At 46.5% G+C, this 70596-nt stretch overlaps 4 protein-coding genes across 5 annotated transcripts; 3 read left to right on the top strand and 1 right to left on the bottom strand.

Moving 5' to 3' along the window:
* Positions 1–11775: 11775 nt before the first annotated feature.
* LOC149346640 (uncharacterized) lies at positions 11776–12237 on the bottom strand. Its single transcript, XM_089585428.1, has one exon. The coding sequence runs from the start codon at positions 12235–12237 to the stop codon at positions 11776–11778; it is 462 nt and encodes a 153-aa protein (XP_089441554.1).
* A 1805-nt stretch (positions 12238–14042) lies between these two features.
* PolD2 (DNA polymerase delta subunit 2) lies at positions 14043–31812 on the top strand. The gene is made up of 10 exons (XM_089586558.1): positions 14043–14345; positions 15092–15216; positions 16319–16442; positions 19867–19981; positions 22201–22393; positions 24862–24942; positions 27046–27203; positions 28636–28763; positions 30847–30948; positions 31591–31812. Exons 1-10 carry the CDS (start codon positions 14165–14167, stop codon positions 31710–31712), a joined length of 1329 nt encoding a protein of 442 aa, XP_089442684.1. The 5' UTR covers positions 14043–14164; the 3' UTR covers positions 31713–31812.
* Positions 31813–33402: 1590 nt separating this feature from the next.
* LOC149346638 (casein kinase I-like) lies at positions 33403–49887 on the top strand. 2 transcript variants are annotated; one of them, XM_089586556.1, is made up of 4 exons: positions 33403–33825; positions 40566–41378; positions 43173–43478; positions 47706–49887. In XM_089586556.1, the coding sequence occupies exons 1-4, from the start codon at positions 33750–33752 to the stop codon at positions 47759–47761; spliced, it is 1251 nt and encodes a 416-aa protein (XP_089442682.1). In that variant the 5' UTR covers positions 33403–33749; the 3' UTR covers positions 47762–49887. The 2 variants fall into 2 exon arrangements, with proteins under 2 accessions (XP_089442682.1, XP_089442681.1); XM_089586555.1 differs by having other exon boundaries at positions 33405–33825; positions 40566–41374.
* A 4925-nt stretch (positions 49888–54812) lies between these two features.
* Positions 54813–69476, top strand: LOC149346637 (uncharacterized). The gene is made up of 4 exons (XM_089586553.1): positions 54813–55123; positions 56890–57032; positions 61047–61163; positions 65877–69476. Exons 1-4 carry the CDS (start codon positions 54934–54936, stop codon positions 67869–67871), a joined length of 2445 nt encoding a protein of 814 aa, XP_089442679.1. The 5' UTR covers positions 54813–54933; the 3' UTR covers positions 67872–69476.
* The last annotated feature ends 1120 nt before the right edge of the window (positions 69477–70596 follow it).

Genomic DNA, 70596 nt, shown 5'->3' with positions numbered 1-70596 from the left:
CGGCAAACAATAAACTCAGGTTCCTTAATATGACCCTCAGAGTCGCACCAGATCACCTCTGCTGGAGACACGCGCCACGTTCCATGAAGAGCCTCCTGCCCTTTTCGTCAGCGCACTCGAAACTATAGTGAAGCGCAGCATTGCCACATCAGCTCTAAGGAACGCACTTCAAGTAACGTTGCTTCAGAGATCGCGCTTTCACTCTATCCCGACAAGCTTTCAGGCGCAAGTCGGCGTTTGATGAACGCGGGGTTCCTCATTTCGCTCCTCGTTAGCTTGGCAGAGAAAATACTGCGAGAGCTTCGTCATTCCTGTCCCGCCAACAGCCGCCCGGATTGGTCAAGAACAGCGGTAATTCCCTATGTACACGAGGCAAGCCAAAGACTCAAGAAAATAGCCGGGAAACACGGAATACGCTTAGCTTTTTCGGCGCCCAACAAATTGGGAGGCCTCTGTGCAAGAGTCAACCAAGAAGACCAGCCGAAAAGCGCGTGCAAGATTAACCACAAGGTACCATATTCAAAACCCTGTGTGACCTCGGCTTTATATGAGATACCGCTATCGTGGGGTGCCTCGTACATTGGACAAACAGAAAAGTGCATCAACGAGCGTCTGAAGGAACACTCGAAGTCACTCATGACCGGCACAGGCAGCAGTCTACCCGTTCACTGCAAAAAATGCCCTTTTGTGCCAGCCCTCGACAAGGCAAAGATTTTGAAAAGATATTACGGAAAGCGCACACATGAGATACATTAGGCTTACCTAATTCAACATCGTGTTGACACGTGTGTCATTAGTCTGTCCATCAATCTACTATCGAAAAAGACTATCTTGAAGAGTTATCCTAGCTTTCGTAGAACACTTAACTTTTTAACCCTTTTACATAGAGTGCTAGCCACGTTCCTTTTTTTACCCAACCGCATGCCCATTATCCATCCTTCACCTGAATTTTGTTGTTTTCATTTTCTCATGTCACTCTTTCCACAGGCATCGTTCCTTGTTAAAACTTTTACAGCTCTTAAGATTTTATCGCTTTTATCCGGCCCTTCACACCACCCCTAACGTTGACTCAGCTGACAGCCTGTCTCGAGACTACTAATTGTGTGTGCACCATTCGAATAAACTTCAGTTGTAAGTCAGCGCCTGTGTCGTACGTTCCTCTGTCGTTTAACCAACTAGCCCGCAACAGCACACTCTTCAACGCTACACCTTCAGACGCCACTGGACGGGGGGATTGGCAGAAAACCACGAAAACCCTACCGCAATCCGTAAGTAAACGCATATATCGCTTCGTAAGAAAGGAGGGCCCCCTCGGGGTGGCGGGGGACTCCTGTTTTTGCAGCTCGACAAGCTCTCAACTGATTCGGCTAAACGAAGTTACATAAGGTGGGTGGTGAGCCTCTGTGCGTTCATCGAGCAGGCGGACTTGACTCCCCGCTTGCTCTACGCCAGGTAGTGCACGCGTGACATGTACGCTCCGTGGGTGCTACCTCGGACGGTATACGCGGCCGGGCGCCCCACCCCGGCCGCTAGTGCAGTGTGCCGCGCGCGCGATTAATCCGAGACAGGACGCTACGTGCGCGCGGCTATGTACATACAGTTTACTTCTTGTGTAAGTGATTGTGCGCAGTGGCCGCTCGCGCGCACTTATTTTCGGACAATGCTTGGACATTAGCGCGCGAGCGGCGCGAACTTGATTACTTTTGTATTTTGTAAATAGTGTACAAAGCTCTACCCTGTCCTTTCTCGCTGTCGCTCCCCTCTATACTTCTCCTCACTATCCTCTTCCTTTCCCTTTCGTTTCCGCCGGCTGCAGCTCGGGTGCTTAAGATATTAGATAGCAATTGCCGCGGCCGGCAACACTCTTTTGCTTCACTTTTTATTTTTTAAATAAACCACTACTACTACTACTACTACTAGGTGGGTGGTGGTGGTGAAAACTTTTAATTGATGAAATAGAGTTTGGGAGCCACAGAGTGGCCCCGCTACATGGTCGGCGTCCCTAGTCCGGGACACCTCATGACAAGTCCCCGTCTCTCGCCCGTTTCACCAGAGCCCTTTGGGACTCAAGCGAGGAGCAGTTGAGGAGGGCAGTCTCTCATGCCTCTCTGGAAGGGGTAGGGGAAGGGGGGAGGTGGGGATTTTTAGTACATGTATGCCCACACCATGTGGAGGATATCGCAGGTCTCCCTACAGTGCGGGCATCGCCCATCCTTGTTAGGATCGTAATGTTTTATGATTGCAGGACAGAGTAGAGTACCTGTCTGCAGGCACCTTAAAGTTCGCTCCTCCGTCTTACTCAGCCCCTTTGCAGGGGCCGGGAAAAAGCGGTGGTTGTCGCTATATGCGTTATTATTTCCCTGAATCTCAGCAGCGGCTGGTTAGTCTCCGAGCCAGAAGAGCTGGGATGAGGAGCCCGGTGAATAAGCGCTCGGGCAGCCGCGTCAGCGGCCTCATTACCTCGTAAGCCCTGATGGCCAGGAGCCCAAATGATTCTTTTCGGTGTTGGATCAGTGGCAGTCCGTCTTAGAATGCAAGCATCTAAGGGGGAGATCTCCCCTGCCAAGTAATGATCACATGCTTTTCGGGAGTCCGTAATGATGATTCTCGAATTGGCGTGGGCGGCAGCAAGCGCTATCGCTACTTCCTCGGCTCGCATAGAATTCGGGGCTCGAAAGGAAAGTCCATCAACGTGTATTTCCTGGTGAACGACAGCAGCCGTGTAAAATCCCGTGGGCGATGGCCCTGCTACGTCTACATAATATACACCGGGTCGGGAGCCGTGTTGTCTCTCAAGAGCCCGAGCCCGCGCTTGTCGTCTGTTTTCGTGCATGTCGGTGTCCGTGTTACGGGGGAGCGGGGAGACCCAGAGGTGGGGGCGCATCTCCTCGTTCTGGTTTTCTCGCTTCATCCGTGTCGCTCGAAGTTTTATTGTCCGCGGTTCCATATTCCATATACTAAGCGGGCTAGAATAAATGGACCCCTTCTCCTGCTGTCGGAGATGAGGCCCGGGGCTGCCGCCCCTTTTACCCCTTACTCCTAAGCTCTAGCTATGTGCCCCCCCCCCCCTCCCCACCCTCTCCCCCGCTGAGTGTCGTCTGAGCGGAAATAAGCGCAGTTGTTGTTCTAGTATGCATACAGGTCAGTGACATTAGATCGAAGTGTTTGCATGAGGCAGCGATCCCGCGCAGCCATCTGCTCAGTGGGCTGGAGTTCAACGTGGGGGTCAAGTTACTATTGGTTGTTGAATTGTTCAGGATTTCGCTGCTCAATTCAAAACCGATCATAACCGACGTGAACAAATCCGTATACGCCCAAAGGGAGGTGTTCAGCAAGTTGTGCAGCGTTATCACTAATAATCAAGGTCGCGTTAGCATGAAACACAACGTCATTCAAGTGGGGCCAGTGGCCGGTAACACTGGTACACAGATTGTGAACCACCTAATTGGCGTAGAATGTTCCGGGTGGTATCAAACGATTCAGCGCGTTACGCAGCAGATGATTACTGTCGAACCAAAGCGTAGCTTATCGTAGGAATTCGCACCGACGACCTTTGGTTCCCCAAACCCTGACTTCTTGAAACTTCGAACGTCCATTACGGTCAAACTAATTGACGTAGAACATTCGAAGTAGTGTCAAACGATTTGCCTCCTTGCGCTGTATGCGCTGGCATTAAAAAAGTATATATCCGGATATAACGATAAATTTGTACCGGATATAGCGAAGATATCTAATGTCGCATTATTCGTTCGATATTGCTAACGCTCGATACTCATACGCTGCCTCAGCGTTTTGCTTTTTTTTTCATACCTGGCTGTACCTTTCCTTATTAGGAGAGGAAATTTAAAGGTGAAATATTCAAACGAAAGTTTTGAATGCCCTTTTTTTCAGGATCGCGGAAGCTGTTCTGCCTCACGGAAATTTTACAGCCCGTACCTCGCACCATCTGTCTGTTTGCTAAGACTGAACATCTGAAAGGTGTGCGCTTAGTGTCTGACGAAGAGTTCACTTACGCTGTGCTCCATGAGTGCTCCCATGCATGCAAAAATGTATTCATATAGTCCATAGACAATCCAGTGACAGTCATAGAATTCCTATTGAAATATTTGAAAGGGAACAACCGCCCTTATTCTTTTACGTCGGCGTGCTTATAACTGACAGAAGTGCATCAGCGTCATTGTGGACTGCATCAAAAAGTTATGTGAAAAAAGATATTGCAAACTTTTGTTCGAACCTCAAATAGAATCAAATGCAATCTTCATTCCACATCAGGGATGCCGAAGACTATGTACAAAGAGCCTCTGAATAGGCTTGACTATAGCTCCTGGGCCTCTTTTGGCATGGTATACTATGAATATATATATATAATTGAATTTCTTGAAATACATGCATAGATCTATGAAATAAAGACTTATGAAATAAAGATCTATGAAAAAAAATAAAGAAATAAAGTCAGTGCCTACCACAGTATCTGCAACGAGTTGTACACACGATGTATCCAACATTCAAGTAAAACTTGACGACCTGGAAAATCGTTCCCGCCGGTCTAACATTCTTTTTTATGGTGTTCAGGACAATGATGAGTCTGAAACTTGGGAAGACTGAGCGTCTTGTGAACGAATTCTGTTCTAGCAAACTTGGTATCACGTTGTCTTCCTTAGCCCGTGCTCACCGCATAGGCCGTTTTTCTCAGGAAAAAAAGAGACCCATTATTGCAAAGCTGTTCAACGAAAAAGAAGTCGAAACGCTTATGAGTAAGGGCTATAAACTCAAGAATACCGATTTCAGCATTTCGCGAGATTACTCGAAAACGGTTCGTGAGAAACGCAGCCAACTGTTGAAGTATGCCAAATCAGTAAAAAAAGAAGGTGACAAGGTCCGTTTGTCTTTTGATAAACTGCTTATCAATGGTGTCTCGTATTTCTGGGATGATCAAACCAGTAGCGCAGTGCGCGTGCCCCTTGCCTGACGCATCCCTTCCAGTTCTCGTAAAGTGGCTGGCAAACCACCCGTGCGGCCAAACGCGCAGCGTTGCTCCAATTACGATGTCAGTTTTCTGTACACTAACATAAGGAGTGTTCTTTCTAAAAACGTAGCTCTTTCTTCTTTAATTGATTCATGCTGCTCCTCCGTCATCGCGCTTACCGAGACTTGGTTAAATGACATGGTTCCCGATTATGTCGTTTTCGCCTGTGACTCCGAATTCAACATATTTCGTTGTGACCGCACGGGCCGTAGAGGTGGCGGTGTCCTTCTGGCTGTCAATAAATTGCTCACTGCTGTGCCTATCGAGGTCACGTCGTATATAGAATCGGTATGGGTTCGGTTGAGTTGTGGTCCCACGGTCGCCATCATTGGCGTCATTTACCGCCCACCGGACATGAATTCTTCATTCGCAAGTCAGTTTTCTTATTTACTAAGCGATCTTACTTGTCGTTTCCCGAATTCAAGCTTACTTTTACTTGGTGACTTTAACTTTCCGGCTATTAACTGGTCGTCATTAACAGCTCCTGCCAATGATCCCGAAGCTCAGGCTTTCCTCCAGTCCTGTCTCGATTTCTCTTTGCAACAACTTATTTCTGAACCTACGCGTCGTTCCGCCACTACAGCCAATATTCTCGATCTTATCTTGACAAGTGATCCTTACCTTTGCTCCAACATTGCGCTCTTAGAAGGCCTTTCCGACCATTCCATAATCACGGGTAACCTGAATTTTGTGCCCTATAAAAAGGTAACTCGTACTAAACAAATAAGGTGCTACAACCGAGCAAACTTCGGCGAAATAAACGCTCAGTTGTCAGTCTTTGCTGATCATTTTCTTCACGATTTTTCGTCACGCTCCGTGGAAACTAACTGGAACCTGTTCAGCGTGAAACTTGCTACTCTCATTGACAGATTCATACCCGTCATCAGTATCCCTTGCACTAACACAGCGCCTTGGTTTAATAGGCATCTACGTCGCCTTAATAACAAGAAAAAGCGCCTTTACAGACAAGCCGACAAGAACAGACACTCCGAATCTTGGCAACGGTACAAACTATGTGATAAGGAATATCAGTCTGAGTTGATATCTGCACGTAGGCACTTCTTCACACACGATCTACCGGCAATGCTAACAAACAATCCACGGAAGTTCTGGCAGATAATAAACCCCGCTAATCATCCTGACATTACTCTTACCAACGCGGAAGGCAGCAGTGTTCCAGTGGCCGAATGCGCCGAACTTTTCAATAACGCATTCACATCCGTTTTTACCCGTGAAGATCTCCCTCTACCTCCTATTTCTGTCAGCACTTCTAATACATCAATGTCCGAAATATTTATCAGTGAAACCGGTATCTTATCCTTACTAGGGAAGCTTAAAACAACATGAGCATCAGATCGCCTTGGCTTTAATAACAATTAAAATACTCAAAAATTCATCTGATGGTATTCATCGCATCTTGTCCGCTATTTTTTCACAATCTCTATCATCAGGCGTGATTCCGCTGGACTGGCGCCTAGCTAAAGTTGTGCCAATTTTCAAGTCTGGCGATCGTTCCTCACCACTAAATTACCGACCCATTTCATTAACTAGCACTGTTTGCAAACTTCTTGAACACGTAATTCACTCGCAGGTAATTAACTATCTTGAAGAACAGAACATTATCTTTAAATATCAACATGGGTTCCGTAAAGGCTACTCATGCGAAACGCAACTTGCCGGATTCATTCAAGACATACATTCATCGATTGATGCTGGCATTCAAGTAGACTCCATATTTCTTGATTTTTCTAAAGCTTTCGACAGAGTACCTCACAACCGGTTATTAATGAAACTAGCACTGCTTAATATTCACCCTCTTGTCATTGCATGGGTTAAAGATTTTCTCCTTTCCAGGTCTCAATTTACAACTGTCAATAACCACAATTCGTCTTTCAGCCAAGTACACTCTGGCGTCCCACAAGGAAGTGTGCTTGGCCCCTTACTTTTCCTAATTTTTATCAACGATTTACCCGATTCCATTTCTTCCCATATCAGACTTTTTGCTGATGATTGTGTAATTTATCGCAAAATTTATTCTAACACCGATTGCCAATCCATCTGACCTGGATTCAGTAACAGCATGGTGCTCAACCTGGCTTATGCAACTTAATCATTCAAAAACTAAATTGATGTATTTTACTAACCGAATGTCTCGAATTCAAACAGCATACTCCTTAAATAATAGCTCACTCGAGCTAGTCACCACGTATAAGTACTTAGGACTTCACCTTCATTCAGACTTAGCATGGAACCACCATATTAACCTTATGCTTGCATCTGCTAATATAACCTAAAGCATGCTCCTCCTCACCTCCGTGCTCATGCCTATACACTCTAATTCGACCTAAAATTGAATATGCCTCGGCTATTTGGGACCCTTACCAATCTTACCTAATAAATGACATTGAATCATTGCAGAACCGCGCCGTTCGTTTTATTTACTCCGATTATTCACGTAACACCAGCGTCACAGCCTTAAAGAAACGCGCAGGTCTCCAGGATTTATGTCTCCGCCGTAAAATTGCACGACTATCACTTTTTCATAAACTTTATCATCATCCATCACTTCATAACGACTTTTTTTCTTTGCCTCCTTCAATTTTTGACCGCCGCGATCATCCCTTTAAAGTTAGACGTTTCACCTGCAGAACATTTATCTATGCGCATTCATTCTTACCACGCACAATATCTGACTGGAACACTCTGCCTTCACATATCGCAACCACCACTGATCCTGATAAATATTTTAAACTTATATCTTCAATAACTACTGCTTAACTCTTCGCATACATTGTTATTTTATTTGTTCATGGCTTCCTTTTTTGCAGGGTTTGTTACTAAAAAGATTCATTGTATTAGTGTTCTGTTTGTATAATTTTAATAATGCAGTAATCTTCGTTCTTTGCCGCGCTGCCATTCTTTTGATTCTTTTGCTTACTTATATGTCATGCAAAGTGTCTTATTTGTGCTTTTGTTGTTTGTTCTATATTTGTGTTTTTTTTATTCTGTTCAATTGCCTGTGCCCCCCCCCCCCTATGTAATACCCTCTCGAGGGCCTTTAGGGGTATTCTGTATAAATAAATAAATAAATAAATAAAGACAAATTAAAATACAAAGCGACCAAGTGACAGAATGCTAGACGAGCTTTTGGTTTGGCTCTCGTTACATAACTGCAGCACAATGAAATCAAGTTCACGAGAAAGAGCTGGAAGAGTGTATGTGAGTGCGTGTGTGTGTGGGGGGGGCGTCCGTACACACGCGAGGAATTTCTTAGCGCCACAGTTATGTCCGACAAAGCGCGATGAGATAGAAACACACAAGAGAAATCAAAAGAAATTAAACTGCACTGCACCCATGGATGTTTTATAGTCATATCAACAGATGAGAGAGGACGTCAGTCTTTCAATTCCATATTTTAATAAAAGCGGTTGCAACCCTTGAACCAAAACTTAGCGAGGTTATTCAAGCGTTTGTATTTTCTTTAGGGCACCTATGGACTCGTACCGTGAAGCACCGACATAACAACTTTCTCTGAAGGTGGCAGTGCGCCCGCCATGCTGTCACACAGATGGGGCCGTAAAGGCGCCGTTATAAATAAGGCTCGCTTTGTAAATTTATAACGAAAGAGGGTGATGCTGCCTTAAAAAAAAAAACTCACAGGATGGTTGCGAGCGTGTAACATGATTATTTTAGCGTTACTTTTGGTGCGAAGGCAACGAACTTTTTCAAAAATATACAAGGATGCTAGTGATTATGCAGCGTCTTGGTGCGCTGCGAAGTTCGTCGAGTGAGCCACCACCGCAGGCGCTCCCGTCAGAACATAAATACGCCGTGCCGTGTAAAGTATGGTTCACATGCAAGCGAATGAGCGATTGAGCGGTTCGTCGCACCGAAAATTTCCAACTTGTTGGAACTTCGCCGCATCGCCGCCGCAATGACTCAAAAATATGTTTTTGCGCCGCGGTGGTGGTGGTAAAAAAAAAAAAAAAAAAAACCTGCTGCATGGTCGGTATCCTTAGTCCGGGACACCGCATGACGAGGCCTCGCGCCCGCTTGACCAGAGCCCTTTGGGACTCCAGTGTGGAGCAGTTGAGGAGGGCAGTCTCCCATGCCTCTCGGGTGGGGGAGGGGGGAAGGTGAGGATTCTGAGTACATGCCCATACCATGTGAAAGATATCGCGCCGCGGCGGCAGGATTCTTTATCGCTTGCATGTGTGGAACAGTCTTAACGAGCTCCCAAGGTCTGTGCCACGGACGGCGCCGACACCGACGGTGAAACACTGAAGAACAAGTTAATTGGAGCTAACGCTCCAATATGTATAAGGGCAATGTGTGGGCTGTGTCAGGTTAGGAGCATACGGCATCGGCGGCCCGTTTCTCCACTCCACCGTGCGTCGCCGTTTTAAAGTAAATATTCTAAACGCAGCGAGGATTGTGGCGAGCGGTGAGGACAAAGCTGAGCGTCTCTCGTTTAGGACGCTGTCCGAGGCTTCGGAGCCTAATGGGTTATGATTCTTTGAACCGCGCCGTCGCACGGCACAACTGAAGACGGCTTCAAGGAGAGTTTCCCACCGTTGCAAAGAACCAAAGACCTTTTCACCACGAACACGGTCGAGTGTTCAAGCCGGCTTGCACTTAAAGTTAACTGCTTCTAAAATGCCCTCGCTGGGTGCTGTTTCCTTTTTGTGTTTCCTGAGAGAAAGTAAAACCGACGCTAAGTGCTTCAACAGGCCCCGCATTTAGCCAACAGTGCATGCGAAACTGCGCACCCTGGGAGTTGCCGGAGGTACGGAGTCCTTCTGATCTGACTCAGATGGGTCTCGTCCCGCTTGCATATGTATCTTCTGATGTCTACTGTGACTGGACGAAATTGGGCGAGAGCGCGAGTATTACTCAATAGCACAGCTCCGCCCAAATACTGAAGGTTTTGAACGGAACCGAAAGCAAAAGTTTCGGCCCAGCCTCGACCGCTTCCAAAGTGCCTTTTTCTTAACAGCTCTTGTCTTGTCTTCCGTCAATAACAACCCGTTTTGTTCACGACATCGAAGTCTACTGTCTCAATCGTCAACGTAGGTGTCGCCGGACGAGTGGACGAAGACGCTAATTTAAGCGCCTTTCGAGCCTCTCCGACGGCCTCATACCGATCACCGGACAAGAGGCTAGTATACTCACACCTTTTCCGACATCCAGAAACAAATCCTGTATTTCCATTCCTATTTTCCTATATTCAGGGATGAATCTTGAAAGGAGATTCGGATATTCCCAGGAAGTATGGAGAAACTTCTGCAGACATCCCTCAGTCAGGTCCTTTTGGCCGCATTTTCTCTATCCAAGGGAGGACTGCAGGAAGTCCCTAAGGATTTTCATGGGGCCTTAGCAAGAACATTATTATTAGTAGTGGTTATTAGTAAGAACATATTGGTTATTGGTCAAATAACGGTAAATTTCCATGAAAATTTTTATGGGCACAAGAGAGAAAACTTTCTCGACGTGAAAAATATTCACAGACTAATTTACATTTTCTGCGATTTAGCTGTGATGAAAGATATTAATTACTACAGCTTATTACAATGATGTAGTTGCTTGGCCCAGTGCTGACATTTTTACGGGTAAAATCTGCATAGCATCACACGCTGTAACGGCGAACATGTCGTACAAGCATAATTGATCAGGCTACAGTAACGCTACAAACCAGAAGTCATGTAGCACTAACACATAGAGCGTACATCGGCAGAACGACGAATTTCCACAAGATTATATACTCCAAATCTAAGAACCTCCTTTGGAGCCAGTGGCTCTTGCATGTTAGGCAGTATTATTTCATTCAGCTATGAATCTGTGGTGACATGAACAAGAAATGAAAATGAGCGGACCACGTTGCAGGTATCTTCTGTAAGGAAAAAAGCATGAGTCCACTTTGCAATGTTTCTCGCGAACATATCAGCGCAATGCGACATGGTTCAAGCAAATGAACATATCATCCGGACGGGATGTCCACCGGATAACGTGTCGAACACCTCTAGCGAAACAATAAAACGGAGAGCTGAGCTAGTTGGCACATACTGCTGGGAAAAAAAACAGCGCTGAGGCGAGGGACAAAGAAAGAAGACAAGACAGCGCCAGACAGAAGAAGACAGCGCCGGTCCTGTTGTCTTCTTCTTTGTCCCTCGTCTCAGCGCTGTTTTTTTTTTTTTCAACAGAAACAATATGCACATTAAGTTGGTCCGTGATATCACCAAAACGGGATATCCACCGGATAACGTGTCAGGACATCCAAAGCAGGGACTTCCCACGGACATCCTTCGCAATTACTCAAAGGTATTAGTATAGCTGACTGATTCGGATATCACTGTACGTGATGACGTCAATGGGAATCGCACTTCTCAGTGGACACCTCAACTGCGTCGTGAAGGAAGAGACGAGTGAGGGAGTGAAGGAGGGAAGAAAAACAATAGAGGGTTCCGGAATAATTTATACCGCCTGGTATTCATCAGCGTGCATTTATTATACACCGCACGGCACACAAAGGCGCATGTGGCGTTTCGCCTCCACCAGAACGTGGCCATCGCAGCCGACATTTGATTCCGCGTTCTCAATCCCAGCACCCGAACGCCGTAACCACTGAGCCACCATTTATTCGGCATCTTCGGCGACGACACGCCTTCCCACAAATTTAACTCAACGTCCTTTCGTGTTCCCATGTCAGTGCGCAGGAGGATGGGTAGAGATGCAAGAAGACACGTCCCCTGTTAGCCCATCACTGACGGCCTGGGGTTGCTCAGTATCAGGGCAGCGCACACGAACGCTCCGAAGGCCAGCGTGAGGGCGACCATGGGCACGGCCTTCTCGATGCCCTCCTGCGAGAAGTCGGGCAGCCAGTTACGCGTCGGCAGAAAGTGGTCCCTCCAGGAGGGCCGCGCGGCGGCGACTGCCGGCAGCTTGGGCGCCGGCATGCTCTTGTGGATTCTGCCCTCTTCCTCGGATATCTCCAGCTCGGGAAGGTCCCGCACGGAGTGGGTGTGCGCCTGTTTGCGGTGCACAACACGGCCCCCTACTACACCTCCGTGGGGACGCCCGGTGACGCCCGTCGAGTCCTCGGAGCGTGCCACGCGAATCACCTTCTTGGCCCGGGGCGAGGTCGGAGAGGTCGGGGAGGCCGGGGAGCGGTCGCGGCTATCCGAGGGACTGCGCTCTTCCATCAGCAGTTCCATCGTGGAGCAGCGGCGTCGGGGATGCGGCCGATGCAGCCGAGGGACGAGTGCGGCTGAATTGTGATGATGATGTTAGTGATGTTGTTGTTGCCTCTGAAGCAGTGGCACACGGTGGGGGATTGGCCAGAGTTTAGTGCAGATCCAAACAGAACAGAAGACAAAATAATCCAGACTTCTCAAACGGTTCACAAATAAAAATTGAGGAATCAGAAAGCGAATAACGAGTTTTCTTTCTCTTCGGTCCTGTACCAAATGTTCGCCCCCTTCGTCTTTCTCCTCTTCGCCACCAAAAGCGGAGACAGTTAACGTACTACTGGGATTCAAGACGTCATATTTTCCCCCTGGTATTTATTGCAGTAAAACGACGTTTATGTACGAGAACTATTTACAGATAAATCAGAAAGCAACACCGAACAAGTTTCACACAAAACACGTACAGTGCACACATATTTTTTTTATAGGACTTGCCTTGTGGCATAAGATATGGCACTAATATACATAAAACGCCGTGGAGACTATTGGAGGCGCGTACACACATGCAAACGCATACGCTGAAGGGATGCAATAGCTAAGCAGGTGGCGAAAAGGGGGTGCCAGTCCGGTTTCCAATCAGTTTGGTCACAGACATCTGTGCAGTCTGGAAAAAATTGAATTTTGACGAGACAACAGACTCACAATGACGGTCCGTCATCAACAAGAAGAAAGAGTAAACTAAGACCAAACAAATCTTTCTGTCATGAGGACCATGACCAGCTAATCGGTGTTAATTCTAATGCTGACTAGCTGAGATACAGCTTTACCCCACGCGTACCGTAGAAACCTTGGAGTCCCTTCTCGGCTGTAACAAAAGAACTATATCGCAACGGAGACGAACACAAGAAAGAACCACTCAGGACTTAGCGCTAGTCCTGTGTGGTCCTTTCTTGTGTTCGTCTTGGTTGCGCTATAGTTCTTTTGTTACAACATGCACCATCTACCCCTACAAGAAGTTCTTCTAAACCATCCCTTTCCGGAGAAGCGGTAGCAGCGAACAGTATGGTACATTTGCGCTCTTCTCCCCATGAATTCTAGGGGAGCTGGTGCCCGCCTTGCAATGTTTTCCTCTTGCCACCCCCTCTGCTGTTGGGAATTCATGTATAGCGCGACAGAAAAGACTAGAGACAGCAGATGTACAGGACAAGCGCTTGTCGCGTTCATCTTCTGTCCCTCGTCTTTTCTGTCGCGCTACTTGCATACCCAAGAGCAATATAAACCAACTCGCCCAGAAGAAACTTCTGCTAGGGTCCCTACTTCTACTGACCTTCACTCCCCTCTGCGCACGCTCATGCTGCTGACCACAGCTGACATTTGTATTTGTTTCTACTTTTGAGTAATCTTAGGCGGTAATACTTGATGTCTCTGTGTACTTCGTGTTTCTTTTCCTCCCTCCTGCCATTTCTTCATGTGAGGCTGCTGTGTGCGAAATAAAAAAAAAATGAATATGACAACAGTGGAGAGCTGAGCAGAGACAAAAGCATTTTATTCCAGAGCACAGAACAAGCGCACAGTTATCCGAGCAGAGGGCCGTGTTTTTACGAGCTTTGGGCTTGTTTGAATTTCGCGCGTTTTTCTCGCTGTGTAAAGCCATAAAGAGGTGTTTTGGCAACAGTCATTGAAATTAAAATAAACTTTATGTCAAATTTTTGTTTTCGCCTATTAACATCTTTCTAAATTAGTTTTATTTTTCAGCTTAAGCAGATACTTTTTGGCATTTACTATCGGCGGCTGTTTTGTCTGCGTGTGTGCCATCCAAGTCAAGTCAAGCAATGATGGCGCGCGCAAATTCCCGCTCGTAGCGGGAATTCATTTGTGTTTCAGCACAATACGTAGTTTCGTTGTTAATATCGTGGACAGGCTTCTCTAGCTTTCGAGTTAGGCTAAAATACCCATGGCTGTCGAGGGCAAGTTAACCGAGGTGAAGTACACGAGGCCAGAATGCGCTTTTTGCGACATGAGCCAGCGCTTCACGCTCCCTGAGCGTACCTTCAACCGGCAATATGCCTCTTTCTACTGCGCCCGGTACAATGCTGTGCGATCCGTTCTCGAAGATCGTGCGAAGGAAAAATGGGGTAAGTATAGTCTTTTATTGTACGTTTCTAGTTGCTTTAAGGCTTCAATCGGCATGCAGAGCTGTTAAGCTGTGGCGATTCCGGAATCGCGCAGTCTTGGGAAGCTTGGAGTACAATCGCGTTACGGTGATGAACACTCAAGTGGCTGTCGTGAAATTTCGTGGCTGGTGCGATGCGAAAGTGAAATTGAGCATAAAAAGCTCTGACCGTGAGAAAAGTGAAAAGCAGCCTAAAAACACCGGTACTAACGCGACCCTAGCTCCTTCGAACTTTATGCTGCAGGAATTCTTCTTGTGTCGTGCATACTCAGTTGTGAATCGGAACCTCAAGTTGGCGCAGACATGGCGTCGATGGCGACCAGTCACCTGAGAAGGAAAAAACGAATACGATATCTGCTTGTTTATCACACTGTGAGCATTGTTTTTTGGTCTTTTATGATTTTAACGCAGCTATTTGAGTGTTTTAGCCCAGCGCGATGCGCGTTCCACTACCGTGAACCTCATGCACAGCGACCCAAACGCGCCTGGCCAGTGGCAGGTGCGCGGCCGCACCTGCCATCTTTGCATGCGCATTTGGTTGCCGGAGGTAGCCCTATGCTAAGATGCTCAATAAATTGTACCAGTAATAGTGAGAACACTCGAATTCCACTGTGGTGAGTATTTTGCAACATAAGTATACCTTCTTGAGAGCACGTGGAGCCAATTAGTTTTCATCTTTATTCGAACTAATACTTCTTTTTTGCGCAGGTAAGCTGAAAGTTCCAGTAACGAGCTTGTGCAATCTCGTCGAGGACAAGAGGTCAATAGTTGTAGGCACGCTGTTCAAGATCATGGAACTTCAACCGAGCATCTTAAAGGAAATCAGCGAAGAGGTGAGGTGTATATTGCATGCTTCAGTTATCATTGCTTAGCGCTCGATTATCATTGCTTGTTGCACGTGTCTCTTCCAGCTTGACATTGGGCTCAGCTCTGTAGAAAACTGAAAAGATGTCTGTTGAGCAAGTGTTTCACTCTAAAAAGGCGAAAGTATAGAATGGGTTTTCTGTATATATTGTACCGTGTGGTCTCTTAGGTGGCGCATGAAGGTGAGGGAGTTGTAATGTCTTGCATGTTCCCGGAATGTGGTTTGTTGCAGAACCGTCTCCCTGCCTTTCATGACATAGTTTTGGTGGATGTGGAATTTTCTGTAGTGATGGTAGTTTAATATTAATTTGGAATTGGATGAAAAAGCTGAATGTCCATGGAATAAGCCCTTGTGCTTGCTAGTCATAAACTGTGATTTGAGATGGAAGAGCAACCTTTAGAGCATGGGCCATGCCATTTGCTGAGATGGTTGAATCTATAAATAGAGAAGTGAGGATATTGGGGTTTACGTAAATTTTCGCTTTTCGTTTTTTGTCAGAACTACCTTCGTTTCTCCAGTGCAAGAATTTTGCAAGCATCACAAGCAAAAGTAGTTGTCGTCAGCAAGTCTGAATAAGTACACTAAAAAGTTACTTAGGATCTGTTTTTGTTTGCAATTCCAACTGTTGCGGTCAAGAATCATAATCATGGGGGAACACATTAGCTGATGTTAGCAGAACAGTGTGCGTAAGGTGAAACCAAATGTCAGAAACACACTACTGAAGCTTGTAACTCATACTGCCACATGATAACCCTGTGGGGTGTGTTACCAAACTTTGAGTTACATTGAGAGTGAGAGAGAAACAACTTTATTGCCTTAGAATGTGGAGATTTAGGGCAGGTGGGCTTGGTGTGCCCCCCCCCTCGGTGGGGGGGTGATTGTTTTGGCCAACTGTGTTTAACACCCGTTTCAATTCAGTTGTTCAACCTCAGCTTCATTTAAAGGTATTGCATGCACTGCTTTGAGCAACTAGTATCTACTCCTGGATTCTTGTGTTTGCAGCATTGCGACTAATTCAAGCACTCAATCATCTCTATATCTTTTTTTATTATTTATTCTTTCTTGACCAGCACCATGTGGCACCCCAGCCTCAGCGCAGCCACTTCACAGACAATGCAGATTCCCTTGTTCTTGAAGACGACAAGCAGCGGCTTGCCCTGTCTGGGAATATTGACGTTCATGCCCATGTCACAGGTCAGAGATCTGTCCCTTCGGTGGTGCCATTGCACATTAGTCTATTCTATTATATGTGCATCTGCTTTGCAAGATGAGAAGGCAGAAAAATCTTGTCAGTGTTGGTGAACAAAGACTGATTATTAAAGTACTACAGGCACTAAATGCTTGCTTGAGTGTTTTATTCTTTTCGATGATGCTTAAGACATTAGTATACATGGATCATCCTGTGCTGTCTACCTACGGCCGGTAAATAACTTATTAAAATTCAGGGGGCACTTTGACTGTCTACAGTGGGTAGAGGCGGAAGCGTTTTCCGCACCACCCTCGCTGTTTCTGTGGCACTGGTGGCGTCACATATATTTGAGTACTAATTACTAAGTGATGACAAATCACTAATTAATGGTTAATTACTGATTAATGCGTGAATACTAATTAACTGCTAATTAATGACGCTTAAGCTTCGCCTTTAGGAGTGGAACGTGACAGCGTGTTGTAGCGCTGCCAAGGGAGTCCACGGAACACCACCACCCGTTCAGCGCGATGCCTTGCCCTTTGAACGCAACGCTCTTTGAGGAAAGGAAAGGGCGCAGTAATTCTCTGTCATCTCGGTGGACACCTGAACCGCACCGTAGAGGAAGGGAGGAAGTGGGAGTGAAAGAAGATAGATAAAGAGGAGCCGTAATGAAGAAAATGAAAATTGTATTTGAGGAAAGGAAATTACGCAATAACTATCTCACAAAATTCAGGGGGGCACTTTTTTGACCTAAAGTGTGGTCACTGATGTGTGGTTAAGATGTTAAGCTTCGCCCCTAAGAGTGGAACGCGACAGCGTCTTGCAACGCTGCCAGGGAGTCTACAGAACGCCATCGCCCATTCGGTTCTACGCCTCGCTCGTCGGTAAATTGGTTTTTGAGGAAAGGAAATGTATCTGTCTCTCATTTGTCGGTGGACACCTAAACCTCGCCGGAAGGGAATGGAGGAGGATGAGAGTGAGTGAAGACACCGTATTCACTAGATGCGCCTTTGTTCATTCCAAACCGTCGAGCTGGCATGGCGGAGTGGATAGCATGCTCGTCTCTCACGCCGAAGACCGGGGTTCGATTTCCCGAGCTCGACCAATTTCTTAATCGCTTTTATTTATTTATATGGCCTGACTAGTAAAGCTAATTAGGCTAATTGGGTAATTATGCAATTAACTAAGCTCAGTCCCACTCACTTGGAGCATCACTATACGACCCCTTCAATTGGTTGCATGGTTACTAGCCAAAGTGCAATTGGCCCCGTTTGAAATTCGCACACTGTGATGTCACGACCGTTTCGACCAACTGAAAAGCGTGACATTTTCTGTCGACAACTTCTGCTTACAACGATGAGGCATTAAAGGCTCCCGCCTTCATATTGAATTTTTTCTGTCACAGTTTGAACAGCTGAACAGAGGCTGTGACATAAGTGTCTACTAGAGGTCACGTGAGGCAGGAGAAAACTGGGATATAATCTCTGTTTCATCTTCTTAACTTCGGCTGTTGGAATGAAAGCCGAAACATTGAGAAGAAACTTAATTATAAATTATTTAGCTGTGTAGGTGAATATCATGACTCATGTAATGTCGTATACATCATTTTAAAGAAAACAGATAGTCAGAATTTTTTGTTCTTGTACTCCTTTGGCAAAATTTTTATCATATAGAGTAGGCTTAAAAATATTCTTGAGAAAACATTATTATACAATAACATCAGCTTGTGCCACGTTCTCCAGCATTGAGCAGCCTTGGCCTACAAATTTCACATAACTTTCACATGTACATTTGTTGTTTTTTCTTTCAAAGGGTTGTCTACGTCGGATACTTTTTAAGTGTTAATAGTTTGTTGTAGCAGTCTTGGATGTTAGTAAAATTTTGTAAGTGAACTCAAATAGTAACAGCTGTTTGATATGATACGGTGGCCCACACTAAGAAGTGCATAAATATTAACCCCGCAAATAAATTTAATAATATAAGTGAAAGGAAATAGTCAGAAATAGCTGTAGTCGGCTGTGAGGGGAACATCTTCCCACTGAAGCTTCTAAGTGTTTTTTATCTTTTGTTCACAAACGCCTATTCCCATCTGATCACAATGGCTGACTCTCCTGCATGTGACCAATGCGGTTGTGACGAAACGATCAGCCACCTCCTCTGTGACTGCCCTCGTTTTGAGCGAGAGCGCGGTGTCCTAAGTGTTTCTCTGCTCCGCTTGGACTCGCGTCCTTTAACAGAGTCTAACGTTCTGGGGCCTTGGACTCAACCTTCCAGACAACGGAAAGCGGTGAAAGCGCTCCTGACTTTCTTAAAAGACTCGGGGTTGCATTCCCGCCTATAATCTTTAAGTTTTCAGTGCGCGCCCTCTGTCCCTGTGACATGGTGGTCGCTGGACACTTAGAAAACTCATTTCCTTGCCGCTCTTTTTCCTTTTTAACCCCTTTGTTCCCCTCCCCAAGTGTAGGGTAGCCAACTGGGCATCGCCTGGTTAACCTCCCTGCCTTTCCGTCCTTTTCTCTCTCTCTCTCTCTCTCTTGCTCAGAGAATTAATTTGGTTTTCTATTCAGTCTCTATTGAACAGTGCTTTATTGAACATGTCATGCATAGATTCCTATGCTAGCAGTTTACATTTTTGTCTGTTTTATAGATTTAGGGTATCTGTCTGGTTTTTTTTCACTTGGGAAAAATTATTTCACACAAGAGTGGGAGATATAGCCACAGGAAATAACTGTGCTGAAATTTACAGTTTGCTTCCTCATTTCCTCAGTTTTTGTGCTGAACAAAAAGAAAAAAAATATCTGCACAGGCTCTTCTTATTAACTTCTCGTTTATGGACACAGGAACACATAATTCAAGCAGAATACCGTTTCGCACGAATGCTTGGTGCCTAATTTCCACTCAATGCAATGTTAATGTTCACACAATTTGCTTAGTAAATCTGCAGAAAATTTAGCAGCAGGTTTTTTTGTACTGCACTGGGGGTTTAGTACTGTGTTCACAGTGAAAGAACTGTGGGAGGGATCTAAACAAGGACTAGCTTAGTTAGATCCAGCTACCCATAACCTTAGTCACAATAGGGGATATTCAAAATTCTGCAAGTACACTTTCCCGCATAACAATGTTGCCCAAAACAAGATGGCTGACCATGCGTTTCCAGCTGAAACAATGCAAGAAAGACGAGTTTTTTGTTTGATTCTTCCAAAATACGTTTCTTACATTCTATCCACACCTTTAGCGCCTGTCCTGTAGCCCACGTTGTTCCTTTATAGCGAAGTCGGCCATCTTGTTTATGGCAACATAGTTATGCGGGAAAGTGCACTTGCGAAATTTTGAATATCCCCTATTGTCACTGCTGTTTGGAATTAGGCAGGCACGGGTGTTCAGCCTTCTGCGACATCTTGCTCAAGCACATCTCTTGCCGTTCTGCAGGCGTTCCCGTAGCGGTGCTTGGCCAGGTGGGTGCGGATGGCCGTTTCACAGTCGAGGATCTGTGCTACGCCGACTTGCCGGAGCAGATCCAGAGGCCCGTTGCTGAGGCTGACGTGTACGTTTGTGTCCTTGTATGACAGCATCTCTCCTTTTTTATCCCTCGAGATGTGGTACTCACTGTTTCTGTGTTCGTGCTACATCAAGGAGCAGCTGTACTGTCGGGATTTTGTTTCGGTAGGCTGGCGATCTGACAAGGCATGTGATCTGACAAGGCATGTGCGAATATCCTATAATTTCTAATATTTGGTCGAATAGTAAGTATTCGATTCGATCCAAATGCTTGGTATTTGAAAACTCCAAGTATTCATCCCGAGTGAATAACGTTTCGGAACTCTTGCTGCATGTGGTTTCGATACGGGATGCCTCCTCCGGGATAGCACCGTGGCGCACACGCAACCAAAACTCCAACTCCGTGCCGCGAGCCTGTGCGTATGCCGGAGTCGGTCTGCGCATGCGCGCGGAAACAGGCGTGTGCAGGCGGAAGCATGGCGCCCAGATCTCTACCCACCCGGTGTCTGCGGCCGCGCTACCCACAGTGCGCACGTGCCGCAACCTGCACGGCGGCGTGCTTGAAGAGGTTTAGCATAGCGTGAATCCGCATCTGCGCGCCACCATTGAGCATGTGCTGATTAGTCCTAACGGGGCAGGCGTGCAAATAGCTAGCGGGCGTCTGGCACCTTGTGGCGGAAGCAGATTGCACTATGCTAAAGCTCTCAAATCGGTGCACGTGCGGCTTCCTTTACTCCTACGGAATGAGTCTGAGCTGACTGCTGCTGCCACAGCTGCTCTTCTCCGCGTGAAATTCGCAAATCACTTGCGACAACGCGAGCTCGAGAGGAAACTAGCACGAGGCACATGGAGGTGGGCACCCCTTTCCGAAGCAAGACGTGGAGTGGCGCTGAGCACGAGGTGCGTATGCCTAGCAGGTGTTCATGGAGTCGTCGCTTAAAGTGCGAACAATTGGCCTTTGCTTGAAGCAGCTCTTACAACAGACTACTATGTTATGAACAACCAGCACTTGAATGAGCACTAGTATATTTATGGATCAAAATAACACAGAAAGAGGTGTGGGTGTTAAAGTAGTGCCAAAATTTTTGAGGGATAAAGAAAAGGCAGGTTTCTTTTAAAATATTGTGCGTTCGCTTGCTGATTGCAGCCACATTCTTGCAAGCATAACAGGAGTGATACGAAATGGGTAATGGCATAAAAATCAGGCAGAGGATAGATGGTCGAGGTACGAAAAACGAATTCTTTCCAAGTTGTAAATTGGCCTGAAGACTTGCTCCAGTGTGTAATTTTACGCAGTATCATTTGCAGTGCTCAGCATGCTTATGGTTCACACTGTAGATGGTACAGTATCATATGTTACCTGCGTTTCTTTTGTAACCTTTTTCTTTTCAGAAAATTCTATTTTGCTGATATGGTTTACGTGGTTGTACTGGCTGAACCAGTTTTTGTGATTTTCATCAATGCGATGCATATTTGCAAGAAATGTGTTTTTTCTGTTTAATACACCGTCGTAAGTAGAACAAAGCTCCACATTTAAGGCATAACACTGAACGAAAAAAAACTTGTAGCTTCTTGGAAGTCTAAAATATCGCTGCTGTTACTGATGGTCAGTGAAGTTTGAAAGGCTGAAGTAGAGGGCATATATTCCCCTTAATTGATTCTTTAGTTGAATCTCTTTAACTTGAGCTCGTTTCACCCTTTTGGACATTTCATTCCGTCCACTGTAGGAACTTCATGTTTTAAATTGTTTTCTTTGTGAACCATGGTTATGCTAAACAACTGCTTTGTTTTGGAGAGACCTCATTACAGTCTATGATAGGACATGAAAGAGGCTGAACGGTTTCAAGTTGTAACAGAAAGATGAACCCTGAGAAGAAGCATCTGCTTCTAGTGTAGAGTCCTAAATTCCTGGTAGGGCCACGCAGTGGTTGCCTAGATCACCCTTTGGCCAGATCCATTGCTCGTAGCTTCTCAGCTCTGTTCTGTCTGACAACAGTGATGGAAAGGCTATTCATTCAGTACCAACCTGTATTGCTACTGCTTGCACGTACAATGTTGGCATGCAAGAAACTCCCTCGTTGTTGGCGCCCTGTTTGAACAACGGCGGTAGCACTAAGGAAAACACCTCGGAAGAGGCAGGGACAGGACAGACGCTGCACCTTCGTCTCCTCTTTGCTATTGTCATTGACCTTGAGTGCTGCTCTCATGATTGAAGTAGTATGTCTGAAGAACCGGCCCTTGAGTCGCGCATGTTCTGCCTCGCAGGTTTGTCATCTTAGTCTCGGGGGTGGGCCTGACCGAAAAGGCGGACAGCCTGCTGCCCTTTCAGCTGCTGGTTGATTACGTGTCGGGCTTCCTGGGTTGCGACGAGGACCAGGAGAAGGCGTCGCGCATTGTCCGCGTCATCCTGGCTGGGAACACCCTGCGCCAGAAAGGATCCAGCAAGGACTTGACTCGGGTATTGCAGCAGCAGCAGCAATCTGTGGATTTCCTGTAGCCTTTTGTGTGTGTCTTGTTCCTTTCGTGAGGACTCAGTCGTTGTGGCATCCTGCTAACACTGAGCATGAGGTCATGAAGTTAGTCCTGGCTGTCGTAGCATCATTTTCATCGAGATGAAATTCACAGACTCCCATATGCTGTACGATTGCAGTGCACTTGAAAGAACTCGAGAGGGTCAAAATTGATCCAGAGCCCTCTAGTAGGGCGCCTCTCTTCTTTTATTCTCATTCATTCCCAGCCTCTTGACACGGATGAGCTCCTGTGATTTTCCTTTCCTTATAACCAACCTCATCCCACGGACACAGAGGTATATCAAGATTGGTTAAAGACCTTGAAGTGGTCAATGCTATAACATGGACCCCCTTTATGGCAGCATGCCTCGTAGTTTTGGTGTAGCTTTGGTGCGTGAATCCCTGGTCACATGGGCATCCCCGGCAATGAGCTGGCTCACCAGCTTGCCTGCGAAACTGTACACCGGGGATACCATGGACAAGCCCACCGACGGAGCAGGCGGTCAGGGCTTACAGACACACTGTCGACGAATACTACTACGCGCAGCGAAAATTGGACTTAGCTGATTTACCACCACCGCACCCATCCTTATCGATCCGTGAAGCTCGCATTCTTCGCCGAATACAGTTTAATCTCCTACATACACCAGCCAAACTTTACCTATACCGGCACACTTCCACACCTCAGTGCCCAAACTGTCCACACACATATGCAGACATAGAACACTGCCTTACACAGTGCCACGCAGCCTTCCAGTCCCCCGCTTATGGTGGGGGTGGGGGAAACCCCACCCCCACCGTGGCCCATCTGGCTCGCCTGCCGGGACCTGAGACTGCAACGTGCCCTCGTCGCCTTGGCCCAGGACCTATTGAATGCCTGACAGAAAGGCTGTTCTAATAAAAGTGCCACACCACCACTACCTACTTATTGGCAATGCAACTGACTTAAAACATTAGTAGTTTACTGTAGGCGCTATGAACATAAAGGAGACCAAAAGTTTACTTCAATCATGTGAAGTTCAAATAAAGGGGATCCTTTTAAGGACACGTGATATTGATGGAACCAAAGCACCAGTTCGAATAAGCCGGAAGTTTGAATTTGAAGGCTGTAGACACCATATTTTTTGTTGTTGTTGTTGTGTGTTTTCTTTGTTGTTATGATGCGTAAGACATTAGTGAACATGACCGCAGTAGGGTATTCATCTGCGAGCCCACAGTAATTTGAATCTTGAATTGTTGAATTTTTTTCTCTCGTGCTGTTTTCGGTTTCAACAACCAAGTAATGGTGGATGTGAAGTCAAAGTTCAGGGTAGGTTTTGTGAGGCATGAAAAGCTCTGATATAATTGCTGCTTCGTAGTTATAGGTACTAACTGCTATGCTAAGTACAGTCTGCCTCAAGAGCCAGAATGATAACAAATGAAGAAGCAGCGATTATATTGCAGTTTTTTTGTGTCTCTCACGACCTATACTAAACTTTGACATCATAGCCATAATTCGGCTTTTGAAACTGAAGTGAAAACAGCATGAGAAAAGAAATTCGTTTAGTGGTCGTACGCGAATACCTTGCGGTGATCGATGTGTACCAATGTAAGAAGAAAATTAACAAAGTTGAGTGTCTTTACTCTTTTAAGGGGGGAAGAGGGTCTTAGGAATAAATTTTTACTAATGAAGTCACAACTATGAAATCTTCAGGGAACGTGCATTTTTGCGTGCTGATTCCAAATGCGCAATTGAATTTTATGTACAAGTCCTTGTGCACTTATGCAATCTGTTGGGTAACTTTTGCCGAGAATTTGAAAGAAATTCTACTGCAGAGAACTTGTTAGAGTGCATGCCATTGGTTTCTCTTGACATCAAGCTGTGCGATAAGGGTAAAATTATCAACCTGCCTGTTATAGAAGGTGAGTTGCAGGATTTTGAAATTATCAGTTTCTTCCCGTTTGTGAAGTGGCAAATTCAAAACCCTGTAACTCAACTTCTATGATAGGCAGGATAATAATTTTGCCCTTATTGCATTGTTTGATGTGAAGACAGGCCCATGGCATGCGTCCTAGCAAGTTTTCTGCAGCAAAATTTATTGAACGCTCTCAGCACAAAGTTACATAACATATTATATTAGTGCACAAGGACTTGTACATAAATTTAAATTACATATTTAGAATCAGCACGCAAAAATACACGTTTCTTGCATATTCCAGTATTGTGACATCATTAATAAAATTTTTTTCTCAAAGACCAGCTTCCCCCCTTAAATGAATTCATATTGATGAAATTCAACTGCAGTGCATTGTGTTATGGTGCTCGCTGTTCATAATTAGTGCCACGAGAGCGTTGTTGCATGAGGTGCCGTGAACATGCTTTGCTCGAGACAGTTGTCGTACTTGCAGCATCTGACATCTCTCTCTCTCTGCCTAGGCAAAGTTTACCGTCCGCAAGGAGTCGTCCGCAGATGGCTCCGTGGCACGCCTTCTCGACGGCCTCCTGGAGCAGCTCTCGGTGAGTTCTGGCTTCTCTGTTTCCTTGCTTTGCTTCCTGCCTGTTTAGGTGTGTGGCAGTCTCTGTAGCCACGCAGATTTTGTGGTGGCGTTTTTCGGTTTCAATCCACTGGAGAGTTTGCATAAATTCGTGGACAACCAAGAAAACTGGTCAAAAACAAATGCACTTGGGTGACGCGGTCGCGATCTGCTTCCAAGGGGCGCCAAATGCATGTGCGAAATGGCAGGTGCTTCCTTGACAGGTGCCGGCATCTGTTGCTTGCACCTGTCACTAACACGAGCTGCACGCGTTTGTTTTCAACCAATTGAGCTCTGGAGAGAGGGCAGAGAAGGACCACGCACACATGCGCTGAATGGTTGTGTCAAAAAAAGGCGGATCGTATTAAGCACATCATTTTGTCAGAAGGGGTTCCTCTGCAATGTACATATTCCCTGTCTGTGTGCCGTTTTCACCTCATTTCCATCCTCTGTGATGTGTGGTTGTCGAGAGCTGTGCCGTTGATTTGACCCTGGGCACTGGACAGTGTGCGTTTTCTTTCGGTTTAGGTTTGGTTTGGTTTATTGGGGTTTAACGTCCCAAAGCAACTCAGGCTATGAGGGACGCCGTAGTGAAGGGCTCCGGAAATTTCGACCACCTGGGGTTCTTTAACGTGCACTGACATCGCACAGCACACGGGCCTCTAAAATTTCGCCTTCATCGAAATTCAGCCGCTGCGGCGGGGATCGAACCCGCGTCTTTCGAGCCAGCAGACGAGCGCCGTAGCCACTGAGCCACCGCGGCAGGGTTTTTTCATTTTGGGCCTTTATCTTTACTAAAGCTCAGGGATAGGCCTCAGAAACAAAGGAATTTTACCTCAATAACTCCCGTGTGTAAGGAGGATGCCGTAACAATAGGCCTTCACCCAATACAGAATGCCACTTACTGTATGCATTCTTGGGTAGAAAGGAATGAGCTTATGATAGGCATCATGCTAAAAAATGGTGTAGAAACATATGTGGGACGTCGATGCACGTTTCATTAATTATATTGTGCATTGCCAGCTCTGCACCGAGTCTGTGCCTGTGGCACTACCAGTGTTTTAGTGGCATCAGGATGAAAGGAAAATGCTTCAGAGGCAAGAAGACGACAGCTTCGACAAGGAGTGTTGCTCTGTGCCTTTAACTCTTTTTGGATGTTAGCCGGTGAGCAGACTACTCAGGATCATCCGACTCTGCAGCAAAACCTTCTTATTGAGTGCTCAGAGTCCTCTTTCATTCACCGCAAATCTTTATCTTCAATGGCCTGTGTCGTGGGAACCTGCTCTAGGTTATAGACGAATTGAACAGGTTTTCTCGGAACAGGGTTCCTGGTAATTGCATCCTGTGTCCCCTGGTCACTGCCTTATGAATGGCCCTTGGAATTGGGATGGAAACGGAAGCAGTAAAGAAATAGAAACTATACTGTAATCAGCTGCCTCTATAGAGGTAATATTCATTGCAGTTTTCTTGAAGCTTTGGCGCACAACTTAGAAAACACGCTAATTACATGTGAAATTGCGACGAATGGTTTGTTCCACGCTTGCTCACTGATTATGGATGCCAGATACTCGGTTAATACTTGCCATCATTAAATAATTTGCTTTGGTCTCTCTGTTCATGTACTCTGTACTCTCTTCATGTACTACCACGATGGAAAGAAACGCGAACAGCATGGCGCCTACGCACTCCGCCGTTCAAATTTCTCTTGATGGCGCTTTTACCTGGGTGGTAAGAAAAAGACTTTAAAGCCATCCTAGAATGCATCACGGATAACTCTAGCCTAATCTTTTTACTACTACCGAAGTAAAAGCGTGTTAAAAAAAAATGCGAACAGCAGGGCGCCTAGGTTCCGCTCTGTTCGCGTTTCTTCCCGTCGTGATAGTACTCTGTTCATGTTGTTGTCAATACATGGTATGTAACAGTGGTTGAAATCTTGTATATTGATGCAAGTGTGCAAATCAGGCTCCATTGTGAGCTTCTTGTCTGCACCCTGACACCTGGACGATGTGAAATAAAGATTTTATTTGATGGAAAAATGAGAGCACAAAGGTGTAGGTGCGTAAAGTTGGGCCTGTCTGCCTTCCAGCGTTCGGTGGAGGTGGACGTGATGCCGGGCCTCTCGGATCCCGTGGGCGCCCTGCTCCCCCAGCAGCCGATGCACCCGTGCCTCTTCCCCGGTGCCTCACAGCGGGCTGCACTGCGCTGTGTCACCAACCCTTACCAGTTTGAGTTGGACGGCCTGAGGTACTTGTCACTCGCGTTGCTCTTCTCAGTTCACCTCTTGCAATGGGATGCAGCAATAAGCACACTGGTTGTCTGGGAATGCCCGTCTCAGCGGGATACAAAGTAGTACTCCAGCCAATCCTCCGTAGCCCTCAGAAACCGGCACCGTGATTCACAGCCGTAGACTTCAGGGTCTGCACCCTCCCCCAAACCCTCTTGCACCCTTCACAGCGCAGCACTCCATCCCTAAGCTTCCCTCTCCTCTCTCATCATCATCATTACCAGCCTGACTACGCCCACTGCAGGGCAAAGGCCCCTCCCATGTCTCTCCATTTAACCCCTGTCCTTTTGCCAGTTGCAGCCACCGTATCCGTGCAAACTTCTTGATCTCATCCGCCCACCTAACTTCCTGCCGCCCCCCTGCTGCGCTTGCCTTCTCTTGGAATCCACTCCGTTACCCTTAGGGACCACCGGTTGTCCTGCCTTCGCATTACATGCCCTGCCCAGGCCCATTTCTTCCTCTTGATTTCGACTAGGATGTCATTAACCTCTCTGTCATGCACTTAAAGCTGCAAACCAAACTCTGTCTGTCACCCCTGAAGTAGGAGCCTAGCCAGATCCGAAACTCGGCACTTTTCTAAAATTAAACAGTCTTTATTGGAGAAAATGCCGTGCAGTTTACTAGTATAAGTTATTTCCAGCGAGACAGGCAGTTCTGTTGAAATGCTTACTTTTCCAACTCCATCCAACTTTGGCTCTTGGTAGAAATTGATTCTGTGGCTGTTTCTGGTTATGTTGATGATATTTGACATGACAATCCCTTTAAAATACAAGAAGGATCAAGATACACCACCATTGTGCAAGTGATATGAATTCGCAGCTTTTTGACGCACCCTCAGGATGGCAAGTTTTGGTGGGAATTACCACCTTTCCATAGTCTCTTGCTCAGTTAAAAAGAAGGGATTTGGGGGGCGTGGATATTAAAGTGGTCAGAGGAAGCCCGAGTGGTGCAGTGATGATTAAGCAAGTTGCCAATTCATTCTTAGCTAGTGATCAATGAATGCTGGCTTATGGTAGTGCCGTTTTCATGGTTAACTTTTCTTGAAAGGTTCTCCTGCATCCTTCAGCGCAAGTCTACATCTTCTCAGAGGCTATTAAAGAAAGGTAGAGGCATATGAGCAGTATCACAGAAATCCCCCCCCCCAAAGAGCTTTATGACAACACACTGGGGTTGGGCCATCCTGTTGCTCACAGTTTGCTTGCACAGGAAGAAGCATGTTAAAGCTTCACATAATCAGTGGAAAGAGAAATAATAGTACAAGCCACTTGAACTTGCATTTAGTTTCTCTCATGGTTGAAGCGAACAAGATCATGCAAAGGTTTGGTGTGTATATTATGTGCTGTGTGCATGCCAAGCAGGCAATTAATTCTGTCCCCTGCGGGTTGCACGCAGATTCCTGGGCACGTCGGGGCAGAATGTCACGGACATCCAGCGCTACAGCCAGCTCACCTGCCCTCTGGAGATCATGGAGAAGACGCTTCAGTGGCGCCATCTAGCACCAACATGCCCAGACACACTGTGTATGGAACTTGCCTCTTCTCTCGACGTTGTTGCTTTTCCTACCTTTCTTTCTACCTCTTGGTTGGTGGACTTTTCTCGTGAACATCATGGGGAAATTTCAGTCAGCAAATTTGATGTTTTATCTTATTTAAAAATTATCTTATCCTTGTCAGCCAGATTACGTCTACTGCGGTACAAAGATCTGTCCCAGTGACTTCTAATTGTTTGGATATCTAAAATTATCTCAGTAGTACAGGCATGCCATAGCTTCTTGGTTTCTTCCAACGCTACATATCTCTCATGCTGGTGTCACAGCCGCGTCTTCGATGCTCTCGGTCTCCCGAGGCATTCTGCTGCTCTTGCACAGAGGGATCGCAGTGCAGAAAAGACGGAAGATAAATCTGAAGAACATACCAGACTGGACAGGCACTTGTATGTCTTGTATGTACCTCTGGTTTTGGCTCACTCTGTGACATGGATCACAACCAGCTGGCTCAAACAGCCTTGCTATTGCAGTCTGGTGCTGCCTTGAGCAAAAGGCCGTGAAAGCAGCTTGAAACATGTGCGGACAAAAGTTGCAGCCTTCACTGCTTGCTCTTGCACGTCTTATCTACCACCTGCCTATGTCCACAATCTGTGTTAAAAGTGTTGTTAGGGGCTTAACATGGCTAAACTAAGTAGACCTGCAAAAGCAGGTGTTCATTCTGCACTTGGAGGGGCACCTAAACTATATCTTTAGTGGTTTAATGCCCACCGATGCTGAATTGGTAATTCCTACTTAAGATTCATAGGTGGCGGCCAGTCCTCATGTACCACTGCCATCGCAGTGGCCCAGCGGTTGAGCAATGCGCCACTGCACTGGCAGGTGCTGCCATCTATGGGGGATTGTGCGACCCATGTTGCTCTTCCCGAGCAACCTCTCGCGCAGATGGCACCACGCATGTCTGAACTTACTACGTATGTATGTACGGTGAAAAGATTCTTGGTTGGTGTTGGTGGCCGTATGAGTGTTTCCTCACTAAAAAAAAAAATATTCCACAATTGAGCCCTGTAGGCTGTGCATCGGATGCCAACTGTACACAAGAAATTATGGTAGTCGCCTTTAGTGTCAGTGAATATCAGTGAGGACGTGCTTATCAGAAACGAATAGTCTAGAGTTAGGCCTGTTTGACTTTGCAGCAGAGGAAGTTTACATATGAAGCTTCTAGGAAATGACAAAAATCATTGCGAACATTTCTAAAACACAGTGGTGCATTGGCGCTTCACTGTGTGGCTCATGGCGTCATTGTCTCTCAATTTGCTTGTTCAGTCCAGATGGGGGGGTGTGGCACTGCAAAGTGCAAAGCGTGTTTTAGTAATGCTTTGTTTGTTTGTTTGCACTACAACTACAAGGCTTCCTTTTCGCTTTTTCTCAACAATTGTGTCGCAAAGATTTAGAGCCTTGTCCATGGGCTGAGAATCTAAGGATTGCATAATTGTCTCATTGAACTGAAGTCTTAATGCCACCTGAGTTGAGGCCTGCGTTGAGACGTGTTTTTGTAGCAACTTTGACGACCTACCTTATTGCTTTTTTTTTTTTACTTTTCCAGAATCATTGTTCACACTTTCGGCTGACTGCCTACAAATTACATGCATTAAAAGCAGTCCTTTTTTTTTTGCCACTCGTCATGGTAGTGTAATAGTCTTTTGCAGGTAGAACAGCTGATTTTGTTTTCTTGTGCACTGACAACTGTACCAGCAGAATCTGCACTGCCTACTTTTTACCCGTAGAAGTGCTGTAACTGAGCTAAATGTATCTTTGAAGTAAGCCCATCACATCCACTGTGACTTGTTGACTATGTAAACATTTCAGTTGAAAAATGTCCTCAGTTATTTGTGAACAACATCCTTTGTGCACACTTTTTTTTATTTGTTCTGCTGAACAGTTGGGCTTTATATGCATAAGCAATGTTGCAGCCATGAGTTATTTTCGTTTGCATATTATAGTGAACTGTTCTATTGCTGCACTGTTTATGCATTGATGATATACATATTAAGTAGTCCTAAGCATATTTTTGTTTAATTGTGCTAATATGTATTCTCTTTTCTTTTTAATTGATGCAGCGTGCTACCCTTTCACGGACCAAGACCCTTTCATTTTGGACTCCTGCCCACACGTCTACTTTGTGGGCAACCAAAAGAAGTTCGCAACCAAGCTCTTTAAAAGTAAGAGGCATTCTTCTTACATTGTGAAGGCAGGTTTCTCTCTGCATAGGTCACTTTCTATACGAGTATGAGTGCCTTAAACGTGGCTTGACTGGTGCGTGCAAAAACATTCACGGGCCGAGATTTTTGTGCATACTGAAGAACTACGGGTGGCAGTAAATGATGTGGAACCTTACTCAATCGGTGTTCACTTGTGACGTCGCAGCCACCTTTCAGCTGCTGAAACTGAAGCTGCATTGAAGGTTAAATTCATTTATAAGTTAGGTACTGAGTGTACGCAAATTTAATATCTTGCGCATCCTGGAAAAGCAAGAAAATAAACTTAGAAATGAAAATTTTGGCGCCTCTACCCCTTTAAGGGATACAGATGTGTTGGCACTAAGCACCGCATTGATAGCATCCTTCTCGGAAAAGTAAATAATGAGGGTTGCTTACATGTAGTGTGTTTGACAGTGATAACTGTTGATATCATGGCACAAGTCGGCTTCATGCCTTCCTCTTTAGCATAAAAAAAATACATGTTTTAATTTTTTTATATATATTTGCTCCTGTTTGATGTATAAGCACTCTCCGCGGACAAGGTGTGTTGCTTCTGTGAACATGCGACCAATGCATGCTTTTGTTTTTCTTTTTTTTTTACAGGTGAGCGAGGACAAACAGTTCGTCTGGTGGCCGTGCCAAGCTTCTGCGAGACATTCACCTGTGTCTGGTTAAATATGCGAACGCTCGAGTGCGATCCAATGAAATTCGAAATTGACCTGTGAATAGGCACGCATGCCATCCCTTGTACTTCGGCGTTCAGTAACATTATATATATATATATTTATGTATTTTGTGCAAAAATAAACCGTGTATACCTTTTCACCTCTACTTGAGTTCACATTGGGCATACGAGATGTGAACTGGCTGGAGACTTTGCTTGTCTCAAATATTCTGAGTTTATTTGTAGCTTGAAATTTAGCACGCAATGGGTTGTTTGAATTGGAGTCACCACATTGCATCCACAGCTTGTAAGCTGCACACCTAAACCCAATGATTTTTTGTTTGTTTTCTTATGGTATTTGCTGTGTATCAATTTTTCGTTCAGATTTTATACTAACTTTGCTTTAGATATGTACCAATATCACTACCATTTATTTTACTGTAGGCTAAGGCATCAGTAGTTTCATTTGTATGTGCTTAAATATGCTTAGCCATATTTGCTATTTAATGCATGGCCTATTCGAAACTGCTGTTGCAAATTCATAACATACTGGCTGTTAAAACAATGTAACCAGCAACAAAAACCGGAACACAAGGAGAACTACCCACATGGTTACCCTGATACCAGTTGAATATGTCAAAAAGCAAACTTGAGTCTCACACATGCAATCATCACAAGTGGGTGTCATCCTTTGAAATCTGCTAACGAGACAAGTGGCCATTGCTTTCTTGGACAAAATGCTACCAGCAGCTTTGCTTGTGAGATGCAAGGTTTCTAGTATCCGCTGGATAGTCTTCCGGCGCAAAGTAATATGCACTGCTTTGAATCAGTAAAAATTCTGTCTACTTATCTCTTTCTACACGAATTCAAGTACTAATTGCGACTCAAGAAATGTCCAAAACTTTTTTTCGCTACTCGATGCCTCTTTTTGCACACTTCTTTCCCAGTTGACACATATTTTGTGCCACTATAATTGTGAAACATTTTTTTGTATTTCTTCCCTGCAAACAATAACTCTGCGTTGTTTGCACATTTTTCCGTATTTCACCCTTTCGTACCTCTCTTAATTATCACCTTCCCCACGGTGTACTTCAGGTCTCTACCTACTGAGGGCAATTACCGCGCCTTTTCTTTTTAACCTCATCCCCTCACCCCCATTTTTGAGTTGTAGTTTCGCCCTGGACCTAATAAAGCCATTTGCTTCGATCGTGCTCTGCACCGTACTGGATCTATCAAGCTAACAATGGTGCTCAATTAAGGCGCCTAAAGAAGCTGATCTTGCGTAACAATAAAAAAAATGGATCCGATCAGGTTGGGTTTGGTATTCATCAGGTTTCGGTTATGTAGTTGGTTTAGCTTGCACAAACGGTATTTCACTTGCCTGGTTTAGCTTTGTCACCAGCTCACGCAAAGAGTTTTCATTTTTTATGGAGGCAACGCACCATTTCAGATAACATTCTAAAATATTCTAACAATGTTTTACAATTTTCGTCGCTTTTATCCAGCTTTCTGCTTCAGTTTCGTCTCTTGTTCCGCTGACTCACTGCCCGCTCGAATTCTCGAAAACAAACAACACATTGACGATCGCAGGGTCCGTAATCGTTTTATTTTGCTCCCCAGCGCCTCGTGTACGGCATACGTAGCACGGACGCAGTAATTTAAACGCGTAATTACGGGCCGCTTGCGCAATTTTTCTTGCCACGACGCCTTTGTGGTCGCAACTCGTCTGGCAACATTCATCCGGGGACTCGCTGTGCGGAGTTTCTGGCGCATGCGCAGAGAGGTCGCTACAAGATTTGTTGGGAAAAGAGTGGTGCGATGTTTCCGAAAAATCCAAAGAATCCTCGTTATGAATTGACTCCAGCGGTATGAAAACTAACAAGAAAGGTGCTTCGATAGTGGCCTAGCGCTATCCCACAGGTCCCGAGCCGGTGAAGGTCCCTGCCGCCGAGGTGAACCGCTGCAAAGAGTACGATATTGTTGTCAGAATCGCCCAGTATCCTTCCAAGATGGCGGCGTATTTTCGTTGAAGAAAAATTGACAGGGTACCCCAATTCGTTTCGTCCGAGCGTCCAGCGGCCGATTCCTGCCTCAAGAAATGGAGCTTCGGGTCGGCAACAAGTACCGGCTCGGACGGAAAATTGGCAGCGGATCCTTCGGGGATATTTATTTGGGTAAGTGGCGATGACCAGCGCTACTCCGTCGCTCTCCTGCACAGTAGTCGCTCGCGTTCAGCTGATGATGACCCAGACCCATTTCGGACGGCGTAGGCCCTTCCTTCCGGGCTTGCGTACTCGACAGCACCTAGTTCAGGCTTCGAGCTTTAAATCCCGATGTGTCTGTGCTCGTAACGGGGCCTCGGAACGCCCCTTAGCGCGGGCAGCTCGCGACCGTCGGCCCCTGAGCCTAGAGTTCTTTGTACCCTGACTGGGCGTCTCGCGAACGGGACACAAACCGCTGTGGGGGTCTACTTCATGCTCGGGCACGTTTAGCCCACATTTAGTTCCGGCGAGGGTCAATTCTTTAAATCGTGGTCCTCGTAACTGGGGACTCGTTAACTTGCGTCGCGGCGCAGGGCATTGTGTGCTAGACCGCTTTTGTGGTGTTTGTTTAGTTGGACGCGAGAGAGCGGGCACCCAAATAAGTCTCAGGGTGTGGACGGGCCGGGAAGGATCTGCGATGCATCTCCGTTGTCTTGTCAGCCGCGCGAGACGGGTTCTCTTCGGCGCGTTTTTAATTTCTGGGCGGCCACCCCCCGTTGCCGCGGGCGGCTCGGTATTGTCGGCAGCGAAAAAGGTTGCGAGCACATAACTACGCGCGGAGGCGGCAATAACAAAAGAAAGGGCCGGCTCTCGGTAATCGATAGGGCTCGCGAAACGTTTTCGTGCTCGCGAAAAGGCCCGTGGCACCCCCCGTCGAGTTTTTCAGCCGGGGTCAGCTGTGGTGTGACGGCAGTCGCCGAATTTGGATCGCCACGGGACGTTTTGTCGCAGCGAGCTTTTTCGCAGCCGTCGACCGCGCGCTCCCCCCTGCCGCTCAGCTGAGCGCCGTAGGCAGGCTTCGCTGGTCCGCTGTCCGTTGGTGCGTGCGTTTGTGCGTGAGCTGATCGAAGTCGGTAGCGGCGAAACGTTCGTGTGGGGTGTGTGTGTGAGCTTCTTTCGCGCAGGCGTCGCCGGCAGGATCTTTTTTTTTTTTTTTGCCCGGTGACCCGCCGTGACCAACGTTCATTCTGTCATGAGCGGACCAGCGGCTCATTTTACGTAGGCAGACGAGCCGTTCTCGGCGGCTCAAGTAATGCAATAAAAACACAAGCAAAGCGGCCTGGGTTACGGTTTGGTGGCCGTCTAGGGTTGCCTCGAAAGAAAGCTCCCTTTTTTTTATTTACTTTCCTGCCGCGCCTTCCGTGCAAATGGGCGAGACGCGTAGCAACGGCGTTGCGGTTGATGCCACCCCCCATCCTCTCATCATCCCCGTCCAAGCAAAGTGCGCAGTTTGTTGCGAGGTCCGAGTTCCGGCGCTCGGAACAGCCTAGGGGGGATATCCCTCGGATCCTTGACACTCGTAACCCCTGCCTCTTGGAGAGGTTGCGGTCGCACGCGATGGAGTGAATTGCCCGTTTGATAAGGTGTCGGCCCCGAGCTGTTTTGGCGGCCCCCTGTTGCCCGTTAATTTACTTATCTACTGTAGCGACTTGTTTTTTGCCGTGAGACTGTTTACGCCGCTATCAGCGCATGTCCTTTCCTGATAAGCGAATTTTTTAGGAGCTGAAAGCTCGTGCCGACGCGCGCTTTTGTTTTTATGGATTGCGTCGTCTTCAGAGAGTGGTCAGCGATGAGTCACCGTAAAACCCTGACAGGGCTGCCAGCATAAAGAGCGGCATGGTCTCGTGGAGATTTTGCGGGAACTACGAACATCTCTGTATGGGATGTGCGAACAGTTCTGCAAAAAAAGTTCTTAGTTTTTAGTTCGCCTTTCGGGCACATTTGACATGCAGAAACTGGCAGGCTGATTTGTGTGTGGTGACAGCAGTCCACTAAGACAGGCGGAAGATAGAGCTAGATAGATGCAATGCCCAATGAGGATTGTGAATTTTAATGTAAAAGTCACTTGAGCTTTTAGCCAGCAAATTTCCCTGCAGTGCAAGAAAAATACTCATGCAGCAGGTTTTGGGTACCTTGGTATCTCTACTCACATTCCTACAGTTGCAATTTTTTATTCTTCATCTCTTGTTTGCACGTATTGGTCTGTCGGAGTTGCACTTGACATTTTGGGCTTCATGACTGAACGACGGGCGTAGCTTCCACACTGTAGGTAGGAGCTGGTGTGATGAGCAGATTAGGAAAGCGGGCGAGATTTCGCCATGCACGTGGTCACAGACGTGGCAGCCAGAGGGACGTTTGTGCAAGCCATCTGTGGTCTTTTTTTAGCAATGTTGAAGACGTGTTAACGCAGATGCATCAATGGCTTCAGTTATTGCTGCTGCTGGCCTGTCACAGATTCTTAAAAATTCGCATGATATCTTGTAGTTGTGTAGCCATGCACATACTAAGCTGCTCAGTGCAGTTTCGTCATCCCCTCACATCGCTGCTGCATCAGGATCATTCACAGCTGCGTATTTCCACAGTTTCTTCCTTAGAGACCCAGCCCTTTATCTTTCACTGCACACATCTGTAGCAGGCTGGGCATGACACTATGCTCTTAGCACATGTGCAGGTCACAACTTGCAGTAAAATATACATTGTGGGTCATGCTTTTATCATATAACAAGGGGCACGTTGCTGTTGTACAGCATTCGCACAGGCTATGTAATGTGACTAAATGTTGGGAGGGGGGGGGGGGGTTCAGTGTACTTTATGTCAAAGTACTCATCTTTTTTATATATACTAGTGCAGGCAACAACTTGTACGACTTTGCATCGTGGGTCATGCTTTTATTGTAGTTGTAACGGAGGGAGGGGGGGGGAGGGGGGGGGGCATATGCTCTTGTACAGATATCATACTAGTTGCACTGTGTAATGTGCCTTAGTAATTATCTGACGGTATTCGATGGATGGCTTCGTGTCAGTATTGTGATAGAAAAAAAAAAAGAAAAGAACGCTTTGGTTGGGCATGCATGTTAGGTGATCTGGAAACTGGCTGGCACATTTTCAGGTCCAGTGAGATGAGCAACCATTTGAGCAGTACATATGACCTCATGTTTCTCTTACGTATCATGCAACTGGTGTCAGCACATCCCTGGACATCTGCACTCAGTCCAGAGTACTGTTGTTTTGCTGAGTCACTGCTGCTGAAGCATGCACGATCAAGTTTAAGCTGTCCGCCACAATGATTCGGGCACTGTGTTGCTCAGGTGTGTGGCAGATGGTTTGGCACCAGTTATAACAGCACATGTTTAAGTACCTCAGGAGGTCATATCCAGCCATAGTACCGTCCTGCTTGCTTTTATTCCAGCTGCAATGGGTATGACACCAAATTTTTTATTTATTAGACATCTCTTGTCAGATGCAAAGATAGGCAACATATTCAGACCTTGGAAGGGTACGCGTATAGGTCCTGTATCCTTGTAGTTCACCTTGGCTGTTTGTTACTACGTTCAGATTCTCCTTATTGTGCGTGCGCAGTGGCCTTCCAATTCTATCTGCTTTCAACGTTCGCAACAGGGACCGCGTGACTATACGGCATTCCTCTTCGTACTGACCTGCACTGCATGCATTGATGTAATTGGGTAGTGCGTTGTGAGATAAGTAGAAAGCGAATACGATTGAATAGCTAGGCTGCACTGAAGCACTTCTGTTTACAGCTGTTTTAGAGCGTTAATCTCTACTTCTCACGTTCTGGGAAACTAAACTTTGTTGATCCAGTGTATATATATCCCTGTGTGGCAGGCATCAAAGTCGGGCCACTTAGTCCAGACATTCATGTAAAATTTGTGGGCCAACTATTTGCTCCAGAATGTTCCGGATGGTGTTGTACGATTCAGTGTTTCTTGCAGCATAAACTTAAGAGCCTAGCTCGTGGCAGGGATTCGAACTGGCAACCTATGTACACCCCCCCCCTGTGTAGGTGTGTGCTCAGGAGGATGGTTTCACCAAAGCAGTCCTTTGTTACGTACTGTTACTATTAGGGCCATCTTTTTTCATTCTTGCCTCTAAACTTTCTGCGGAGTGCTGTGATGCTTTCCACTTTGCTTGTGTCCTCTTGTTTTCTTCCTTCTTGTTTTCTTCCTTCTAGTTGGGTTCACTGTCAGACTTGTTTAACTTGGTATCTTGTCCTAGTCTGGCTTTTCTTTTGCTGACGCTATGCAGTGTCATTGTAATGGGGGGGGTGTTCACTTTATTTCCCTCCAGCCATGTCCTTTTGATAGCCTCTGCCGCCCTTTCCGGTCATCTGTTGGGGGTCGCCAGACAGCGGAAAAGTGCACACCTGGTCAGCAGTGGGCATTGCCCGACAAAACATTTTGTCTGCCATTTCTGTGGTGAAAAGGGCACGCTGTCTGATGGGAACGGTGGTAGCCTGTAGGTTGGCTTTTTTTTTTCTCCCAAGGGATGTTTGATCACGTGGTTTTGGTGGCCCTGAAGCAGTGCGAAATTATCACGGTGTAGCTTCCATTCCTCCTGTCCTGTTTTACGAAGAGTTGTTAAATCATTTTGTAGGAAGAGAAGACGCATTCGTTGGTGAGCAAAATTAAGTGCTGCCTTTGAAATAACAGTTGTCAGCAGCAAGTTCCAGCTATGTAACTAAAGAGAACAGTAGTGCATCCTGCAGCGGTGAAGATATACGAGCGAGTTTTTTCAAAAATACCCCACTCGGAAGAAGTTCTGCTAAAGACGTAGTGAAACAAAAAAAAAATGCTTTAAATAAATGTTTATGACCAAAATAATCACTTGGCATTCCCTTTACTTATCAGGGCTAGAAAGCCGATAAGAGTGCTGACTGGAGTAGTAGTCTGTGGGGAAACTACACCTGGCCGGAAAGGGTTAAAGGATTTGCCAGCTGTGTCTTTGTAAGGTGTTGCAACTTGTATGGTGAGGGGGCCCTATCAGATGACCTGCGGAGGCTAGAAACTGTTTGCCGTAACGTGGTCGTCCATGTTGTTTCATCAATACTTGTCTGCTGCTGCTTAGCTTGCTGGACATTCCATACAAGAACTGCCAACTGTAATATTCCGTTTGGCTGCTTATTAGCAGCTGCTGTGTTGGTACTGGTAGACATGTGCAGAGGTTTCAGCTGCCCATGGTTTGCTGTGCCCAGCATGTGCTAGCCTTACACTTTAGGCCACTGCTGACAGTTGTATTGGTGTTTTGAGGCATGGAGTGTTGTCATAGGTGTTAATGTGGCGTTGGTGCGCATGCGAGGAACCTCTCAAGGCAGTTGCTGGGTGGAGACTGGGGGTTTATTACCGTAGAGGGAGAGAGAGAGAGAGAGAGGGAGGGCGAGTGTACAAGAAAGCACTTTCGCCGCTGTGGGAATGCAGACGGTCACGGCAAGGAAATGGGGAATGCGCCAGTCGACGGGGCCGTGGGACGTCGTCGGGGGAGACAGACGCCTGCCTGCTTTTGTGGGGAATGGCCGGCCCGCGCTTGTTTCTTGGAAGCGGGCGGCGGGTTTGCGCGGAGGAGGCAAGGGCTGCTGGAGCGGCCTTGAGTCGAACACGACAGTAGGCATCTGTCCAATGTATTTGTTTGTACACTGCGGTTTAGTATAAAAAGAAACATGCACCTGCATTGGCCCGTATTCTGCATTTTGTGAGTGAATAATGTCGTCAGGAAGAATGATGCACAAGCATAACAGGTGGTGCTGCAACATTGTTCATCGCGCGTGGTGCGAGATTCCTCATGACTACAAGACCCGAATGTGACTGTCTTGAACAGCAGTCACATGCTTTTTCTGTCATTTTAGCCCATACAGTGCAGCAGTGTTTATTGCAGCATGAGTTCACGTGTTTGCTGTTCTTGGTTGAGCGAATGTGAATGAAAAGTCCAGGGTGTTTGTAGGAAGGGGTTTGCACAGGGCACTCCTCTACAGCTTAGCCTTATGTGCATAGGCTAGCCACCCTTAAAGGGGCTGCGAAACACTGCTTGGGGGGGTACCGGCTATAGTTCCGGTGGATTCTTTGTCACACAGATGCTGACTTAAAAGGAATAACAGGAGTCGGTGCACAGGAACGGGAGTTATTTAATGAAGAAATTTCAAAATACAAGCAAACAAAACGCTGCCCTCAACTCGATTTTGGCGGGGCTTCCCACTCCTATTTTGCTCTCCCGATGACGGCACCTGGTGCAACCAATCAAAGCAGCCTGCCAGAGCACGTCGCGGAAGTTTGCACTCCATGGTTGCCTGCTCTGTGTAACTCGTTCTTGCTGAGACTGGCAGCGTCGTTTCCATGCCAGAGCCCCTGGTGGTGTATTTTTATTTTACTTGCTTTGCAGGGCTTTTATCTAAGACGAACAAGTTGTTTTTGTTGATCTAATATAAAACACCGACAGGTGACAAAATTTGTCTCTATTTATTCACACAATTTGCAGTATATTTACTGTTTGTCCAATCATCAGCTCGCGCCAGGTGATGTCATATCCGCTGCTGAAACCCGCCTCTGTGCGGGGACACCATCAGAGCCAATAATTTGTTTTTGGGAGGACATTAAAATATTAAAAAACGGAATATGCGCGGTATTAGCGATGCAAATAGCACCATTGTAACTCGCTGTATGCGATCAACAGGCAAAACAGTCAACTAAGATTGTGTTTCTGGGCCCCTTTAATGTGTTATTTTTCATTCTGGATCACAAACATTGTAAAGCGTTTGCAAACCGCCAAGTGAAGCACTGACGCACACAGCTGCCTGTGCCCAGTCTCTGTGGGGGTTTGTGCGTGTGTGCTGTGGTGGTCTCACGATGCGTGCCTGTTCCTGCGCAGGGACAAACATAACGACGGGGGAGGAAGTGGCGATCAAGCTGGAGTGCATCAAGACGAAGCACCCGCAGCTGCACATCGAGTCCAAGTTCTACAAGATGATGCAGGGCGGCGTGGGCATCCCCCTCATCAAGTGGTGTGGCTCCGAGGGTGACTACAACGTCATGGTCATGGAGCTGCTGGGGCCCTCGCTGGAGGACCTGTTCAACTTCTGCAACCGCAAGTTCTCGCTCAAGACGGTGCTGCTGCTGGCCGACCAGCTGGTGTCACGCGTCGAGTACATCCACTCCAAGAACTTCATCCACCGCGACATCAAGCCCGACAACTTCCTCATGGGTCTGGGCAAGAAGGGCAACCTGGTCTACATCATCGACTTTGGGCTGGCCAAGAAGTACCGCGACTCGCGCACCCACAACCACATCCCCTACCGGGAGAACAAGAACCTGACGGGCACGGCGCGCTACGCCTCCATCAACACGCACCTGGGCATTGAGCAGAGCCGCCGCGACGACCTGGAGAGCTTGGGCTACGTGCTCATGTACTTCAACCGGGGGAGCCTGCCCTGGCAGGGCCTGCGGGCGGCCACCAAGCGGCAGAAGTACGAGCGCATCAGCGAGAAGAAGATGTCGACGCCCATCGAGGAGCTCTGCCGCAGCTTCCCCTCGGAGTTTGCCACCTACCTGAACTACTGCCGGTCGTTGCGCTTTGACGAGAAGCCCGACTACTCGTACCTGCGGCAGCTCCTACGCAACCTCTTCCATAGGCAGGGCTTCACCTACGACTACGTCTTCGACTGGAACATGCTCAAGTTTGTGAGTACGCATCTGGGTCCCCCTTCCTTCCTTCCTTCCTTTCTTCCTTCTCTGGGGTGAATGTGCGAGAACGTTGCTGCAAAACACACATGCAAGTGGAAGATGTGCTTAGTCTTGGCATTAAAATGACGGAGGAAGAACTGCATCATTGCACCTGCAGGACCTGTGCTTGAGCAGCTAGCCTGGTGAAATCAGTCTGCTGTTGAATCTTTTTGCAGCACTGAAACATGCAGCTCTGCATATAGGGGCACGCACACGGGAATCCGTGGCCTTGAATGTTGTTGCATCGTCTAGTGAAATCTGTCGCTAGGGTTGAGAAATTCAGAGTGGTGTCGCATCTTCTTGGGATCCTTGTCATCCGTTGCATTTGCCATTGGCGAGCCAGTGTTTTGTACTGAAGCCAGTGAATGGCATTGCTGGCTAGCTGTCAGTCCTTGCTAGAAGTCAGTCGCTAGCTGCGTTCCTACAATTTAAGGCTGATTAGCATGCAAGCCACTGAGCAAATTGAGCGACGCTTCTCAGTAGAAATTTTCCTGGAACCTCGTCTCTTGGGCTGTTCAAGCTGCTGCGACGGTAGGAATCGTGAGCGTTTCTGCTTGCATGTGAAACCTTCTACACCTTCTCTGTGAGTGACTTGTATACAGAACGATAACGCTGTGTAAGTGTGAAGCTGCGTGTTTGTCAGGCATTCCTTTGTAGCAAGCACCTAATCTTGGCATTGGGAAAGTGAACTGCAGTTTTGTCTTAACTCGTTATTCTGAATTTCGTACGCAGAATAACTGTTTTTCAGGCACCGATTTGTGTTGTTTTTGCTCTGGTCTCTGGAGAACTGATGAGGACTCCTTTGAACAACAATAATTGTCAGCGAAAGACTTTGCCGTGCCTTTTGGAAGTCCTGTGTAGTGGCTGTGTGTTGCTGTTACATTTTTTTTTTCCTGTAGTGCTCTCTCGCGTCCTCCTCCAAATCATGTGGAGTCTCATTCCCCTTGGAGGTCAAGTCCTATTCTGGAAGGCACATTTGAAGCCATGCGTGTAGCAGTCAGCAGTAAGCTTACAAAACTGTGCAGTCATACCAGTGAAGCCTCTCGTGTGTAGCTGTTGTTGAACTTCGCAGCGTCTTTCCACGTGGCAGGGCTGATCCTTCAATCTTGGCCTTCCCTTTGGGTTTGTCCTTTCTTATAAGAGTGGCTTAAAAAAAAATTTTAGGGCAGGTTACACTCTAGTGTAAGACTGATGACAGAGCGATGCTGTTTGAGTTAGGTTCGAATAAGTGAATCGTGATTTTACTCGTCATTTCTATCTGTTGTCATCTATAGTAACCCCCCCCCCCCCAATAAGATTGACGAGCACTCAGTCATCAGTACGTACAAGTGTTTATTTCAGTACCACCCACGGACTCCTGACGCCCTTTGTCGGAGCGGACGTCAACTAATACAATAGTTGTCGTCCGCTCCGGCAGGGGGCGCCAGGCGTCCGTGGGTGACCTCATTAAGGCCGATTCACACGACGGACCGTTCGCCCGCGGCCCGCGCACTACGTGTTCATGCGTCAGCACATTTAGAGGCGCGCTGCCGGCCGTGAGAGGCCGCGGCCGGCAGAGCGCCTCTCAAAGTGCTGACGTATGAACACGTAGTGCGCGGGCCGCGGGCGAACGGTCCGTCGTGTGAATCGGCCTTTACTGTGAACACAGCCACCACCGCTGCACACGACTAACGGAACATCCTCCGGCTTAAAACAGCGTAGCTGTTGCAAGTGTCCCACCGGCTGATGAGAGCCCCTTGTGCGTGCGTGCATGCAGGGCGGCAATCGGAGCCAGGCTGGCGCTGCCGAAGCGGGGGGCGCCACGGGGGTGGTGGGCGGAGCCGAGGGGCCCGAGCACCGAGCTCAGGCCGCGGGGGGAGCCCAGGGGCACCACGCATCCACGGCGGCCTCCCGGGGCCTGCCCCCGACGACGGCCTCGGGCTCCCAGCGGCCCCCCTACCGGGGCACCTTCCTGACCGGCATGAACGGCGAGCAGCACGGCATGCCCGCTTCACCCCCGTACCCGCCCTGGAGGAAGGGCACCACGGACCACCACAACGCCGCCTCCGGAGCGCTCACAAAGGTACAGGTGCCCCGACCACAGGCACCAGTGAACGGACGTGACGGGACTGGTAGAGCATGAGACAGAATCGTTTGCTATGCGTAGACGCCAACATTGTCAATACTTTTCAGTGTTGTAACAGGTTTAGCTGTTGCATGGTCTGGCTCATCCGAATCTTGGATTTTTGCCGCTATAAGTGCGGGGCTGCTACCTGTCGTCGCCGTGAAATACCATTTGTCGGACAGATGGCATCACTTCAGTACAAGAGAAGTTGTATCACTTCAGTACAGGAGAAGTTGTGGGCAGACTTCAAAGCAAAGCTGATGTAATTTCAGCACTGTGTCGAAAACCTGTGCCATTCATGAAATACGCAGTTGGGATATATTGGCAGTGCAGACCAGGCAGTGGTATACCTGGACATGCCAATGGCCGCTACTGCGCACAGTGTAGGTGCCCCAGAAGTCCTCGTTGGGACCTCTGGGAGTGAAAAAAAAAAAAAAAACAGGACACTTGAGCTGCACTTTTAGAGTATGATGCAATAGCAATGAGAGCTCCCTTCAGTGCCTAGGGTGCTCTTTGCACCAGGCCTCCTTGTAACCAAGTCAAGTGGCTGAGGGGAAGCGTGCCTGCCTCGGGATCCAAAGGGTACAGGTACGATTCCCATCCCGTCCCAGTATTCTCTTCAGTGCAGTTAATTTACTTTACGTTCTTACATGTCGTAATGATGTTTAAGCCATGTTACGACACACAATTTATGTGGTGTTTTAACCACTTTTCAACTCTGCCGCTCCACATGTAATGTCACCACCTTTTTGGCTAATACGCATTTTCTCGCACACCACTGGGTTCTCCGCCTAGTGGGAGCCTTAATGCTATCATGTTAAAACTAGACTGATTACATGCCTAGCAGATGGCCTCAAGCTCCCATCGTACACAAAAAAAAATAGTACACTGCTATATGTACAGTCGGGCCGGAATGAAACGCGAACAGAGCATGTCAAGAAAACAAAATATTTTACCTGCCTACTTTCAGCTGAAGTGTACAACTAGCCTGATTCATGTGCCTGGGTAAAGGGCCTACTGAAATGCATAATCGAATATAGGTTGTAAAGGAATATCTCGCTGCAAAGCAGAAATGTATGATATATGCGTGTTCACGTTTTATTCCGGCCTGACTGTACAGTAACTGTAATAGTTCATAGCTCAGCTTCTAGAAATTAGTTAACCAGCTTACCAGTTAGCACGATCCACCCATCATATTTACTCACGTAATGAACCTATCACCACTTTTATCGATGAGAATTTACATTTCCTTCTTTTAACCTCAAGTTTAAAGCATGCGCCTGACCATTAGGTCCTGTGTTCAGCATGTTCACTTTATCTCGCCACGATAGGCCGTTGGCTATCACAAATTAATGGGATTACACTATGATACAGCAAACACCTTTTGAAGCAAATGATGCTGAATACCAGCCACACAGGAATAAAGTGATGCAGGGATGTAACTTGTATGAGCGTCAACCGTGCGCTTTTGTTGCTGGTGATGGGTGGAGAGACGTATATGAAATTTTGATTTACAAAAAATTCCCCCATTGGGCGTTTCATGCTGTCTTTCGATGCATGCCAGACATTGCCACTTGGTGTGGGGTAATACTATACATACCCTGATATCTACAAACTTTTTATCTTACAAAAACAGCCCCAAGAGCTATAGCAAATGTGGATTTGCTCATACTCTACAAAAGCATTGTTTTTCATGCACAGGGCCTATAAGTGTCGTGCGCGTGTTTCACATTTTACGCATGTGTAGATCACAGCTTCACGATTGGGTTACTCTTTTGGCCAATTTGCTCATAAATCCAGTGTGTCGAGGCAGCATGAGTACTAGTATGTACTGTGTCCCAGAACGAATTTGAGTTTACAGATGATTTGATTTGATACCTTACAGTCAGCAACATCCAGAATGTGTTCCTTTAGCATATTCTGCTTGTGATTCTCATTTCTTGTCAGTTGTTCTTATTAGCGTATTTACTCGCATAATGATTGCACTTTTAAAAAAAAAATTGATGCAAATTTAGGGGTGTGATCATTACGCGGGGCAAATTTTTTACAAAAAATTTTTGAGCACCGAAAACGCGAACAAGTCGCAGGCAGACAAACCGCGGGTAGCAACCCGAGCTTGCTACCCGCGGTTATCGCGAACCGAGCTCGGCGATCTCTTATGTCATTAACTGAGAAGGTAGAGTGTGAAAGGCGCACGAGCTGGCCTGCTTCAAGAACGTACTTTCCTCGCACTAAATCACATTCCAAGAGCAACGCATCAAAATAGGCAGTGTGTATAGTGCTGTGCGACGGCGCTTTTATGCGGCCTTCGATCTCGTCCGATAGCGCAGCAACAGTGCACAACAGCAATGTCCCACGGCGCTCTATCTACGCATTTTACCGCCGTTACGCCGAAAAATGTCCAGTCCCTGCCGCATCATTGATGTGCTTAGGTGACACCCTCGCAATGCTCGGAGCACTGGATTCCGTGCGTTTACCGCAGTGGTGCCGCCCGCGAGTGCGGTGGACGACGGCGCTGTGCGCTCCCTAGTCGTCGTTAGGCCTAACTTGTTTCGTATCGAAGCCACAGTGGGCAGCGCTTTTAAATTGACCTACGCTATAATGAATGTTCTACTTACGGCGCTATCTTTCTGACAACCTAATTGTTTCATGTTAAAAGAAATATGTTTGATTGATTTCAGCGACGCCTTCGCAGCAGAGCTGGCTAAGCGGATCGGGTCACTCGCGCTGCAGGCAGCTGCTACGCGGCTGCGAACGTAAAACTAGCTTGTATCGCAGTTATTACTCCTATGGACAACTCGTTACAGGTCAGCGATCCTCGAGAAGGATTCATTTCTGACGTTCCCATATCCCAGGGCTTATTATTTATGAAAACAATAAAGTTTAGCCGGATCACCGCGGCACTTCGTTCGTTGCACTGCAACCCAGAACGGTGGCGAGACTTGCGACAACGGGGAGCCGTGATTAGAGATAACCGCAGTTAAGTTTGGTATCCGCGGTTAAGCATAACCGCATTTAGACTGCCCGTGCGACCACAGGTCAACCAACAGACGGCTGCCGCTGCAATGCTGACAGAGCAAGATGGTAATCTGCACGTGCCATCTGTCAGACAGATGTCAAGTACGATCATCGTCAGCTAGACTCTACATCGTCGGCCAATTTGGGGTGCGATCCTTACGCGGGGAATAAAAAAAAATGGAATTTTGTCAGCAATATTCAGGGGTGCGATCATTACGCGAGTGCGATCATTATTCGAGCAAATACAGTCGTTTCATTTTTAAACTCTTACAAGTCTGTGCTGTAACGATCCAAAAGTGTTCATATATTTGTTGCACAATACCTTTTTTTTTTAAGTGATTCGGCCATTTGTGTTCTTCCCTCCAAACTGCTAACTGAAGCAACCAGGGGGGTTTGAAACCTAGCAAAACCGCAACTGCAGCTCTTTCTTTTTTCCCTCTTCCTCAGCCATGCACATGGCTGGAAAAAAAATAAGCCTGTAAACCTTGAACTTTTTTTCCCAAGGTCTTTTCCAGCTCTTCTCTCGTGTTGATCAGGCGGTACATCAAGGGGCAAATACGCTACCTATGATAGCAGCCTCCTTAATAGGCCTTTGGGCTGTGTTAAACTACATTCAGTTTCATACATAGCAGGCAACGCTCCTGTTTGTGCTGGCCAAGTCCGTGCCCGGAAAGTAGTTTGCCATACAACCATAGTGAACTGAGGTATATTTCATTACGGCAAATCTTAGATACTGTGAATGGCAACCTCTTGTATCTTCTGCCACATTTTCGTCCTGTGATTCATCGAGGCTTCGAGAAGCAAGAATGACATGCAGTGGTATGATATGCGGCTCGTAGGGCAAGCTCTCACTCCATCCACGCCTAACAAGTAGTCCACACTCAGTGCAAGTTATAGCTAGAGGGCCCGTACACTGAGTGTCCCTCAGTTTTAAGCATGATTTTCAGTGCTACGCCTTCATTTTACACCGCTCTTTGTTTTCGTCCGAACACTCACTGAGGCTTAGAGAAGGACGAACAATACATGGGGGAGTAGTAAGGTTTCGCGGAAGCGCTACTTCGCCAGCCTCTGCAGTGTTGCCCGCAGTGTATGAAACTGAGTGTAGTAGTGTACGTAGAGCGAGTCCCTCAGACTGACCCCCTCTCCCATGTGCTTTCCTCTTTGCAGAGCGGTGTAGCAAAAGCCTCGGACAGGTAGAGCGACAACACCGCAAGCACTACTGATGGGTGTCCCCCCCGCCATTTTCTTTTTCCCTCCCCCCTTTGCTCTCCCCACCTGTCTGTGGGGCCGAAGTCGAGGGGGAGGGGCAGGGCGCTCCCTGAAGTGGGAGCCACGAAATCCTTGTTGGACCGCAAGGCTCTCTTAGTCCAATCAAGACAAGCAAAGAGGAGCAAAGAGGGGGTGCAGCCCGACTAGGCTTCTTCTCTGTCCAGTCCATTCTGCGAGGGAACAACAACAAGACATCGCAGCGGCGGCAGTCGCAACTGTGGCAGGACTGTGGCCCTTTTCTCCAACGTTGCCCCTCCGTTTGGTTGGGGTGGTGGGCAGGCGCTGTCTGCTGCCGTTGAGAGCGACGACGACAGAAGACATCATTGGGAAGCTTGCGACGTAAATCCCCTCATTTTCAGCCCTGCCTTTTTTCTTTTTCTTGCAATGGATTGCTTTCCCTTTGCGTGTGCGCCCTTCCCCAACTTCTTTTCCCAGGTAGGGAAAAGTGCAGAACTGTTGCAAATTGCGGCCCTCTCACCGTGCTATCGGGCATATGTTCTACATTAAAAGAGAGAAGCGGCGTACCTCTAAGCGAGTGAAATCAGTTGGCTGCCTAGTTTCTTCGTGCTGTCCCCACTTTTTTTTTATTCCCTAGATCCCTAGTTTTGCATGGGCAGAGATATGGAGGGGCATGCATCTGCTTCTTCCCAGTATATGTTCCTTCCCACTCATTCCGACTCTTCGCCAACCCCTTGAAAGCCAAGTGACGACTACTCCGTTGGAGTTGGATGATCAGTGCCGTCGTCTTCGCCGGCGAACGTGCTTGTGTCCTCTGTGTTGTGCTTGCTGCGTTCCTCCCCATCTCCCTGCCACCCCTCTCCCCCCCCCCTTTCTTTTGTTTTTGTCTAGGCTCAATGGCTAGATTGCTGTTCGTTGTGTCCAGCAGGTTGGCGTCAGTCACTTATAGAGCCATCCTGCAGCGCTCTTTAGATGAAATCTCAAAAACTGGTACACTTAACTGTTCCTTTTTTTCTACCTTTTTTTTTTTCACTTAAAATCGCTGCTTTTACAGTGTCGGTGGGAGCTGTATTCGTTTCGAATGAGAGTCTTCATTCAAGACGCGGGGGTGTATGGCAACTCAGGGGACTAGGAGATGTCTGTTTCTGCGCCAGCTTTTATGCGGGGAGCAGTTTGTAAATTTGTCACATGCGTATAACATAGATGCGAGCTCTGTTGGCACAGCGAGAGCGCCAAAGTGAAGGAAGTGTTCCCAGGAGGTGGGGGGCGGCGGTTGCCGATTTTCATCTCCTGGAATGGGGGGTAATTGACCCCCTATGTGTTTTTTTTTTTACTATGTCTCGCATGCGTGCGCAGCTCTTCCCCCCCCACTCCCCCATTCTTTTTTTGTACATAAGAAAGAGCTACCTTGTGTTCTCGGCCGTCTGAAGACTGCGCACGGAGGAGCCACCGTGTGAAAGTGGAACTCGTTGGAAGCAATGAAATGCAGGCTGCCAAGATCTCTTCCGCCTGGCCAGTAGCCACACCCGATACACACATGCGAACATATATACATGTATATTTGTTTCTTTTTTGCCTGTTGTTGGCTGTGTGCATCCGAAGGCACGTCGGTGCGACGCAGGGGCTGGCGTTTTGTCGTTTTCCTCCTTTCGTGCACTGCTGATCTTGGCGGTTTCGGCTTTGTGTCGTTTTTGTTTTACGAAGTGTAGCCCTCTGCTGGTTTGCAACGAAGGGGCGAAAAGTTTGAAGGCAGTCAGCCTTTGCAGAACTTTTTGGTGTGGGATGTGCGCAATGGAGTTAGTATACAGCTCTTCCCCCAGTCCCCCAATAGGTTTCGTTTTGTTTGCTGTAAAAAAAAAAAAAAATTTCTTGTGACATGTTCCACTGTGACTGAGATTGCCCCGCCCTCTTTGCCATCGCAACTCGGGTGATTCGGCGTTAGGGGTCCGAACTGTTGACTCGAGTGAACGTTGCCGGTGCATTTTGTCCTTAGCCTCGTCCCCTCCTCCCCCCTGTAAAAAAAAAAAACCGAAGCACCTCAAAGCCTGTGAAAACCTTACTCCCCGAATCTTTCTCCTTCCGTTGTAACACGTGGCAAAAAAAGTCCAGCAGCAGAGAGAAGGAGACAAAAATATACAGGAATATTGTCACGTGGCATGATGGGAAGCGGATGACACATGGTTGTCACGTGGTGTGGCGGAGAATGGTTGCCAGGATGCTTTTTCACAGATGCCGCCGAGACGTGGACTTGAATCTAGGCTTTTTTCATTATTTTTTGTAGGAATGGAAATGACTTTGTAAAGCACTACAAAGGAGAAACGAAAAAAAAAGTGATTACCCTGTGCTGCGTGCGTGAGAATGCTTGTGCGAGTGGGAGCGTCTGTTAAAAAATTGTGACTGGTTTTCGAGTGCGTGGGTGCGTGTGTGTGCAGTGTTATAAGCTTGTGGAAATTGAAGTCAGGTTTCTGTTTTAACATTTTTATATACATAGTACGCCGAGGAAAAAAATGGACTCGAGGAAAGAAAACAAATGATGATGCTTTGTTTGACTGTCTAAACTGAGTAAATAAATATATTGAATGTATTAAAACTTGAACAAGTGACTATGAGTGGTGTGTGCCTGTGCTGGCTGAGTTCCCTTTCGGGTGGCCTGGACTTGCAGGAGCGGCAACTTTTGATATCTTCTGCATGAAAGAAGCGAAAATTCTCATTCAAGTGACAGCCTATTTGCTTATTGACAACTATACTTCGTCTCGCAAGCTGTTTGCAGCACTACGGAAGGCAGAACTCTCTCGTTCAATCAGGGCTGCTAGAACTGTCGAAAAAGCAGGAAATGTAGATAAAAAGAAAATAGCCAAGCAACTGAATTTACAAGCATACAGGCAATACTTTTACAATCATTGGAGAAACAAGGGCTTAATTGCAATGCATATATTGCAGTGAGGAAAATTCATAGACGCCGTAATGGAGGGCTCCGGAATAATTTAGACTGCTTGTGCGTTGACAGGGGCTTGTTTTGCATTTCACCACCATTGACATTCGGCTGCCCCGGCCTGCATTCGACTCGGCTTAGTAGTGTAACCACGCTGGAATAAATTTATATACACATGGCAGGAACATTCAAAATACCTATGATGTGACAACAGAGGAACTGATACAAGTGGCGACAAAAAAAAAAAAAAGGCGTCAGCCTGTCCAAAAACGGATGAAAGAATAAAAAGGTATAAAGTGCCACCTGCTAGAAGTAGAAAGAAGCTATTAGTGCACCTTCTTTCACATGGATGGAGCCACCTGTCTAATTTACGGGGTGACAGGCACGTAGGAACACACTATTGTAGTGTGCGCCATCCTGATAGGACGAGAGAGCCTACCTTTCGTAGTGCTGTAAACATCTTGTGAGACGGAGTATAATAACCAGTCTTGGCGAATGCATAAGGCGGAAAATTTGATAGTTGATTCACGAATGCTGGGACGTGTGTGCAGGCCCATTACCGACTGGGAACATTTCAACATCTTTAGTAAGAGCATAACGGACTACCCGTACTGAGGGAATGAGTAAACAATAAAAGTGGGCCCAGAGTCCAGGGCAGCTGTACTGAGAGTTACCATGTACTACTATCACGATGTAAAGAAAAGCTAACAGCATGACACTGACGCGCTCCGCTGTTCGAATTTCTTTTGATGGCACTTTTACCTGGGTGGTAAGAAAAAGACGTTAGAGTCGTCCGAGAATGCATCAATCTTTTTGCTACCACCCAAGTTAAAGAGTGTTCAAAAGAAATGCGAACAGCGGAATGCCTAGGCTCCGCTCTGTTCGCATTTCTTTCCATCATGATACATATAGTCGTGCCTCTTTATATGGACAATTTGATTCCTGGACCAACGTCCATAAAGAGAGTTGTCTGTAATAACTAATCGTGGTGGGAAAAAAAAGCAGGTACTTGGAAGCGTACAGGCAAGTGGAAGTTATGCAAGAACATTGGAGGTTCAAGTGTTTATGCTGCTCGCCATTAGATGAATGTCCGTAAGACGTACGTGTCTGAAGGCTACATTCCGCGAACCACTAGTTCATATCTGTATTATAAGTTGAAAGTTGCTGAATGCAGCTGTCCACGAGACTTTATTGCGGTGGCATTCGAAGCCTCATCGGGAAGAAAAGGTGTCGATCGTAAAATTCGCTGACTGGCTAGAGGGAAGTGGCGTCGTCTACCGAAAGAACTATTCAACCGTGACGCAAGCTGCGAAGTGAGTTTTTTTATGTGGTAGCAGTAAACACCTCATCGGGAAGAAAAATGACTGGTGGCTTAACATTGTTGAGCACGAACTACTGTGTGAAAGCACGTTTTTTTGCAGGTGGACATTGTCGCCACGTCGGAAGTTTGTCTTTATTGCTGCGCATATTAACGTGACAAAAATACATGGACCCTACGGGCTCTGCATTTTCACCCTGTCCATTGTCCAGACAATGCGTTTCCATGTTAACGAGACATGGATACATCGAGAAAGTTTGGTTCGCTGAAGAATTGGCCATAATTCGAGTCGTCCATGTTAACGGGTCGCGGCTGTAGTCCTAGCTGAAATTTCGGTTTAAGACCAAAACGAATATCGTCAGGTGAACCTTGGGCCGGCGTCGAGCCAACGTTCAGCGTACACACAGGTGGTTAAAGCTTGGTAAAGTTTTTGCCGACGACGCAATGGTCAGCGCTGTTCAAACCTACATATATATACTGCGTTTTTTCGTTTGTCGTCTCCGCCTCAGGCCCTGCGCTGTCAAACGGTCTCGATCCTTCTTGCAAGTTTCGGGTTTCCAGAGCTCGTTTCATTTCTAAGAATGGACCAGAGTAGACCAGTGCGACCGTCTAAGAGTGGACCTGAGTGGATCTAAGAGTGGACCAGTGCGACCGTCAAGCCCGTCATTATCTCCGAGGCGGAAGAAATAGCCCTAGCGTTGGTCCGATGGCCCTAGCTGACTGAACGATGCAGAGGAGGTCTCTTGCGATGAACTCAAAAACGGGCGTGTCGCAACGACCTCGATGGCAGGGCGTGCAAGCAAGCAGCAAAGATACCAGGAGGCGCGGAGAAAGCTCTCAGGACCGGAACATGATACAGCACACACTAGTAGGGGCGCCAGGGCACGCGGTAGTAGCGGTAAACCAGGGAGCCGATGAGATCGCAGGGGGCATAGCAAGCCGCGGGATCTCGAATCATGGCTTCGAAGGAAACTCAAATCCAGTCCCAGCGACGTTCACAGACATACTAGATTACTACAGAGGTACCAGCGAAATATATCCTGAAAGTTCGTTTAACAGTACCTTTTGCTGGGCTAGTTGGTGTGACATTGTGTTCAGAAAGGAAAAAACAGCGCTAAATTCTACATAGACCACAAAGAAAGACGGACAGGACGGGCGCTGACTCCAACTAAGTTTATTGAAAGCCACATGTAGCATATATATAGCCCGAAGAAGGTGAACGCATGCGCATTTCCCACATGGCAACAACACCCACACACACAAGTACGATAACTTCTCATAATCGCGTATTTTTTAACAATCTGTGTTCACTTCCTCGTAGGGAAATAGAAGTGCACTTTTTATCAAAGAGAGGGGTGGCATGTGCGTCAGCACCACTTCTATTTCCCTACGAGGAAGTGAACACAGATTGTTAAAAAATACGCGATTATGAGAAGTTATCGTACTTGTGTGTGTGGGTGTTGTTGCCATGTGGGAAATGCGCATGCGTTCACCTTCTTCGGGCTATATATATGCTACATGTGGCTTTCAATAAACTTAGTTGGAGTCAGCGCCCGTCCTGTCCGTCTTTCTTTGTGGTCTATGTAGAATTTAGCGCTGTTTTTTCCTTTCTGAACAAAATATATCCTGGTCCACAAAAAAAAAAAAAAAACACTAAACAAGGAGGGGTCGTCATATGGCGGCAACTGCAGACAGACTCGTACAACCTCGATAGGTTGAGCGAAATGCACCCAACACATTATAAAAGCATTTGGTGCGGGGTAACCCCACATTATATCGCATCACATGGGGATGAGGCCACACACTGATAAACCCAAGCATTGGGGATCATCCGAGTGCAGCGCAGTGGGAGCACGCAGATGCTGACCAGCAAGGACGATAAGGATCACGCCTGGTCCTATTTGCCAACCGGTCAGCAGAAGCAAATAGCGCCCTCGACTGAGGGTATACGCCCGCTGCATTAGAGGAAGAAGGACTCAAGGAGGACCCCAAGCTGCGATAATAAACTCCAATAAAGTTTACTTTTTTCTCTCTTTCTCGATGATCTATGCTTGCAAAGCCTCCCTCTCTTATATTTATGTCTAACTTCTCCCTAGCAGCGCTGGCAGCGAATTCGCCATCTAAACTGGCAGACAGAGTTTCAGCTGCCAGCTTCCAGCTCTCGGCATCCTGCATGGCTTTCATCATAGCCCCTGCACGGAGAATTCCGACCTTTTCGCACGGCCTACGTACATGTGGATGTAGACACTGCGTTGTCCTCGGTGATTGAAGGGCGTGTTGTTTAACTCGATTCATTAGCTGGAGTCCGTTCTCTGTGTCCCGCTCGTGCTGGGGGCTATCAGACTCGTCCTTGAGCCCCCTATGGTCAGCATCGAGACACGCTCCGTTCCCGAAAAAGCGTACAGAAAGAGTAAATTCGCGTAAGTTATCGGACGAAGATACTCGGAGAATACTTTGCAGAGAACACAGGAATTAGAATATGCGAAAATGAGTTTGCGCGCAGATGCATGCTACCAGGACAATTCAAACATCCCGCTTGCGCACCGTCACACGGATTAAAATGTGCTCAAGCATGGCCTCCGAGATTACCTGCATGGCTTAAGGGTTTTAGCTCAGCCGCTTCTCACGGGGAAAAATTTAGCTTAAAATAAATATGTTTTAAGCAGGGCTTCACTTCTCTCAAGTAACAAAACGTCACTAGTAATCACTTCTTGGCTCTTTTGAAAGTAAACACAAAACGCGGCGCGGTGGCTTGGCTGTTTCAGTTTCCCCGACAACACCCGCGCGTTCCGCGCTGTGCGGTGTGCATGGCGGTGTGGATCTGTGCGGCATTCTCTTCTTGTGTTGTTTTGTTCATCGTGCCATAATAGTGCTTCGTTCATATTCGGTGGCATCGGCGTTCCTCGTTTCGTGCAGCTATGAGTGACTGTCCTGAACGGCAGCAACTTATCTTCAAGCAGTATCTCCGCGACTTTCGCCAGAAAGATGGTTACTGGTACGGATACCTCAAATCGGACGACGAACTCAAACTGTTTGAAAGGGAACTGGCTACTGCGAATGTGAAATACGCTGTGCGTTCGTCAAGGGAGCCAGTTACGTCACCAAAAGGTGAGGGAATTTCATGACAGTGCCACGATTGTTGAATAGGAGGAATGTTTGGTCTGCATTCGTCGTAATTCGTACAAAGCGAAGTTCTCGGATTGCTTGGACGATCCTGTACTCCGTCAAACAGAGCTCAAGCTGTGGCATAACGTAGCTAAACTTTTATGCTACGTTGCTTCAGGGTGTAATCGAGCTAGTAAAAGTTAATAGCAGCAGTAGCAGTGGATCACTTTATTTGGTCGCTCAAAATCAAGCACCTAGAAAGGGAGCTTGCCTGATTGTGTCGCTCAAATGATGCACATGTTGTCGGCCACAAATGTTTTCGGGACGCTTGTGTCCGGGAGCAAATTTATTGCTGCACTGCAGTTTCTGCGCGTCAGTGTCAAGTAAACATTTGCGGCTGGTAGTAACGTATAGTAAGTATTGGAAGAATGCACAAAACGCTATTGTTTCGCTTTTGCTTGTAGACAAATACGAAACAGTTGGCAGGCGAGGCTGCTGCTGCCCCGGCGTTTCAGTGACGCCTGGGAGCCCGTACAGTACCTAGGGATTAGTTCACATATAATTCCTCGACGCTGTTGCTCTGCGTGCTTCTGGAATAAGACCACCAAACTTAAGCACGGCCATCGCCATTTCTCAGCTCAGTTTTATACGATCATTTATCCCTGTGTGACAACCGTTCTGAGTGCTTTTTAACCCTTCATGGGACAAAAAATGTTGAGCAATGCAAGCTGCCTATTAAAGGTGGCATAGTCATGCCTATGAGTTTATTATGAAATATACAAAATTTGAGCACACCTGTGTAAACAGTTCTCGAGTAAAAAGTGGTACATATACATCCCACGAAAGCATATATATGTCCCAGAGGCCGCTTCAGAAAAAAAAAAAGCATTTTTGTGGTATGATGTGAACTTAGTGTACCCATGCAAAGAAATGAGAGAACATACAAAAACCTACTTTGTATGAAAAAATAGTCAAGAAATGTTCATGTGACATCCACTCGCTGGCGACATTCGGACAACAGACATGGGCATGACTGCAGCAGGCTATTTTCTGTTTTGAAAACGCAGAATGCACAGAGGCATTCTACAGACTTTGCATGTGGATCGTGTCCTGACTTTCCTTACTTTCATCAAGCACCACTGTATTAATAAAGCATAAAAATAATATAAAACACTGATGGAAGATATCGCTATAAAGTTGCGCATTATATCTTTCACAAATTTTTGACGAACCACTATGGACAGGACAAAAAAAAAGACAAGACATTTAGGGACTCACAAGTAAGAAATGAACTTTTGACATCTGCTACTTATCATTTACTGGCTAGGGAGTGCATCAAAGTCCTTCGTAAAATCCATGCAGCGCGCATGAGTGGAACGGTTCGTTTTACATAGTAGTAAGTGCTGCCACCAGGGGAATACTATTAAAACAAAAGCACAAAAGCTTTTTTGGGCATCTACAAGGTGGAGCGAGATGTATGAAAGCAATGGGTGCAGTGATTTTAGGCTCACAACTCAAAACACGTTGATAAAAAAAGTGGGACGTATGTGTCCCACTTTCCCAAGAAAGGAATCTTTATTCATGAGCTCGAGCGGCTGCAGTGTGTTATGTCAGTAGGTCGGCATTTCATTGCTGCCTTGTTGTAGTGTATGATCATTCTATCTCATTGCAGCATCGCACAGACAGGGGGGGGGGGGGGGGGAACTCTCTATTGCTCCCTGTAATGCAAAACAGTGTTTTCATTTCCTTTTATATCTTTTTTTTTCCAGCCAGAATTGTCTATAGCATGAGAATGCGGGGTGTCAAGATTTCTCTGGACAACGTGCCATTTCGAATATTGAAAGCAGCTGGCAAGGTCTGCATGTTTGGAGTGGAATACTACAAGATGGCACAAGAAAATCTGAAGGACAGAGTATGTGCAGACTCTTTAGTTGGGCATGGCTTGTGTTGTTTTATATTTTATTGCACTGGTATATAGATTGACAATGCTCTCAAGTGGTCCACATGTCAACTGCTTAATACATTGCATAGATGTACTAGTGAAGACTAGGAGGTGACCTGCATCGTACAAGCCAACTATTGGCTCCGTGTGGGATGGCAGCATAAGCTGAGCACCTGCAGCAGGCTCTCAGCGTACTGACAGAAGGTTTCTTTTTTGGAGTTGGTGCAGATAGGTTGCAAAAAAGTTGTTAAATCTAAGCTTACTGGCTTAGCACATTAACCGTTCGCGGTCCATAACTTTTACCCGCTTCACGGTCGTTCCGGTCCGGAACTATTTTCCCCGTTCTTGGCGCTGCGGAAGAAAGCAAACAACTCGGCAAGAACATTTCCGGAAATGTTTATTTTTGAGGTTTCTCTTCCAGCCTGAAACCTTTAACGGTATTTTGGCAGGGTGTGGTAATTGCTTGAAGCATTCTCCCGGGTGCAGTCCGGGATTTTGACTGCACGTTTGGCAGAAAAACACTGTTTCGTTCCTGCCCCTTTTGGTTTTGCGGTCACTGAAAGCCGCACAATCTCTGCTGCTTCGGCCTCTGAGCTTGTAGACGAAGGGAAGCCTGCCATCTAGCCTTTCCTTGCCGTCCAAACGAGCAGATGGGCCCCGTTTTTTTTTAGCTCGGGCCCTCACATCACCGACCAGTTGTTCTATGAGGTTCCGGCAGTACTGGAGGTGTCACTTCTCCTATAGGTCCTGTCTGAGCTGCTGTAGTCTCATCAAAATGAAGCTATTTACAGTGGACAATGTAGGTTTTACAGGCTGTTGCACATGGTCCCATGTCACCAGAGCGGCCGTGCCAGCGGAGTCGGCGCCATCATCGCTGCTGCCGCTTGATTCCGTGGATTCGCCGTCTTCATCATCTGATGAGGGCACATAGTTTTCTTCACTGAAATCATCCTCACTTTCACTGAAAGCTTGGCAATTTTTGCCATAGAATGCACTCTTGCGAGAATGCAGCCATGCTATGCTGCCAGTGGCCTGTAAACAGAACCATAGAACGCTCAGACGCTTGGTTCTGCCAGAGCTCCAAAACACTTCTGTGCTGCCCTCTAGTTTAATAATTTACAAACATATGAAAAACTAGTTTAGTATTTGTCTGAGAGGTGGCGTGTCCTGCATAACAAGCCAACATGCGTGTAATTCAACCATGGAAATGCTTGTCGGGCCATGCCCGACAGTGGACCGTTACGACCGAGTAGCGTTTTTGGGCGAGGTCTGCCTAAGGACTGCAAAAAGGGTTAATCAGTGGAAGTTAATTGGCATTAGGTGTCAAGAGGTCTGGAGTGGCAGGCCCATTTTGACGTTTCATAGGCGACTGCCTGGTTAAGCATCTCACAGGCCTGTTTGGGCCTATACGTTCACTTGCGCATTCGACCTTCTTCTGCTTGCGGTCTTCAGTACCATCGCGTTTCGGAACACTTCATGGACTCCAGGGTCCTCTTGCATGGAACAAATAGTTTAGTTCACAGTGTTGTCTTATTCGTAGTCTAAAATTGAAAATTGGTTTTGAGGAAGAGGAAAGGAAATGACACAGTAACTGTCTGATATATCTTAGTGGACACGTGAACCGCCATAATGCATGGGATAAAGGGGGAGTGAAAGAAGTTTAACAGAGTAGACTGTGGGGCCAGTTGGTCATACATAATCTGAACGAACAAACGTAGCGTTGAAACAGGACACAGAAAGATGAGGACAGGACGGGGCTACAAAAAGTGCCCAATGTAGCCCCGTCCTGTCCTCATCTTTCTGTGTCCTGTTTAAACACTACGTTTGTTCGTTCAGATTATGTATGACCAACTGGCCCCTCAGTCTACTCTGTTAAACTTCATTTCTTCTACATTGGGCACTTTTTGTAGCCCCGTCCTGTCCTCATCTTTCTGTGTCCTGTTTAAACGCTACGTTTGTTCGTTCAGATTAGGAGTGAAAGAAGAAAGGTGCCGTTGTGGAGGTCTCGTGAATAATTTCGACAACCTGAGGATCTTTAACGTGCACTGCAAACGAGTACCTTTTGCGCTTCGCCTCCATCGAAACGCGGCCACCGCGGTCGGGTTCGAACCCGGGTACTCCGGCTCATTAGATGAGTGCCTTAATCCTTCTTTGGTTTCGAGGAAAGAAAGCGTGCGTAATTGCCTCATTTGGTCAGTGGACACCTCAGTCACACTGTGAGGTGGGGGTGGTGCTCACCTACGAATTGAGGTAGTTGTGCGCCTTTCCTTTTCTCAATACGAGGAGGGTTTAGACTGTTGGTTTTGAGGAAAGGAAAGGCATATAACTGCTCCTTGGGTCAGTGGACACCTCAGTTGTGCTTTGAGGTACATAGCAATGGTGTCCACCTACAGCAACGCATTGTAACCTTTACATGGCTGCTGTTATACCTCCTGAATTGCTTCTGCTAAATGGCTTGTACAAAGCTATGACAGTGTTTGCTGCAGAACTGGAAGCAGCATTCCTGCTCATTAAGAATTCCTTCCATTAGCAACGTGGACTTACTATAGGGTAACAGCTCTGAAGAATGCCTCTTTGTTCTGAGAAGTGCTAGTGTTGTCTGTCCAAAGCAAAAGTGTTCATGCCAGCTGCAGACACAGCTGCTGCACAGTAAGCTGTAAGTGTTACACTTAATCAGCTTAATTCCGGGCTCAAGGATACTATCAAGGTGAAGACACTGGAAGCTCTGACTATGTACGCTTGATGTGTCAGGCTGACTCTTCAGTATCATCTTTTGTTAAAGTTCTCACATTGTTAGTGTGGCCAGATAAAAGAAAAAGAAACCTTACACCTTTACCGAACTTTGCACCTAAAAAAAAAAACCATTGTCAGGATGAAACTCCAGAGCAGCTGCGGGAAGCTGCCAGATGCCTGTTATCCCTTTTGAATCATATGCTGCGGTCCCATAAGGGACACAAAATTGGCCACTGTTGGCGTTGAATGCAACGCTAATGGTGTAGGCGTCTGGCAGGCTCACGGTGCTTATGAGACTTGCCCTTTGCATCTGGTCTTAAACTTATTCTGCTGCACATTAAACAGATGGCCATGGCTAGTAAGGGGATAAAAACCATCCTCATCATCATCATCAGCCTGACTACGCCCACTGCAGGCCAAAGGCCTCTCCCATGTCTCTCCATTAACCCTGTCCTTCGCCAGTTGCTGCCATCGTATCCGCATAAACTTCTTAAGCTTATCCGCCCACCTGACTTTCTGCCGGACCCTGCTACGCTTACCTTCTCTTGCAATCCACTCCATTACTCTTAAGGACCATCAGTTATCCTATGAAAACCACTGCTTCCTATTGCTACTCTGTTGCTCTAACTTACTGACATATACTTTTTGGTACCAGCAAGTTATTGTTAAAATTATTAAAAAAAAAAATTCCTGATATACATGATTATGTTGCACTTCTTTCAAGGCTGTTACCATAGGACTCTTTATTGGGATTTTACGTCCCGAAGCAACTCAGGCTATGAGGGACGTCATAGTGAAGGGCTCTGGAAATTTCGACCACCTGGGCATCTTTAACGTGCACTCTTGTCTGCCTTGATCATGCGGTGACCTTCATTAGCCCTCAGTATAATTTGCACAGGCTAGAGATGGGGCCACTTTTCTGAAGGTGTTGATCCGTTCCACGAATTCACGAACCCGTTGGTCACTGCGCCTAAAAAGATGGTTGTGCTTCCAAACAGCGGTGTGTACCATTTCTTTTTCTTTTTGTCGTTAGTACCACACGTGTGGCACTTCTTCAGAAGACTATTCTTAGCCTCATCACTTGGGTTGCAATGGCAATCTTAGTACTTCGGTTGCTACGTACGCTGTTTAATGTGATGATTGCTACATTTGTGTTTATTGTGCTGCTTGTGTTCCTATTTATATGTGCACTTTAATCGAATAAATGGTGAAAAGTCGCATTGAAGTGAACAGTTTTGAATTTTTATTCAGGACGTGGCTACCGCTGATGGGCAAAAAAAAGTGCGCCGCAACAGCAAAGGCACCAAGAAAAAGGGATGCCCAGCAACTATGCATCTCAGGTGGATTGAAATTTTCCCAGACTTCAAGGTATGCTTTCATTATTAAGCTAGGCATATTGAGACATCTGCTTTTAGCAGTTCAGCTGTGTGTTTGCATTCAAGCTTTTGTCTGAGGGCTGAGGGTTTTTTTCTCTCCATTATTTTGCCAGTCCACATCACACAATACGACAGTTTGTGCATGGTCATTTTTAAAACTAAGTTATACCATTAATTGCATACAAGGCAATATATAGTAGCTTTAAAGACACAGGAGGAGACTGCAATGTAGTCAAATGCCTCTGGAGTGAAACGGACAGGACTGCGAAATTATGTCCTTATAGAGGTAAGTTCATTGTAACCACTGCAACCCCCGACGTCCTCCACTAAAGTAGGATTAGCAATTTTGGCAGAAACAATGCTTTATTCTGGATAGGTAGAGCATATAACTAGTGGAAGAAGTGGAAGGAATTAAAGGTGCACTGAAGAGGAATCTGAGCTCGTATTTTTACCGCTGGAACTCGATCTACACGTTTTGAGCGTTCTTGGAAACTTCGATTTATTGCCCTGTGCACCCAATTTCCCTAATTTAGATCGGATTAACGTCGGGTTCCTGCCTTTCTTTTTTTTGAATTCCCCGCAAACGGTGGGAGGAGTCGACCGACCTTTCACATAGTCCCGTGGCAGCTTGCCGCTCTGCCATCAGCGGAGTGATACAGAGTGTTCGGAGAAAGCAAAGAGTCCAGGCGTATTTTTATTTCCGTGGGCCTAATTTTCTGCTATGTAGTCTCTGATAAGACCTATTTATTCACGGAAACCTAAAAGAAACAAAATAAAAGCGAAAGCAAAATCGCCACGTGACTGCCTGAAAGGCACTCCATGCGTTGGTCGACTCCTCCCACTGTATGTGGGGAATTAAAAAAAAAAGGCTGGAGCCGGACGTTAATCCGATTTAATTAGGGAAATCGGTAGCACAGGGCAATAAATCGAAGTTTCTAAGAATGCTGGGGACGTGTAGATCGAGTTCCCGTGGCAAAATGAAGAGTTCAGATTCCTCTTCAGTGCACCTTTAATGCACGTGTGGAGCGCCGGAGAGCAATGTTTTTAGTGTGTAGCGCTTTTAGCTTAAATCATGGATTTTGCCAATGGCAGTCTGAAGCCTGGGTCGGCTTGCAGCTCTCTCGGTTTAGAGAAAAGGAAAGGTGCGTAGCTAGTTGACTTTGTCGACGGATGCCTCAAGCGCACCATGAATGCCGACTAAAAGCTTGGCAATTCAGTGTTTTAGTCGGTGTTCATGGTGTGCTTGAGGCATCCGTCGACAAAGTCAACTAGCTACGCACCTTTCCTTTTCTCAAAACTGAAAGAGGTTTTACACCGCGATTAAGATTAGACTGGGAATAAGACTGTCGTATTTGCTTTGGGCGAGCCGCTACTTCTCTCTCTCTCTTTCTCTCCGTGAGCTTGAATCGCGAAGGAGACAATGATGACGCCTTGTCGGGCGTCTTAGCCGAATAGAAAAATAAGCGGCCTCATAGAACGCCGGTGCACTTTGCACCACTTATGAAAGCACAAAAGGGATAAGCAATGCTAGCACACCTACTTCGCATTTGACTAGCTACGCAAATTGGCTATAAATTTTTTGGGCTGCTTTTACTTTGTGGCACTGTGGTGGTTAAGGCACTCGAATAGTCACGCATTGCTAGTGTGAAATTGTTATAGAAGGAACCATCATGTCTTGCCGTGCTTGTTCATTATAAGGTGACAAGTATATGGTCTGTAAAGCATAAACATTTCATTAAATAATTTCATTAAATTTCATTAAAACATTTCATTAAATTTCATTGCAATAGTCTTCGTCGTCGTTGCGTTTGCAACACCTTATTAGAATAGGCAACTGGCCGGGGCAAATGAACTCTTTCGTTAAACAGGTCAGTTTGTAGTTGCAGCATTCGTTGTAGAGGCGTTTGACTGTAATGCTAATCGCCTGCTGCCCCAGCAGTAACAGAATATGACCCGGGGAACTACCGGTTAAAGGGACACTGAGGAGAAATTTAAGTTGGCTTGTATCGACAGAATACCAGCTCCTGATTACAAAAACGCCACTCATACTGACAACAAAGCTCTTGTAACGTAGAAAAGAGCAAGAACCAAAATACAGGTATCGCCGCCACAGGCCAAACTCGCAAGTACAAGCGTCATGACGTCATATAACAAAACAGTGTTGCTGGAACCAATGGTTCTAGCAACGCTAGGACACGAGAAGCACAAATCACTGAGGCGCAGCCAATGCATGCGCAAATCTCCTTGACGTCGCCAGATGGCGCCACGTGCCGGGCAGCTACGCGCTCGCCTGAAGCATCGGGACCAATCAGCGCCTGCTCGCCGGCGTTAGGCGGGCTCCCGGTATTCCGCTAGCGGTATCAAGGTACACGGTATGCTAAAGGTGTCTATTTGCGAGAACTTCGTTGACGACTTCGAGAACGAGATCCATCGTAACGCTCGCAAAACGCCGGTGCAAACGTAAGCGAAGCGACTGTAGCGACGGCCGCAATAGCCGTTAGATGCCTTCAACGTGCGGCCGGCGGTAGCTTTCTTTTCGGCTGCTGCTAGGCCGCACTGCTGGCAGCCAGAAATCACGGAGTCTGCATCACGTCATGTTTCACGTCACTTAGTCCTCTGTCGTCATAGCCGAATCCCAAGTTTGAATCACAGCGGCGGGAAAAACCTTTTCAACTTCGAATCCAAATTTCTTAGAAATAAATGCATTTTTCGCTGCCGGCCAAGTGGCAACAAAGCCATGACATGCCGAACTATCGGATTTTGCTATAAAAAATATATTAATAGTGCTCTCCTCAGTGTCCCTTTAAGGCTAACTAATATAGGACTTCATGTTGCTTGATTATACTTGCTGCATTTAACGACATGCTACATTAGGCTCTCACTTCAGTGAACTTAGAGACTTTAGAAAAAGCTTGCTTAGATTAAAGTTCATTAAAGGAACACTAAGTACAACCAGAGTTCTTCAGTACTTTTATTGATCTTGAAGTTTCGCGGTCACACTATGGGAGAGCTTTGCACACTGCCAGGGCCAACCGCGGTGCATGTCCAGATGCGTTATGAAGTGTCACGAGGGTGTCACCTTTTATTAAGGTATGCTCTGTGCAGTACGCCTGTCATCACAATATCACCTCAGCATAGAACGCCTGAATGTAAATTTCATTTTTTGTTACTGGCATGGGTTCGATTGAACTCTTCTGTGCACTGAAAATAAGTGCAAGTTATTGACATTAGATAGGCATGGCATCACGGTTTGCAGCTTTCATATGTGCTGCAGTAAAACGGCGAGTTGAGCGAGTTGGTACATCTTGAAAAAAAAAAACAGCGCAGGAACAGGGACACAAAAAAAGAAGACGACGGGACAGGCGCTGACTAGCAACTGAAGGTTTATTGCACGGAACACGAAAAAATATACTCTACAAACAACCAGGAGCACGCATGATCGACGCCAACAACACTGATTAGATGTTACGATCAGCCATGATCTTCAAGAAACGATATCTCACGGTCATGAACAAGGACGGATGGAGTGCTTACGCATGTGTCGTGGTTTTTATGAATATGAAATGCTTCGCTAATTTCCCTAGTTAATATATCTTTGTTATTGTATAAGACTTTTGTGTCGTTAAAAAGTGGAAAACATTGTTGGGTAGCAGGCGTGGAGGTGTTACTATTACATTCTTTGTAGTGCAAGGCTAGGTTCGAGGAGGCTAGCGAAGCATTTCATATTCATAAAAACCACGACACATGGGTAAGCACTCCATCCGTCCTCGTTCATGACTGTGAGATATCGTTTCTTGAAGATCATGGCTGATTGTGACATCTAATCAGTGTTGTTGGCGTAGATCATGCGTGCTCCTGGTTGTTTGTAGAGTATATTTTTTCGTGTTCCGTGAAAAAGTCAGCGCCTGTCCCGTCGTCTTCTTTTCTTGTGTCCCTGTTCCTGCGCTGTTTTTTTTCTCAATATGTGCTGCGGACACCCACGTTTGGCGGAAATGAATTTCTTATGGCAGTTACTTAATTGTGGTCACATTAATGACTATACGTACATAATCAAACTATGCAGCTCACTCCGCTGCATAATGGCTAGGGCGCTTAAGGTCAGTACACGCACCCCTTGCCCACGCGATGAACAGAACACGAAGTGCGGTCCCAAAGCTCTGCATTAAAATGGACGGATCATGCTCTAGTAATCAGATTCTGCCACATGTAACCGTTCAAAAACTGCGTGTCATGTGGAATGCCAAATTTTACTATTACCTGCACCTAGTACACAAAATAGCATTCAAAGGATTAACTGAAGTTGGCGCCTGCGTTCTAACAGCTTAAAGGCTACTGTCACTGAAAATCGAGCTATTTTATAAGCTAGAAAATGCAAAAAAAATTGAATACAGGTAGTGCCACCACCAGCCATTTTCACTAGGAAACTGCAAAGACCTCAAAATCTTCTGGCTGCTGATCTCTGAGGCTGGGTCACACCGCTATTCAATTGAAGTCCTTTTTTCTCTAGATGTCTTGAGTTTGAATAGAGCAGCAGAAAAAAAGATGTTCTGTATTCAAATTCAGCTTTCTCAAATAAACGTGCCTTTTGCAGCAAATATATGTATATATGGTAGCCACAAAGAGGGAAACAAGTAATGAAATCTGGAAGCAAAATGGCACCGTGATTGATGTGTGCATATTTCAAGCCATGATGCTTGATTTCTAGGTGGACATCCCCCAGCCATGTGGCATCGTAAAACAGGATGTGCTGAAAGCCAGCAAGGCCAAGGAGCTGAATCAAACGCTTGACGAAGGAGTCGAAACCGTAGCGAGTGAAACGAGGATCTACGTCATGATTGCCGACAGTATCTCTCACGACAATCACGGGTTTGACGACGCCAGAGGCATTAACCAGAGGATAGACGTGGATGTTGCCAAGCAGATTGAAACCTTAGTGAGAGATGGGATCACGTCGCTGAGTGACGTCAAAAAATGTCTTAATTATTTTGTTCGTGAGGTGCTTTTTGCCACGAAGGAGAAGCCCGACAGCAGTTGCAAAGCATTTTTTCCAGACAGTAGCGTTATAACCAGCCACATTCAGTCTGCCTTACGAAAAGACCGGTTCAGCTCTAGAAGTCAAGAAAACGCTGATAGTTTGGTTAAAAGAATCAAAGCTGAACATCCTGGAAGTTCTGTGTTCTACCGACCGTGCGCTGCAAGCAAGGGTGCAAGCAGCAATGTTTCCGACAACGTGGAAGAGAGCATTGCTGGTGAATGCGAGGAGACGCTGCTTTTCTGTTTCCAGTCGAAGTTTATGAAAAGCGTATTTGCGAAATATGGAACTGCTGTCGTTTGTTTGGATGCCCCACACAGAACCGGTGACTGTTCCGTACCGCTTTTTATTCTGGTCGTAAAGACACCGTTTGGTTACACGGCAGCCGGTGTGTTTATTGTGCAGTTTGAGACAACTTCTTGTATTGCCGAAGCTTTGAATGTCTTCAAAGAGTGGTCTGCCAACCTGTTTCCCGAGAAGTGGATGGTGGACTGCAGTCAAGCGGAGATGGATGCCATCAGCCAGGCGTTTCCAGGGAGCAAAATGTTCATCTGCGATTTCCACAGGATCCAGGCATGGCGGAGATGGATTTGCACGAAAGAAAACGGCATGTCAGATCCCGAAGATGCACTCTTTCTCATGGAATCCATGGCCAGCGCTTCTAATCACGATGAGCTCAAAAAGGCTTTAGCAGCCTTGATCTCTTCCGAACACTGGGAGAATGAGAAATTCCAAAGTTACTTTGAAACGGTATGGCTACCTGTGAAGGATTTATGGGTCTTGTTCCATCGGCTGGAATTTGGCATTGTCTTCACAACAAACAAGGGCATTAAGGCACTGAACAAGATGCTCAAGGCTGACTGCCCAAAGAAGCGGTCAGTGAATTCCCTTATTATTGCCCTTGTTTATGCATTCCTTCCGCACTGCGAAAAAAAGTACAGTGAGTCGGAAATGACGCAGTTGTTGCTGTACAGAGAGTACAGCGAAAATGTCCCCTTATACCTTCGCGGCCGACCTGAGGAGTTTATCAACCACATGATACGAAGTCTCGTGGACGCTGAAGAATACACTTCAGCCGACGTAATTGAGCTACCCGACAGCGGGATGTTTTTGGTCCGCTCTGAGAGTGCTGATGATTCAGCTCATGCAGTGAACTTTGGCAGGCCATCATGTACGTGCCTTGATTTTGCTGAGAGCAAGTACCCCTGCAAGCATTTCTGTGCTATATTTAAGTTAGTTGATGGATGGAACTTTCTGTCGCTTCCTCAAGATTATCTGAACGAGCCAAACATCAGGTTGGAGGGGCTGTGTACAGAAATGGAAGAAAGGTGCCTGAATGACGGCAGCACTGCTGCGGTGGACTTCGTCGCACTTGAAGTTGAAGTGACTTCAGACAATGTGGTTCCAGAGACTGTGCCTTCGGAGAAGAGCCCAGTGGTTTCAGAACTGCGTAGACTCATTGTTGAAGAGTGTGAAAAGTGCACTTTGCTTCTTGACCATTGTTGCAATGTTCAGGCACTCACTGATGCCAGGAAACTGCTCGAGTCTGCTGTTCAGCGGCTGGCTGAATCTCTGCCAGAGAATTTCGCTCTGTATGTTGAAGGTTTGGTGAATGGTTCCCCGTCTTTGGAACTGTCACCGAAACGAAGGCGCCTTCAGGATAGCTGATGTCCTTCGAAGCCATTGGCTGACAACACAGTTGCAGTACCTCCACACAAACACACACACCACTCTAAAAAAGAAAAGAAAGGCCTTGATAAATCAGCATTAACAATTACATTCCTTCATCTCGTCACATGCCCCACCGAGGCCAATGTTGCTGGTTGGTTTGGTACAAAATTATATTTATTCATGTTGGCTGGAACGCTGCCCTCCTTGCTCCAGTGTGTTGAACATGCGATATGCTACTACAAGCGAGACATTTTTGATGGTAGTATGTCAGCTGTGCACTTAAGTGTGATCCCAATGAGGGACGACTGGAGCATCTGTTAGTACCGGATAGCTCGAGATACTGTCCGGTGACAAACCCATGGTTCTTGCACTCACTCACTCTACGAGAGTGACCGGTCAAGTCCAGCCCCATTTCAGTTCTCTGCTTTGCCACTGCTACTGGGGCTGTTGCATTGCTTGTGTGCTTGTGCATGCTTTGTATTGTTAATGAGGCCATTACTGAAGCCCATGTTTCCGGTAATAGACACAATTAATGCATAACGACAAAAAATTGTTTGAGGGAGTTATCAACTTACCATTTCAAGGAGCTTAACGCGACAGCTTCCTGGTTCGGGCTAGTCTTCTTGCTGCTACATGTGCCGCTCATTATCCTTTCGAGAATTTCAAGTTTCTGTCTCATCATCGCTGCTTTGTTTCTCTTGTTCTTGCAATGACGTCTAGTCAGACATCTTTTCCCCAACATGAAACGGTGCCGTTCATCCCAAATGTAGGCCTTCACCACTTCTTGCATCTTCCGCTGGACTTTGTTCTTAACTGGTAGCTCTGGTAGTTCTAGTTCCTTCTAGGTTTTTTTGCTTCTGTCACCATGTTTCGGCTTTGACATATCAGCTTCAGCTTTCGGACATATTCAATGTCTCGTCGTTAAGCACAGTAGCAATGCCAATGCCAATATTGAATCAAGCAGAAGAAATAGAATGCTTGCAAGCGTGTCTCAGATCACTATGAAATGTGGAAAAGAATGTGTGTTACTTGTGCAGCTAAAGTTGTTCTCTGTTTTTAATTTGCTGAATTTGCAGCTTGTGCTTTGTGAGGTATTCAGCTTTCTGCATTTTTGCAGAGAGCATAAATTCTGTTACTGTTTTTACATTGTTCCTTAAGCTTAGGCCTCTGCTAGAATTGTGATAAACCTGCTCAGAGGTGACTTTTTGCATGCTACAAAGAATGCTACACGTGCTCATAGCCATTTCTGCTATTGTTGTTGCTACAAAACGGTTGTAGATATTACATTTGCCATGAATATTGTACAGTTGCACTTTCTATTTTTGAACTGTACAGGCAAATTTGTACCAAGCTGCTTTATAAGTTTATGGGCAGTGTAACATGCAGAGTTGTGTTTTGTTTGCATTGTATAGAATTCATGAAGCAGGAATGCTTGTACAGAGCTTCATTTTTGATATACAGGTTGTATAAAGATAGGCTTGCCGATTTCAGTGTTCAGTGTGCACACTGTATAATAATGTGAAGAGCTGTATTTATTTGAATGCATTGTGTCGAATGCGCGAAGTTGAATTTCAGTCTTTTAGTAAAGATATTTCTTCATTATGATCAGCATCTATTTCACTTTCAATCGACGTTCTGCAGGAGGCAAGATTGACAATCTCCGCTTTCTCAGGGCTCTAACGCATGTAAGAAAGTCGTGGTAGCTGACACATGCATTAGTCATGGTCATCCTATGCCTAGTTCATGCCATGGATTTCAGCTGTGTGTGTGTGCAGGATGTTTCATTTCTAACTAGCAAATAAACTTGTCCAGCTAGTTGGTTCATTTTGGCACAGTGTTTCTACTGCTCGAAAGGGATAAGGACTAAGAAGGAACACGCATTACGCTCGTGCGTGTCATTTGTATTCCTCCTCCGTCCTCATCCCTTTTGCACAGTATAAATGTAACTAGAAAACTTGGTTTGGTTTGTGGTTTGTGGGGCTTTAACATCCCAAAGCGACTCGGGCTTTGAGGGACGTTCTAGGGAAGGGCTTCGGAAATTTCGACCACCTGAGGTTCTTTAATGTGCACTGCACTGACATTGCACAGTACCCAGACCTCTAGAATTTCACCTCCATCAAAATTAGACCACCGCGACCGAGATCGAACTCCGCTTGGAACAGGGCTAAAAGTAAGTAGGCATGAATGGCATACTGATTTATTGACGACTATAACAGCTAGGGATTGAGTTTAAACTTGCTGTTCCAGAAAATAATGTAGCCCACAAAGATTACACGAATTTAGTAAACAGTAGATTGAGGGATAAATGTCGGGCTGTGTGGAATAATGTAATTGACAGTAAACTACATCTCTTAAAGCCCATCTTCGCCGAATAGAAGTCGTGCAGACATCAAGACCATTTTATCGAAATAATTTGTATGCTGCCTTCGCATTGGGCGTACACATCTTGCGCATAACTTGTTACTAACGCAATATGACAAACCTATATGTGATGCAGAGGTGAGCTCATAGTAAACCACATTTTATTCTCATGCACGTAGCTTGAACAAGTAGGGAAAAAATATTTTACTCTGTTCACAATGATCTTTCTGTGAACTTTGGGTGAAAAGTGAACTGTTCCAACGCTTCACTTTTCATTCAAAGTTGCTCTGAGATGAAAATGCACTAGTTTATATACCATGTGTTTTTAGGTTTCTGAAGTAAGGGCATTTTTAAGACAAAG

The sequence above is a fragment of the Amblyomma mixtum genome, chromosome 4, assembly GCF_055824585.1.
Source record: "Amblyomma mixtum isolate Tamu chromosome 4, ASM5582458v1, whole genome shotgun sequence".
Lineage (NCBI taxonomy): Eukaryota > Metazoa > Arthropoda > Arachnida > Ixodida > Ixodidae > Amblyomma > Amblyomma mixtum.
This window is presented reverse-complemented; position numbering and strand designations above follow the sequence as displayed.

Excerpts from the sequence above, each read along its gene's own strand:
- LOC149346640 (XM_089585428.1), bottom strand. The coding sequence starts at position 12,237 with ATGGAACTGCTGATGGAAGAGCGCAGTCCCTCGGATAGCCGCGACCGC.
- PolD2 (XM_089586558.1), top strand. The coding sequence starts at position 14,165 with ATGGCTGTCGAGGGCAAGTTAACCGAGGTGAAGTACACGAGGCCAGAA. Across the intron at positions 15,217-16,318 it reads TAAAGGAAATCAGCGAAGAG|CACCATGTGGCACCCCAGCC; the intron begins GTGAGGTGTATA and ends TTTCTTGACCAG. Across the intron at positions 24,943-27,045 it reads GCCTCCTGGAGCAGCTCTCG|CGTTCGGTGGAGGTGGACGT; the intron begins GTGAGTTCTGGC and ends TCTGCCTTCCAG.
- LOC149346638 (XM_089586556.1), top strand. The coding sequence starts at position 33,750 with ATGGAGCTTCGGGTCGGCAACAAGTACCGGCTCGGACGGAAAATTGGC. Across the intron at positions 41,379-43,172 it reads GAACATGCTCAAGTTTGTGA|GGCGGCAATCGGAGCCAGGC; the intron begins GTACGCATCTGG and ends GCGTGCATGCAG. Across the intron at positions 43,479-47,705 it reads CCTCCGGAGCGCTCACAAAG|AGCGGTGTAGCAAAAGCCTC; the intron begins GTACAGGTGCCC and ends TCCTCTTTGCAG.
- LOC149346637 (XM_089586553.1), top strand. The coding sequence starts at position 54,934 with ATGAGTGACTGTCCTGAACGGCAGCAACTTATCTTCAAGCAGTATCTC. Across the intron at positions 55,124-56,889 it reads GCCAGTTACGTCACCAAAAG|CCAGAATTGTCTATAGCATG; the intron begins GTGAGGGAATTT and ends TTTTTTTTCCAG. Across the intron at positions 57,033-61,046 it reads AAGAAAATCTGAAGGACAGA|GACGTGGCTACCGCTGATGG; the intron begins GTATGTGCAGAC and ends ATTTTTATTCAG.